This window comes from Ictalurus furcatus, chromosome 3 (genome assembly GCF_023375685.1).
Source record: "Ictalurus furcatus strain D&B chromosome 3, Billie_1.0, whole genome shotgun sequence".
Lineage (NCBI taxonomy): Eukaryota > Metazoa > Chordata > Actinopteri > Siluriformes > Ictaluridae > Ictalurus > Ictalurus furcatus.
Genome location: NC_071257.1, coordinates 37,892,490 through 37,964,578, shown reverse-complemented (window position 1 = coordinate 37,964,578; position 72,089 = coordinate 37,892,490). Strand labels below are relative to the sequence as shown.

The 72,089-nt window shown below is 41.0% G+C and overlaps 2 protein-coding genes across 3 annotated transcripts; one reads left to right on the top strand and one right to left on the bottom strand.

The window, feature by feature from the left end:
• Positions 1–7,151: 7,151 nt before the first annotated feature.
• Positions 7,152–9,335, bottom strand: LOC128605768 (macrophage mannose receptor 1-like). The gene is made up of 4 exons (XM_053621482.1): positions 9,095–9,335; positions 7,837–8,169; positions 7,636–7,727; positions 7,152–7,423 (listed from the first exon to the last, which is right to left on the bottom strand). Exons 1-4 carry the CDS (start codon positions 9,333–9,335, stop codon positions 7,298–7,300), a joined length of 792 nt encoding a protein of 263 aa, XP_053477457.1. The 3' UTR covers positions 7,152–7,297.
• A 39,620-nt stretch (positions 9,336–48,955) lies between these two features.
• pdcd4a (programmed cell death 4a) lies at positions 48,956–59,658 on the top strand. Of its 2 annotated transcripts, none has more exons than XM_053622221.1 (11): positions 48,956–49,322; positions 52,221–52,520; positions 52,789–52,886; positions 53,515–53,628; positions 53,968–54,192; positions 54,303–54,400; positions 54,548–54,662; positions 57,123–57,230; positions 57,670–57,780; positions 58,278–58,417; positions 59,264–59,658. In XM_053622221.1, exons 1-11 carry the CDS (start codon positions 49,277–49,279, stop codon positions 59,316–59,318), a joined length of 1,410 nt encoding a protein of 469 aa, XP_053478196.1. In that variant the 5' UTR covers positions 48,956–49,276; the 3' UTR covers positions 59,319–59,658. The 2 variants fall into 2 exon arrangements, with proteins under 2 accessions (XP_053478196.1, XP_053478197.1); XM_053622222.1 differs by having other exon boundaries at positions 48,957–49,322; positions 59,267–59,658.
• Positions 59,659–72,089: the final 12,431 nt, after the last annotated feature.

Below are 72,089 nucleotides of genomic sequence, written 5' to 3'. Positions count from 1 at the left end.
TTCTTAATACGCTGTCATTTCCTTCCCACCTGACTGCTGAAGCCACCTTTTCATGATGGGAAAAATCTGGCAGAACTTTACTCCTGCCCCAACTCCTACATGTAACACTCAGGATTCCTTTTCCCTTTCTCTGACACATTTATCTCATCTATCAACAGAACAGATCCTGCAAGTCATATTGTCCTGCAATCCTACCACCTGACCATTTTATCCAATCTTTTCCACAATGCTCCAGATCATCTCACAAGACCTCCTCCCCATCTTGAGACACATGTTGCTGGCCAAAATGGCGGTGCGACCAATGAAGTATGGGCCAGGCTAACCGCTAGTCCACACAAGCCAAGCTGGCCATACCTGCACTCATGCTGGCAATTGTTTGCTTTATCGACAATAAGTTGGATTACTTCAGACTGTGGAGAGCTTCGTAATGCAGTGAAGATTGTGGTGTCTACGTTTTCGCAGAGACATGATTAAATCCGAACATCATGGCCACCACGATCCAGCTGTAGGGGCTTATATGATCCTTTTGACAGAGTAGCCTCGCTAGCCGGCAAGCTAAGAGGAGGTGAACTGGCTATTTACATCAACAAATTGTGGTGTCAAGATGACGCGGTGGTTTCTGCTTATTGCTCTCTGCAATATAGAGCTGATGATGGTAAAATGCTAACCCTTCTACATGCTGCGAGAGCTGATGGCAATCATTATAACAACTGTCTATGTTCCACCAAGTGCTAACGGGAAGGAGGAAATGTCAGAGCTCTACAATAACATCAGCGAGCAGCAGATGAACCATCCCAACACTTTCTTCATTGTTGCTGGAGACTTTAACCAGGCAAGTCTTAAATCTGTTCTGCCTAAATGCTACCAGCATGTGAATATTGCAAACAGGGGGAAACATACACTAGACTTGGTGTACACAAATATTAAAAACTCATATAAAGCTTCCACAAATTGGCAACTCTGACCGCCTGGCCATTATTCTCACTCCAGCATACAGACCCAGGGTGAGACAGGCCAAGCCAGCGGTCACAGAAATTAAGTGTGGCCATAACAATCTACTTCACCACTGCAAGACTGTTTTGAAACCACACAGTGGGACCTTTATAGAGAGGCAGCAACACATGGCACAGTTACTGAAATACACAGAGTCCGTTATTGGCTGTATTGATGAATGCACAGACGATGTGACTGTGGTCAAAACCATCAAGAGGCGCACCAATCAGAAACTGTGGCTAAGTGGGGAAGTCTGTTCACTGTTGAGGGCCTGAAATGCTGCCTTTAAATTTGGGGATACTGCAGCATATAGCCTGGCAGGAAAAAATCTCTTTTTTTCAGTCTGGCTTCAAAGTGGCACATTTCCAAAGACTGTTCTTGTGGCCATCACTGTGAAGCCCAATGCTGCTAGATAAGCCAAACTGTCAACAGTCCTCATCCTGCTCAAACTTTCAGCAGTGTTTGACACAGTCAACCACAAGACGCTCTTGTCTGTCCTTATGAGTTATTACTGGGAATTACTGGTACAGCCTGACAGTGATTTGCTTCCTACTATAACTGGAGGTTATGTCATATCAGGTGACATGGAGGGGATCCACATATGGTCCATGCAGACTATCCAATAGTGTCCCATAAGGATCAGTACTTGGTCCTCTTCTCCCTCTATACCTGATCTCTTGGTGAGGTCAAATCCTCACATGGGTTTTCATACCACTGCTATGTGGATGACACTCAACTTATACTGTCCTTTCCTCTCTCAGATAGTCATGTTTCTGTTCAGATCTCAGCATGTCTGGCAGACATCTCAGCATGGATGGCAGCTCATCAGCTGAAACTTAATCCCAGCAAAATGGAAATGCAGTTCATCCCAGGTGATGTATTCCCATGTCAGGATGCTGTGATCTCCATGGGCAACTCTCAGATCTCACCTTCTGTTCTTCTCTCACATTGCTAATCTGACAAGCTCATGCTGATTTCTTCTTTACAACTTCAGAAGGATTCATCCATTTCTATCCACACAGGCTATTCATCGTTACTCAGATGAGGATGGGTTCCCTTCTGAGTCGGGTTCCTCTCAAGGTTTCTTCCTCATATCATCTTCGGAAGTTTTTCTTGCCACCGTTGCCATCGGCTTGTTCAATAGGGATAAAATCACACACTTAAAATCTGTATCCTTTGTTTATATTTTTCTGTAAAGCTGCTTTGAGACAATGTCCATTGTTAAAACCGCTATATGAATAATACTGAATTGAATTTAATTGAATTCCGTGAAAACCTATCCGGGAACCGTGACCTTACCGTGGTGGAGAGGTTTGTGTGTCCCTAAGAACCTGAGGGCTGTGTTGTCTGGAGCCTTGAGCTCCTGGTAGGGTCTCTCAAGGCAAAGTGGTCTCAGGGGAGGGGCCAGACTAAGAATGGTTCAAAGACACCCTCATGAAGAAAACAAAGGGAGGAAGAGTTACCCTGCCCGGAGGAAGCCTGGGGCCCCGTCTGGAGCCAGGCCCAGAGGGAGGGCCCGACTGCGAGCACCTGGTGGCTGGGTATGCCATGGAGCCCAGCCGGGCAAAGCCCAAAAAAGCAACGTGGCACCCCCCTCTCCATCCTATGGGCCCACCACTCGTGGGGTGAACCGTGGGTGTTGGGTGCGCTGCTACATGGGTGGCAGTGAAGGTCAGGGGCCTCGATGGACCAGACTCGGGTGGCGAAGGCTGGCTCTGGGGACGTGGAACATCACCTCTCTGTGGGGGAAGGAACTGGAACTGGAACCAGAAATGCTGAAAGCTCTGGGTGTGGAGGGGATGTCTTGGGACACACCTCTTTAACATTGCGTGGAAGTCGGGGACAGTGCCCAAGTAGTGGCAGACCGGGGTGGTAGTTCCCTTGTTTAAAAAGGGGGACCAGAGAGTGTGCGCCAACTATAGGGGTATCACAATTCTCAGCCTCCCTGGTAAAGTCTACTCCAGGGTACTGGAATGGAGGATTCGGCCAATAGTCGAACCTCGGATTGAAGAGGAACAATGCAGATTCCGTCCTGGTCGTGGAACAACGGACCAGCTCCTTACTCTTGCAAACATCTTGGAGGGGGCCTGGGAGTATGCCCATCCGGTCTACATGTGTTTTGTGGATTTGGAGAAGGCATATGACCAGGTCCCCAGGGGTTTACTGTGGGAGGTGCTGAGGAAGTATGGGGTGGGGGGTTCCCTTCTTAGGGCTATCCAGTCGCTGTACTCCAAAAGCGAGAGCTTTGTCCGGATGCTCGGCAAAAAGTCGGACTCGATCCAGGTGGGGGTTGGTCTCCGCCAGGGCTGCGCTTTGTCACCAATCCTGTTTGTGATATTCATGGACAGGATATCGAGGCATAGTCATGGTGGGGAGGGGTTGTGGTTTGGTGACCTGATGATCTCATCGCTGCTTTTTGCATGTGACACACACATGACATGATAGCCGGGTGTGGCTACATGGATTTATTCCCAGTGCTAACGCTACCATTGACATCTTCCCTTTGATGAGAGTGGACTGGATCCGCAGGGAGAGTGGAAAGTGGAGAGGAGGTGGGTTGGTGAACAGTAAAGCTTTTATGAACAGTAAGTGGTGCAATCCAAGGCATACTACTGTAAAAAAGCAACTGTGTACTCAGGACATTGAGCTATTAGTAGTTAACATGCAACCTGCTACCTATCCAGGGAATTTTTGCATGTTATCACGCTAGTAGTTTACATCCTGCTGTCGGTGTCTCTGCATGTGATGTCATCCACAATATGACGGGGGGACTACAGACCTTGCCACACGCAAGCCCTGTTTGTTAGCTCTGGGGCTTTGATCATGCTAATCTCTCCTTTACTCTGCCCACATTCATACAGTATGTCAGTTGCCCCACCATTGAAATTAAGCCAGTGGACTTATATGGCTATATGCCTTTGATGCCTTAAAACAACTTTCTAACTTTCTGGGACATTCTTAGTGAACTTCACACTGAGGACATTGATGGTCTAACTTCTGTGTGGACACTGCTGTGCCATCTAAGTCTGTCCAAAGTTTTGCAACAACAAAACTTGGTACACTGGTGAACCGGAGGCCTTGCTAAACAAGAAGGAGAGGGCCTTCAATAATGCTGGTGACTGGGATGGCATGAGTTGGATCAGGATAAGGACTATAGGAGGTTAGTCTTTAAAGGTGTAAGGTGAAAGAGGTATGGAATGGGATAACGAAAGTGTCAGGCTACAAACTGCTCTGCAATCAGTTGGATGAGGGCAAATGAGCTGAACACCTTCTTCAATAGGGTCGATATTGGGCCATTTACAAGTCCATCACCCAGCACATCTCTGCATTGTACCCTCCCTTTTTGTCGTCCTCTAACCCAAATGATGATCACTCCCCACTGCCTCCCCCTCCCCCTCCTTATGCATGTTAATAATGAATAATTATGTTACCGTTAATGTTATTAGTATTATTGTACCATTATTATTGTTACTATCTTTAAGGCAACACTTCAGTAGAGAATCATTTTAATGTCCTTCCTGTCTGATTTAAAACATGAGAACTGAGAACTTTCAGGAGAACTGACATAATCACACTGCCATCTTGTGGTGATGCGACATGATGACTTCTTAATAATCTTTTTAATGTTTTTCAGTCCATGCTGTCTCACTTAAATGTATGATACAGTCATATAAAGAATAATTTGTATTTAATTTTATAATAACTGTTTTATATAGCGTATTGTGAACATGTATTTATGGGATATTACTGAACAAATTCCTGTAACATGTGATTTCCCCATACACAACAAGAAGAATAATATCTTATTGAAATGCACTTGGCTACCTTCTGTTCCCTTCTAATGCAGCTGAGCTTAAATAATTATTTTGTCATAAACTAAGTTAGACTAAATAACTCGGTCCTTGCTGCTTCACTTTGGAAAAGGAAGAGGAACCGAAAGCAGCCTATTTCATCATACAGTAATATGAAGACTAATTTATTATGTGGTATAGTGACATAATTGAAGATATTATCAAGAGAATATATGTACTGTGGATTAGAAACAAACAAGACATTTATGTTTATCCTCATTTCAGTGCCTGGTCTCTGGAGGTTCAGAAGATTATATTGTTAAGCCTTGATATGGTCTCCTGAGCGTTATTGTTGAGTGTGTTAATTAATGTGATGTCTCTGGTTTGTTATAAGATGTGGCAGTTATTTTAAGGTGTTATGTCAGCAAACTCCAGTTCCCAGAATGCCTTGCTGCTTACAAACCTGGTTGCCACGGACTACGATTCCCATCACTCACCCGTTCTCAGTCACTGGACTTCTAATCATGCACACCTGGTCCCAGTCACACCTGCACCTATATAAACACTCATATAAAGACTATTTATATGCAGCCAGTTGTGAAGTAATACTGTATCAGTGGCTGATTAACCTTTTTTTTGTTGTTGTTTATCTCATTATTCTGGTTCCTTGATTTCTGCATTTTGTCTTGTCTATATGGTTTGCTGATCATCTGAATCTCTCCCTCTTTCTGAGTGTGACCTTGCTTCATGTAAACCACAGCTGCAACCGCAACCATCTCTGCTGCCTGACGTAAGGAGATGTACTTGATGGCTTTATATTCAGGTTTTATCCACCCCTGGCACACTGTGTCCATACCTTCTACCTCTTTAGACAGATAGATCATATCCTTATATAATAATACACTGAAATTATAAAAATATGAAAAATGAAATGTATAAAAAATTATACATTGTCCAATGTATTTGAATCAAAAATGAAATTTCCACTTAAGTAAAATATGTAGCTTTTACATATTGATACAATGTCCATGTTATTACAATTTTGAAAACGTACCTATTTCTTTTTAAGAAGTTTAACATTAAACTGCTACCATTTACTTGTGTACATTTTGTTGGACTTGCATATTTTACTTAAGTGAAATTTCAGCTCTTATTTTGGATGAATGTACAATTAGTATTAAAACGTGTGGAATTATAGAGAAAGGTGTCTGTCTCCCAACCATCCTTCCTTTAAAAAAAATAAGAATTGCAAGCAACTTCTTCATCATTTGGGTTAATTAACCATTAAATTCTTCATGAACTACAGGACACTGTTTCTTTTTCTCATTTTCTTTATTTAATTGGTCTTCAATGCTGAAATTGACATTTTTTTGTATCAGTACAATTCTAAAAACAGTAAAATTAAGAAGTAAAGGTCTGTCTGAGTTATATAAATTATAAGTGTAGCTAATATACAGGAAAACATTACTTAGTTGTTACTTACTCTAAAGTTTATTAGAAGTGAGCATATAAAGATTTTTACACAAAATATTTTGGGTGAGAGACTTTCATTACATGTTCGCTACATTAGCATCGTATCTGCAACACTAAAGATGTAAAGACCCCAAAAAAACCCAGCTCAGCTGATTAGCTTCATTTGAGGTAAAGAGACATTGTAGAGGGTTAAATGAAAAATACAAATATTACCTTAGAATTAAACTTAAATAAAAACTTAGTGTAAATCATCCTTCACCATCCCTTTAATAGTGAACTACATCTCATTAAACTTCCCAGAGTCAGGGGTGCAAAATATTTGAGTAATTGTACTTTCTTACTATACTGAAGTGTGATTTTTGGCGTATTTATACTTTAAGTATTATTAATTAATATTAATTCTCTAACAAGAACATAATTTTAAATGTAATTTTATTTATTTACACCTTGCATTCATGCCAATTTTTCATGTTCTCTGACCTTCTCATTCTACACAATGTAGTTAGTGCTATATCTATCTATCTGTGTGTGTGTGTGTGTGTGTGTGTGTGTGTGTGTGAATACAGATAATCCACCACACTGCAGTGTGTTACTTAAGGATTGGCTAATAGTAAATATCAGGTGTTTATGAGATACTTTACTTCTAATTAATTCTTTAGTAAACTGTGCAGCACACTTACAGATCGAATAATGTTTTAGGCAAAATGGGGTAATTTAAAAAAAAACAACCAAAACCAAACAAACGGGTTTAACGGGTTTAGATAAGTAATAAAAATGTCTTTTTATATGAGAATGTGTCACTGATCTAATTTCATCATATAAAAACATTTTTTTTACATTTTACTCTTCGAATATATTTAAAAGTAGAAACATTTTACTTTTTTTTTTTTTGTCTGGATACTTCCACTTTTAGTTGAGTAAGTTACCGACACATTATCTTCACTTTCACTTAAGTATAACTTCTCAGTACTTTTTCCACCCCTGCCCTGATATTACTCACACTAAAATAACTATTTTCAATTTGAGACACAGATAAAGACTTAGAGTTCTTCTTTTCCTGTAGTGTTTTTTTCAGTCTCCTTGTGAAACACCTTTGCATCTGGTTGCTCTCTCCATTTCACTGTGATGTTCTCTGCCATCCCATGATCCTTCAGTTCCTGCTTGATCTGAAAACAGGACTTTAATTACTCAATAATACATGATAGAGGAACTAATCCCCTGTGAAACCTGTAAAAATGCTACATATACTGAGCACAACAGATTGTGATTACAGTACAGTGTAGAAATGTCAGAGTTTGATGAAGACTCAGGCTCTGGCTGCAGTAATGAGGAGGAGAATGTACATTATAAGTGGAGACTTGAGGAGGATGAGACCCACCTGCTCCAAGATGGCCGCCTTTACTGCAGGATCGTTCACATCCTGATTGGACCGCACCTTCACCCTTACAATTTGTTGTTGTCCTGTGGTTACTGAATGTAGGAATGTAAAGACACATACAAGCACAAACATGAACACAAACTTACTTTCTAAAAGCAGTTTAAATTTATTAATATGAGACTGAATAAAACTTTAACTCACTTCTGTAACAGAAGAAAGGCATTATGTCTGAGCACTGTGCATCACCAGCCTGACCGTTATTTAAATAACCACAGTTTTCATTCCCCAGGGCATTATCAGGTTTTCCAGAGATCCAGCTGATTGTAGAGAAGTTGGTTTTGTCTATCCACTTCCAGGTGTCTCTGATCAGACCAAACCAAGTGACCCCAGAGACCAGTCCCTGTATAAGAGAGTATTCTGTTGCATTTCTAGCACTGGCCAGATCCGTATGATACGTTCTGCAGTAAGCCTGAGCATCATACCACGTCTTAGTGTTAGAGATGTAAATGTATCTCTGATTGCCAGTTTTACTGTCTGTGAGAATAAAAACAACATGATTATTTGTTGATTATAAGTTGTAATGGGGTTGTAAGATGCCCTGTGATCAGGATGAGCATCTTAACAACCCTCACATGCAGAGCACCCAAAGAATAGACCCAATAGCAGAGTTTGATTAGTCAAAATGACGGAAGTGAAGTTTGTGCTTAGTGGGGCTTAAACCTGGTTCTCAGGATTTCAGTTACAAACGTTCTAACACACTGTTCCACCAACCAGCATTAATAGATGGTGTGGCAGGAATACCAGAAAGGCCTATAGATGAGAGCTCAGACAGAATAAAGTGAGGCATGGAGTGCTCAACCGTGGGAATCAAACTTGGATCCTCCGTGGCAGAGGAAATTACTTTGCCAAATAAGAGCGGCAGATTTTACATGAACAAAAACAAAAATGCAACAAAAAATAAATTACAGCGGGCAAAACAACAGTGGCAGGGAAAACAAAGACTACAAGACAACCAGCTACTCGATTCACCAACTAATATCTTCTCAGAAAAGAAAATGTTTTTTTTTCCATAAGTAAAGAGAAGTTCTTTTCTATTCTTTCTTTTCACAAAGACCTCTGCAATCGCAGAAGCAGGAAATATAACGTTTACCAGCCTCATCTAAACAGAAGGCTTAGTTTTTCACCCATGTGTATGGGTGTTAAGCAAACAGACTTCACACCAAATTAAATGGATTAAATAATAATAATAAAAATTTAATTAGAAGAAAGACAGGTTACTCTAAAACTATTAACTCCAGTACACTATTTGCTAAGTGCCAAATGTAAAAGTTTAAAAAGATCGGTTGTTTGTTTCTGTTGACCCAATTAAGATGTGGTATTTATCATTTTTAGAGCACATTTAAATTTAATGAGAACACGGACATCCTTCTCTAATGAGAAAACAAATGCTGTTCCTTACCATCAAAGCACACAAAGGGGTAGTTGCTTGTACATGGCACATCAGACCAACCCGACGTAGTTGCCGCACCACACCATTCCTGTGCCACCCAGTTGTCAGGCTGTCCTGAATTCCACAGTCTCCAACTTCCCAGTGTCTCATGTCCAAGGGACCAGTACCAGCTGTTGATGTCGTCGTACAGTCCAATCCAAGCACTGGAACTGAATTGTTGTTTCAGTATTTCACTCTGAAGTCGGACCATGTCATCATTACTTTCAATGATAGCCAGGTCAATGTGTTCGGCTCGGCAGTAAGCCTGAGCATCACTCCAGGTCTTTCCCTGTTGGATCAGATAGTACTTACGAGAGACAGACAAGATGAGGGGGGTGACTCCTGTGAAGGAGAGTTTTAAAAGTTTATGCAATGTCAGCTCAGTGTCAGACTTTTTTATTTTAATTACTTTAAAATGTTCTAGTATGATTTTCCCCCATTTTTTTACTGAGTGTAAAACATGAAATGCTACATTATATTTCTGTTTATAAAACCATCTACATAAGCTTCATATATCTGTAACTAGCTACATCTAGTTCTGTGTCTCCTATAAATATTATAAGTAATGTTGCTAGAGATGTCCTGTATCAGACAGATGTCCTGTCCTGCATCTATCTTCAGAGAGTGATGAGAACAGCAGAGCTCATCACTGGTAACAAACTCCAGGTCTTACAGGACATTTACCGAACACGTTGTTTGAGGAGGGCCCACAAAATCATTAAGGACTGAACTCACCCTGCTCAGCCTTAATGTCCAAATGTGTTTGTTTATGTCAAATAAGTCTTTGTACTGTCTTTACACTTTGTAATGTTTAAATCGGAGCCTTGTCCCAAGTATTTCATTGCCTAGTGTACTCAGTGTAACTGTGCAAATGACAAATAAATAACTTGAGTCTTGACACAATTCCCTCACCTGTAAAAAACAGGAATATGAACAGATGCTGCTCCATCACTGAAGTGTTGAAACTCACTAAGAAATAATAAATGTGATTAAAACAGTGACTCCAGTAAAACTGATAACTGCACATACCACATCACTACACATGATGCTATCTGAAGTTAAAACCTAAATCAATGCAGATGCATTGTAGTTAATAATGTAATTAGTGAAAGATTATTATTCCTCAGGTGGTGTCATTTGGAACAGGATTCAGTGTCACAGTCACTGCAGGTAATAACAGCAAAATGACACATTAATATTTTGTAACAGAGATAAAAAAAAATTTTAAAAAAGGACTCAAGAAAAGAACAAATGGTGAAGAATGTGATGGTGAGTTTAGATCATAATAACACCAAGTTTTGCTCACCTTGATGGGATGAGGAAAAAAAAATTGACAATTTATTTATTTGTTAGTTAGTTTGTTTGTTTGTTTGGTTGGTTGGTTAATTGGATATGTAATGAGGGACAGGGGTTATATGTTCACAGGGGTTAGACAGGTCAGGAAAATGACAAGGAAAAACAGAACAAAAAAAGACAAAAATGAGAAAAATTGAAGTGATGATAGATCACCCAGTATTGTGATATAGGGTCAGTGTGGGATGCTGATCATAAAATAATAATAATAATAATAATAATAATAATAATAATAAACAATAAATAAATTTAAATGACCAGCACGCACAATGTAAATGACATCGAACTCAAAACATGTTTTTTTTGTTTAAATTTTTAAACTCAAATTAAAAACTGTTATATAAATAGAGATACCACACAGCATCAGACTATCTAATGTAAATTTATCAGTGGATCTGATTCTTATGCTGTAGTCTAAAACCTAAAGTTCTAAAACCTCAATCCACGAGTCTCTTTTTAACTGTAATCTCCTGCTGGAGTAAAGATCTCTGTAAAGCCCTGCTCTTAAGAACACAAATATACTAAAAACATTCATTATACCACATGTCCAGTTCTATAACACATTTCCTGAAATAACTGAAGTATTTCAGTAAAGTACTGAAACCTACCCGAAATGTGAAGGAGGTAAACTATCAGTGTTGTAGCTTTTATAGATCTCAGTGTCTTTCAGAGACGTTCTGCAGTATCTGACTAACTGAGTTACTATCTTATCTTCTTTTAGACTTGATGACTAAATGCAAACCACCACCTCCTCCTCCTCCTCCTCCTTTTTTTACTTTACAAAACAGATAGGATGGAAATCTGAAATGGGCTGGGCACGACTGAAAATAAGAGCCCCATCCAGATGAAATTATATTCTCTGGTTGATGGGTGCAAAACTAAATTTGTGTGTCCTCTGTGATAAAACTCTCATAGACAGATGGCAAGAAACTTGAGACGAAATAGTCTCTATGACTTGGTTTTTTACCACAAACCCAGATGCATGTATCATATTGTTACGACACTTAGGCAGAGACAAACGCGGACTGGCGTTTGAGATAACGTGGGGTGGACGACAGACGGAACACGGATCAGAGATCAGAGTCAGTATAATCGGTAATCAGGTTATACGGGGTGTAGGCAGAAGTGTAATCTAAAGACAAGCAAATATAGACAACCAGGTAAACGTATATGAGGTTAATGCTTGGTAAACGAACAGAGACGAGGCTGCTGAACGGTTACTTCGCAAGCGGCTGGCGTTAACGAGGCCCTTTTATAACTTTAGATGCAGTGCAGGTGTTCATAATCAGAACTCCGGTGAACTCGAGCGCGGGCATGGCTTGGAAGTGTAGTCCTCTTCCGCCATGTCCTTGGGTGGCACTGCACGTTGTAAACTGCAGCCGCGAGTTCGCTGTGGCGTAACACATATGTTCAAATGCTTTTCATATGCATTAATGGGTTAAATACTGGGCATTACTGAATCAGTTAAAATGAGCTCAGTTACACGTTTAAACTGTTCAGGAACTACATGATGCAGAAAAATTAGTTCATGCTTTCATCACCTCTAGACTAGATTATTGTAATGTCTTACTGTCTGGATGTTCCAGTAGGAGCATAAACAAACTCCAGTTAGTCCAGAATGCAGCTGCAAGAGTCCTTACTAGAACCAGAAGATACAACCACATCACCCCAATCTTATCCACACTGCACTGGCTCCCAGTAAAATTTCATATTGATTATAAAATACTATTATTGACTTACAAAGCACTGAATGGTCTCGCACCACAGCACCTAAGAGAACTTTTGGTCTTTTATGATCCACCACGCCTACTTTTATCGAAAGGTGCAGGCTATTTGTTGGTACCTGGAATAGTGAAGGCTACAGCAGGGGGAAGAGCTTTTTCTTACAAAGCCCCACAGTTATGGAATAGCCTTCCAATTAGTGTTTGGGACTCAGACCAGGCTGAAACATATTTGTTTACTCAAGCTTACCATGAACAGACTTTCTTTTTCATGCAAATTACACAGTCTTATCCATCGCAGGATAGTAAGCATACCTAAAAATCTCTCCCTTTCTTTACTTCCCTTTCCGTCTCTCCTTCTGTCGAGCCATACATGAGTTTATGGAGATGCCAGTGATCCTGACACTTTCTGCTCTCCAGACCTGCCTGATCCATCCTGATGACCTACCTCTGGATGGAGCTCTCATCAACTGGAGGCTACATTCTGCCACTGAGGACAATCCCAAGCAGTGCGACCTGGAGATTGCTGAGGACAGTGCCGCTTGAAGTACCATGGAAATGGTTTTGGACCACAATTCTACATGGACATTCTAGCTGTGGTTGCTGGAACTATGGTTGCTGTGATGGCCTTAGGACTGCAATTACCACATGCAGTTCTGCACTCAGATCTCCTTTAGTGAACAGTGGACTAGTTCAACAAACAGACTTCATGTTAAAACCATAATGAACTTTCCTTTACTTTTACACTATCCGTTGTTACCCAGATGAGGACGGGTTCCCTTCTGAGCCTGGTTCCTCTCAAGGTTTCATCTTCATATCATCTTTGGTAGTTTTTCCTCACTACTGTCACCACCGGCTTGCTCAATAGGGATAAATTCACACACTTAACATTTGTATCCTGTGTTAATATGTTTCTGTAAAGCTGCTTTGAGACAATGACCATTGTTAAAAGCGCTATACAATTAACAGAATTGAATTGAACTGTTCAGACAGACAGGAGAAGCTCATTCCTCCACCTGGGTGCAGGACAGAGAAGACTGTTCTTATAGGTCTACACCTGATCTAACCCTGGGGCGACTGTGGCTCAGGTGGGTCACAGGGTTAGTGGTTTGATTCCCAGCCCACATGCCTCCACATGTCCCTGGGCATGACACTGAATCACAAGTTGCTCCCAGTGACAGGTTAGTGCCTTGTGTGAGTGTGTATGTGTGAATTGGTGAATGAGAAACATTTATAGATTTTCCTTGTATCTTGATAACTAGTGGGTTGAAGAGTGCTAGAGGCTCTGAGGGAGTTTAGTGCAGATCAGGGTGTGATAAGTGCTTTAAATTAGCTGGTACTGGTCTTTTTTTTTTTTCTTTGTAGGTGAGTTTGTAAGTATTTGTAGGTGCTTTATATCTGACGCAGCAGCTACACAAAACCTGTGGATGGAACACAACAAAAGGGTGATGAGGCAAAAGGGTGACTTGGGGAAAATGTACACAATTCATCCAGCAGCATTCTGGACTAGGTCACATGGTTTTCAGGGGCAGACCTGGTAAAGAAGGCAGTCTCACTCATCACAAATACAGGGAAATGGATGAAGCCCAATATCGGCCAATGTATGTGTGTTAGCAGAATCCCGCCAATTTCATTCAATGGAGTAGAGTGTGGTATAGTGAGGGAGAACCATTAAACCATGCTAACTGCTTGTCTTCACAGGCCTGCACGTCCTGAAACACTCGGCTTTGTGAAAAACCTCAGAAACCATTTGCTAACAGACAGAGAGGTGAGTGCCGTACTGAGCATCTGAACTCCCAGACAGACCAGTAGTGACAGTAACAAGGCTAGTTAGTTAGATGATAAAACTCTAGTAGAGGTATCCCCACTCAGCTAATAGCTCCATAGTTTCCATGCCCTCAAAAGTATAAGAATACACTAACCACTGCCATGAAGATAATATATAAGTCTGTTACCTGCTTTGGTACGAGGTGGGTAGAGTAAAAGGACCAGAGCGATGTGATGAGTTGGTATTTATAAGGCATGGCCACTTTGTTGATGGTCTTGGCATCATGCACACGTAAACACACACACACACACACACACACACACACACACACACACACAGACTACAGGATATCCAGGTTTTAGTTTAATTAATGGATTATGTAATCAACTGTGTGGGGTTTATAGAAATTATCATTTAAAGTAAAAATAAATTTGTGTATTTACCATGTTATTCTCACCTGTGGATCTTGACCTGTGTGTGTGATGCAGATGATGTGGGTAGGGACAAGGGAACGACCCAGCACGCACACACGTGGTCGATGAAGGTTGTTGAGTGGAAACCACTGAAAATATTATTAAGATGTTAGTATGTAGTATCACACAATGATTTTCAAATATAAATGGAATAAAAAAAATGTAAATGGTTCTTAAAATTTTTTTTTGAATCACATTAATAATCAACCATTTTTGTGATGTAAAAAAAATTTAACCAAAATAAATCATGTTAGATCTTTTCCCACCTTTAATGTAAAATAGCAACCAGCAAACAACAAATCGTCACGATCCGTAGGTGGAGACTGAAGCAGTTGCAGGTATACAGAATCAAAGCAATATAATCCAAAGGGAAAGGCAAAGTTTGTGGTCGTGAAACAGGCAGGGGTCAGGCGATCAGGCAAACAAACAAAACAAGGCAAGGCAGAAATCAAGGTCGGGGATGGAAACACTGGTCAAAGTCACTTTGTCAAAACACACTATGAAACGGCTTTCTGGGTCCACCAGAAAATCGGTCCACCGTCACTAGAATGGTCATGTTTCCCTGGGATTCTGGTAGGTCTGTGACAAAATCAATGGAGATGTGGGGCCAGGGGCATTCCGGTACGGGTAGGGGATTGAGCTTGCCGGCCGGTAGTGTCCGTGGAACCTTACATTGGGCACATGATGAGCAGGAAGACACTACACGGTGAACCTCCCTTGCCATATTTGACCACTAGTACTTAGCCCGCAACAGATGGTAAGTGCGGTGTGCACCTGGGTGACTTGTGGCAACAGCCATGTGGGCCCAGACAATAAGTTCCTGTCAGTGCCGCTCGGGCACAAATTGTCTTCCCGAGGGGCATGCTGCAGGAACCTGTGACCTGGGGATGCTCTCTAAGGTTTGGTCCAACTCCCACTCCAGGGAACTGACAATACAGGATGGGGGAATAATGAATTCTTCGTGGTTCCGCTGAACCTCAGTGCTGTCTAGATGAGAGAGAGCATCCGCCTTAGTGTTCTTGGACCCGGGTCTGTACGACAGGGTGAACTGGAACCTTGAGAAGAATATTGACCAGTGGGCTTGATGAGGTGATAAACGCTTGGCCGTACGTAGGTACTCTAGGTTCTTATGATCCGTGAAAATGATGAAAGGGTGTGTTGCCCCCTCCAACCAATGCCGCCATTATACCAGGGCTAATTTTACAGTTAATAGTTCTCTATTACCCACATCATAATTACACTCTGCTGGTGACGGTTTCTGGGAAAAGAAGGCCACAGGATGAAGCTTGGGTCTCTCTCCGAAACGTTGCAAGAGGACAGCTCCTATGCCAGTCTCGGACGCATCGACCTGCCTGCACTTTTCCTTGGTCCATGGTGACCCCCTCACTTTGATGAAGTACCCCAGGAACGAGATGTGGTGCTTGAGTAATCTTTGAAGTACTTGCCGAACATGGTGGACATGTTCCTCCTGGAAACTGGAGTAGAATAGGATGTCATCAATGTAAGTGATAATGGGACATCCCAGCATGTCCCTTTGGATGTCATTGATCAGACGCTGAAAGACTGAGGGGCGCTAGAGAGCCCATATGGCATTATCAGATATTCATAGTGGCCTGAGGTGCTACTGAACCCTGTTTTCCACTCATCTCCCTCTCTGATACGGACCAGGTTGTAGGCACTGCGGAGATCCAGTTTAGTGAAGATGGTGGCAGCTCGGAGTTGTTCTAGGGTGATCAGAACCAACGGAAGTGGGTAGCGATACTTGATACAGCACTGATTAAGACCCCTGTAATTGATGGATGGCCTGAGCCCTCCTCCTTTCTTATGCACAAAGAAAAATCCTGCTGAAGTAGGGGATGTAGATGGTCTTATGTAGCCTTGCTGCAGTGCCTCCTGAGTATACTCCTCCATAGCTCTCTGCTCAGTCTGTGATAATGGATACACCCTTCCTCGTGGTGGTGTAGTTCCCAGAAGCAGATATATGGCACAGTTGTAGGGTTGATGAGGTGGTAATCTGCTAGCGTTGTCCTTGCTAAACGCCTCCCTGAGGTCATGATATTCGGGTGGAATGTGGACTTTAGCGGTTTTATTCGGGCTTTCAATGGAGGTGGCCGCCAGTGAGATCACTGGTGTCTGTAGGCAGTGTGCTATGCAATGGGTGGTCCAGTGCATGATCTCCTTGTTAGTCCATGAAATGACTGGGTTGTGTTGTTCCAGCCAGGGGAGGCCTAGAATCACTGGCTGTCTGACAGACACTGTGACATTGAACACTATGCTCTCCTGATGGAGCGCGCTGGTTTGAAGGGTGAGTGGCTCTGTGCAATGGGAGATGAACCCCTTCCCAATCGGAGCTCCATCAATGGCCTGAATCTTTCTTGGTTGAATTAGTGGACGAACAGGGATGTTGTACTGCTGTACAGTGCTCTGATCAATGACATTCCCCGCCGCTCCTGAGTCAATCAGCAGTTCTAAGATACAAGCCAACCCTGAGTACTCAACTATGACAGGTAGCACAAATGCAGGCTGAGATACATTCTGGGTTGAAGGAAATGAACTCACCCCTTGCTGATGCGCTTTAGCTGTCCCGCTATCTTCAAGGCCACGACGCTGCTTGAACGGGCACTGTTTGATGAGGTGCCTCTCCTCACCCAGTAGAAGCAATGAAACCCACAACGCCGCCTCTCTCTCTCCTCCTTGTTGAGCCATACATGCCCCAGCTGCATGGGCTCAGCGGTGGCACCTTGCACAACAAAATCAGCCTCGCTGTGTACTGTGTGGCGGCTCTGTAGCAGACGATTTAGGCAGATAGCCAGGTTAATGACTGAGTCGAGGGTAAGTTGGTCGTCGCGACAGGCCAGCTCTGTCACTACATGCGAGTTTAATCCCTGGCGAAACATAGTCTTGAGAGCTGGCTCATTGCGGTCTGAACCAGCCAATTTACCTGCACAATCAGCTAGGTTAGCTGCTGGTGCTGGTCGCTTATCAATCTCCCGTGGCCGTCAATGGCTTGACGCTTTACCTGCTGCTTCCATAAGGAAGGCAAAGTAATCTGTCATGATCTGTAGGCGGAGACGGAAGCAGTTGCAAGTATACAGAATCAAAGCAATATAATCCAAAGGGAAAGGCAAAGTTAGTGGTCGGCGATCAGGCAAGCAAACAAAACAAGGCAAGGCAGAAATCGAGGTCGGGATGGAAACAATGGTCAAAGTCACTTTTTTTTTAAAAACACACTATGAAATGGCTTGGATAACGGCAAAGAGCAAGTCTACTGAACGTTTACTTCGCAAAGTCTTTAGTTCCCAAAGTCTCTTATATTCTGTGTGTGAGTGTGTGAGAGAGTGGTTGCAGGTGTGTGCAGTTAGAACTCCAGGGAAAGTGCTCGCATGCGTGTTTGGGAAGTGTAGTCCTCAGCGGCCATGTTTGTAGTTCACGGAGCCTCCTGAGAACCTGAGTCGTGGTTAGGCTGTGATGTGACACAAATAGAAACAAATAAAACAACAAAAGAAAAAAAAAATTAAAATAACCTGTTTGCATCAGTATGTATATCCTTTTAAAGGAAATAATTTATTATAATAAAGGGGAAAAAATGCACATTCCAGTACAATAATGACCCTAAACCAATTCTGGTCCTTATTTATCAATCTAGGTACAAATGGATTTAGTTGTAAATTGTACAAGGACTTACACAAGAAATATGCAGTGAAGTCAAGTGAGTTTTTAAATGTCATTCATCTATATAGTTTGAATAATTTGGCACGAAATGTCATTTCTCCAGGACCATGGTGCAACACATAACAGTACACATGACTACATAAAGTGCATATACACTACAGTGTGGGATGAGAGCAAGGCAATAAATACACAAGACAATAAAGGCACAAGACAATAGATACAGGACATTGACTGTAAACTGTAAACTACTGGTTGGGTAGCAGCACTATGTTTAGTGTTCCATGTAGTGTCTGATGCAGAGTTATACTGTAAAGTGCAGTGGTATGTGGTCATACTGGGTTAGGTGTTTGACTAGCCCAGGTGAGCATTGGAGGAAGCAGGCTGTTGAGTAATCTGACTGCCTCAGGGAAGAAACTGTTTCAGAGTCTGTTGGAGTCCGCTGTATCTTGAGATAATGAAGACTGGTGAGATGGGTTGTCTGCAATACTGGTGGCATTGAAGATGTAGTGATATAAGTGTATAAGATGTCAATGGTGGGTACAGAGACCCCGATGATATTTTCAGTTGTTCTCACAATCTGCTGTAAGGTATTGGGCCTTCTTGGCTGGTTAGTTGGTATTGAGAGTGAGAGGGGAGGTCCTCTGTCATGTGAACACCAAGAAACTTGGAGCTTTTGACTTTCTCTAAACATGGTCCATTGATGTGCTGTGGTGAGTGGTCCACTTGGGTTCTCCTGAAGTCGACAATCATCTTAGTCTCATAGTAACATTAAGAGATAGGTTGTTGTCTCTACAGTGGACCGGGGTCTAACAGACTGGGGTCTCCAGTCAGAGCATCCAGGATTCAGTTGCAGAGGGAGGTGGTAAAACCCAACAGACTAAGCTTTGTTATCATCTGTTGTGGGATGATTGTCTTGAATGCTATACTGAAGTCTATGAACCTTACATAGTTCCTTACATAGTTGTCATTTTTGTCTAGATGGGTCAGAGTAAGGTGGATGGTAGCAGAAATAGCATCTTATGTTGAGCAGTTGGGATGGTAGACGTACTGAAATGGTCCAGGGTGGTGGGAAAACTGCTCTTTATGCATTTCATGACTTGCCACTCAAAGCACTTCATGATGATAGGTGTGAGTGCAACAGGCAAGTAGTCATTCAGGTAGGGCACAGATGATGCCTTGTAAGCACCATAAATGTTGGTGTAATAAGGTCTAACGTGTTTGTTCCATGGGTCGCAAAATCAACATGCTGGTGGAATTTATCCATCAACCGGCCATGCACATGAGCTCCTCACAAGATTTCTGACCAGAGAGACAGAAGAATTATCAAAAGAGTAGCCCAAGAGCCAAGGACCCTCGGAAAGAGCTTCAGAAACACTTGGAGGTACCTGCTGAATCCAAGTGTTTCTGGAGCTCTTTCTGAGTGGTCCTTGGCGCTTGGACTACTCTTCTGATTATTCTTCTGTCTCCCTGCTCAGAAAACTAGTGAGGAGCTCCTGTGTGTGGCCGGTTAATGACGGAGTGATGTTGCTTCCACTTGTGGTTAATGGCCTCAATGGTGCTTACAGGAGGATTCAGAAGTTTTGAAATATGTCTATATCCAATTCCATCAATGTTTTGCAACAATAAGGTTGTGAAGGTCTTGGGAGAACTCTTTGCTTTTATGCATCATGAGATGTTTCTTGTGTGACACCTTGGTAATTAAAAGCCTTTTTATAGACCATCAATTTACTAACCCAGCTGATATTAATTTGCACAGATAGGAGGTATAATTACTTATGGATTTCAGCTGATTCCTTGCCTTTCCTTGCCTTGGAGAACTGCTTTTTCTTAGCATGTTCAATATTTTTTTCAGTTTACTGTTGAGGGAGCGAACATTGAAGAGGAGAATGGTTGGACTTTAGCCTAGCATAGATGCCAGACATGTGCACCAGTGTTTCCGATGCACACTGGTAAACATTTTCCAATTGGTGTAGGCTACATGTAATGTACACAATATTTGTAGCCCCAAAGTGGTCACTGCCTGCTACCATGCTGCCATCTTGGATAGATCTTGGATTAATGAAAATCCTGTAATTTTTGTAAAATATTCATACCCAAATTGTCCTACAGTGTGTTTTTACGCATTAGAAGACAAACTAATGTAACCCTGATTGTTCGGCCCCTAGTCATAAATTTGCGAAACGTTACTGTACTTTTACAAATGAATTATATATACGAAGTTTAAATAATTTATGTAGCTATTTTAATTACACACACCAGTTTGATGAACATTTTGTGAAACCCAGTCAATTCATATTAATGGAACTAGCTATTATATATATATATATATATATATATATATATATATATATATATATATATATATATATATATATGAAAAAATATTAAATATGAAAATATATGCAACATGCAAGCCAATGTTGAACACAGAAATTAAGACAAATTGTAGCACTGTGTAAAACGGTGATATGCTTTAATGACTCAGGTGGTGTGTAAGTCAACTCTGTTTGCCACGGAATCTTCTTTTAATGATGTGCAACATGTTCTTTATTAACACTTAATTAGCTCCTAATTAGCACTAAGTGACCAATGCACAATTGATCTTGTATATGTTAAGCTGCATTATGCTGTATAATCCCTACAGGGATAATGTCAGGCTTCCTGACACTCACATGCCCTCCTGCTTTTCCAACATGACAATAGGCACATTGGCACATTCTGGCTAAAAGTTGCAGACACACTTTGCTTTGCGTAAGAAAATCAGTTTCCCTGTGTGATGTGCTTGGTGTCCATGGTCACCTGGGTACATTAGATACATAATTTTATTCCTCTGAAGGACTTCTGTAAGACACAATGTACAAGCTGGCCCAGAAAGACCAGCTGCAGACTGGGCAGGATGATTGTGAGTAAATCAAGAAAAACAAGTGAGAAACAGCAGCAAGGAATTGCTGCAGACATCAATAAGAATTACCAGATGCAACTAGAACACAAACTATTCAAAACAGGATCAACAGGCATGGGTACAAAGGGAGAATACACATGATTTTTTCCCTTTGGTAATAAACTGAGCTGCTCATTTGCTTCCTTCATGTAAATTGGCTTATGCAAACCTGTCTGTACCTTTGTCCTACTTTAAATAAAACCTTGATTAAACCAAATCAGAGTTTGGGTAGAAGTAGTGTGGTTGGGTGAACACACTCAGGCGAGGACGCAGGAAGTATGAGTGATGAGGAAGCTGCTGCAGCAACCTGACATTCAGGATTCCTTTAACTGCAAATGTAGCTGCAACTGCTAACATAATAATAATAATAATAATAATAATAATAATAATAATAATAATAATATATCAATGAACAAATAAAGAAATATGCTATACAAATACTTTAAAATTGAGCATATTATAGTAACATTCTGTGTTGGGAAAATTACTGAATTATACAAAGTGCTATACTGTACTTCAATAAATGTTAAATAAATCTCCTAATAGAAAACATCAGTTGATTCATTAATTCAGTGAATCATTGAGTACATGTTTTTATTTATTAAACTACATGTTTCTGATCTGTTTATTATTAGATTATGTGAAGCATGCCCTGTACATGCTATGTGAAATGAGTTGTTATATGAGCAATCATGTATTAGAATGAGTGCTTTAGCCTTATAATTTATGTTATAGTAAATAATCGGATGTGTACTGCTGTAGAAAATAAATCAACGCCTTCTGATTCGAGAGCACCACAGTGCTGTGGTATAATAATTGTAATCAACATGTTCTCTTTTAAAAGAAATTATTACAAACTTTTCTTTGTAATATAATGACATTTGTAATACATTTATTAATCGCTTATGTGGTGCTTCCACCAGACAAGCCATGTGAAGGAGCTGTTATACTGTAGAAACAATAACGTATTAGAGTGAACCCAATAACCTGATCATTAATGTTACAGACGTAAATATTCAGATCCGTACTGCTACAGTAAATTAATCAACAACTTCTGATTCCAAATTTAAACCGTGCTGTGGTAATCATTGTAATCAACACACATTCTCTGTTAAAATAAAAAAAATATTTGATTAATTTGGGTGTGACGTAAATGTAAAACACCTTCCTGTGTCCCTGTCCTCAGGTCACAACATTTAGTGTGTTTGGTTATACAGGTGTTCCTTCATTACACAGACATCTCTGTTAAAACCGAGTCAGATGATTAAGGTGGCTTCAAAAGTATTCAACCCCCTCAAAAGTCATGAGATTGGTCTGGCTGACAATTTACACTTTTCTAGATTGTTGCAGTATTTTTGTTGCGAACCAATATGTTCTTAAAGTATATTTTCAAAGTCAAAATTCATTATTTGTCAGCAGACCTTAAACATATTGATCCAGCAGTGCTCACAGGTATTGTAATCTTTTCCTAGCTTGTGCAGGTTTATAACTTTACCTCTAATTTCCTTAGAATGCTCTTTGGTCTTTATTTTTACAGCTTTCCTTCAGATTCAGTCTGAACAATGGTATTTGAATTAAGGGTGGCATTTATCCAGGAAAGGAGAACTTTTAAAAAAGATAGTTTACATGTAGAGGCCAATTGTAAGCCAACTATCTCCTCATTAGAGTAATATTGTTCATCTGTGTAAATTTCTGGCAGTCAATACTTATGCAAACAGTATTTTACAGTTAGTAATATTCTTATGTACAACTAATAACATTTAAAATTCATTAATTTTGAGCATCAGCTCTTTAAAATTAAATGACACAACACTGCTTTTATCTGCATTTCATATTAACCAGTCTCAACTGTGCAATCTGAAGTTTCCTTTTTACTTCAGTACAATCTGAACTGAACTAAACCCAGAAAAGACCAAACTTATGTTGTTCACAAATGAGAAACACTTCCCAGCTAATGTCCCTGCCCATTTCACCTTTTTAATGAGCAATTTCTAAATGTAAACACTAATGAGCAATTCAGAGTCAACGATGGCAAGGAAAAACTCCATGAAACAACATGAGGAAGAAACCTCAAGAGGGTTTCTTATGACTATAAGGGCGTTGAATGATTTTGTAAGGCAATGTATATAGCAGAGGTACATCTGGTTATCAAAAATAAAATGTGATCCATAAATAAACAGTAAGTGATCAACAAAATTTAAAGAAAGTCCAATAAATAATATTAGATCTATAAATAAATAAAACAAATTAACAAAACTCTGCCCCATGTGCGTAGCTCTCATGCAACTTCTGAATAGTGCTTAAGCAGTTATGCCTAAGTTCTGAAACACACATTTAACTCTGAATATGGGCCAAGATTAATAAAATCTCCTGCTATTTTAACTGGGCCCTTTTTACATTCCAAGAGAAGAATCCCACAGAAAGACACAATATTATAATATAATATTATAATATTGCCAGGCTTGGGTAGGACATGTGGTGTGTATCTGAGAGGTGCTTCCTGAGTGCAACTGGCAAGGGTAAGAGAAAAGAAAAAAAACACAAAGTGAAGTCAGACATGGATTCCCCAAATGAATACACAAGTATAAACAACAAATTAACCAATGTACACATCTTCCGAAGTCCATAAATCATATCTGAAAGCCTAGTTGTAGCTCCCAGATAATGCACATACAAACACACACATGCCTTCCACACTAGATCAACAAGGTGTGTGAAGAAATGAATTAGCTACATGAGATACGGAAACCATAAACAACACGTGCTGATATAACAAATACTGCATCACCTTAATTTTGTGACTTTGACACTAAACACTTCTCCTTATTAAGTGTTAATAGCATGATTGTTGGTGTAGTGTATTAGCTGGAAGTTGAAATTTGGAGGTAAACCATAAATGTTATGTTTTTACTTTATTATGTGACCTTCAGAGGCCATTTTACTATTTAGTGATAACCTTAGCTGCATATTTGTCTTCCTTCAGGCAAATTAGCTTATGCAAACCACTCTGTCCCTTTTGTCCTACTTTACATAAATTCTGCTTAAACCAAATCACAGTGACTGACACAGAGACTGAGCTGAGTGAAAAAGTTTGCACACCCTCAGGACACAACATATATTGTGTTTGATTATACAGGCATTTCTTCATTACATTGAAAACTCTTTAGGATTCGGTCAGATTAAACAGTGAACTTTTATAACAGAGATACATTTTCCTATTTTTACTCAGAGCACAAGGGGATGCAGACAGACTGATGTTCTGTGTGGAAGGTCTATGTGGGTATTTCTGTATCATATATAAATTGAAATCATCTATAAATAAGTTCCTCAAAAATAAAACATCTACAAAAAAAACAGGCACACTCACCGCAGCCATAAAGAGATGACAGGAGCCTGTCACCAGCTTTAGAGGACAGGTTATCTGCAGCTCTGACCATAGGTCACTCAGATCCAAAATGCACAAGAGATCCAACATGGTACGAGGTGATTTGTGTAAAAGGAGCAGAGAGACATGATGAGAAGGTATTTATAACAAATCCTGCGTCACGCTCCCTGTGTGACTTTGACGAAGGACATTGCATGATGCACACACTAGAGGATATCCAGGTGTTTTACTCCGCCCTTGACAGCTTAGAAGGGATGAAATATAACACAGGAGAGGAGAGGCGAGATGTCAGAGGAGAGCAATGGAATTAAAGCTTTGAATGAATTGTCAGTAGAAATTCACAAACCTGATAACTGTCTGTCACAGCAGAAATTTTAGTCTGGTCCATGGTTACTCTCTCTGGGCTGATAATATATCCAAGGAAGGAAATTGTGTGCACATGGAACTCGCATTTCTCCCCTTGTATACAACTGTTTCTGTAGAAGTTCTTCTAAAGCTGGGTTCACACTGTACGATTTTGGCCACAATTTGGTCGTCAAATTTTGAGAATCCTAAAAGATTCCTATAATCCTAGGCCAAAATCTGTAGTCTTTGATTGCTAGTTTGACGTGTTCCTCGACAACCGATTAATGGCCATTGCGATCAAATTTTTATTCCGATTAAATTCTGACAGTCCAACATTAATGACAACTGAGATCCTACAGTCTGACACAGCTTACAGCGGGGATTATGTTCGTACAGTCTGACAAGCAATAGTTGCAAAGGACTATTAAACATCGTACAGTGTGCACTGGGATTTAGACTTGTCGGACATGGAGAACATGGGTTTCTCCATGTTCTTTACTTTGACTTGGTTCAGTCCTCTGTAATCAATACAGGTTTGAAAGTCACCCTGGCATTTTCTACAAAGAAGAATCTTGCCAATATAGGAGCTTTGGAGGGGTAAATATACCCCATTGCTGTGCTTACTGAATATATTTCTCCATTGCTTGTTGTTCTGTTATGGAGAGTGGATATATTTGATTTTGAGGGGGAATGGTCCCAGGAAGGCGTTCAATCATCAGTCATAGGGGTGGTGTGACGGCAGACCACTGGCTTTGGTCTTACTGAAGACTACCTTGAAATCCTGATATTCTGTGGGGATGCTCAATGATGCATTAGTTTCTGGGCTCTACACTGTGGTTGAAGCTAACAAGAGCTAAGGTGCATGGTGACTGAGGCAGTGACTGAGGCAATGAGATGACAAGTGAGTGATTTTCATTTCAGTCCAGGAGATCCATGGGTTGTGTAGGTGCATCCAAAGGAATCCTAAAATGATTAGGTGTTTCAAGGTAACATTCACCAGACATGATACAGTATGTGCTCCAGGTGCAACGCTGACGTGGCGGAGATGGAAGTGGTAGCTCAGTGGTTAAGACCACTAACCGCTACTGATCAGAAGGTCATGAGTTCAAACCTCAGCACTGCCAACCTACCACTGTTGGGTCCTTGAGAAAGGCCCTTAACCCTCAATTGCTCAAATGTAAGTCAATCTGGATATGGGCATAAATGTAAATGAGTGCAGTGTGTGATCATTCCGTCTACTATGGGTCCTCTGTAAATAGAGTGGATGTGTAGAGGATGTTGTAAAGGAAATGTTGAATCTGTTCACTGTGGCTTGGTTGACGAAATTACCCCCGAATCAATCAGTGCTGAAAGAGAAGAGACAACATCTTAGATTTTGATTTGTACTTTCGGGGTGAATGACTGGTGTCAGTCACCCCGAAAGTAAATGAAATGTACTTACCATTGACGAGTGGTGAAGATGTTGGTATTCTCATCAGGGTTTTGTTTGGCTGGTGTCTTGCTATGGAAGGGGCTTTGCCCCATGAAGAGTTCAGTTTTGCCACAATTTAAACATATCCTGTCCCTATCCTCACCTTTGCCATCATTCAACTTGGTATGACCCAGTTGCATGGATTCAAGATGGTTACTCATGGGGTGTGAGGTCCAGTTTCCTCTGGGAATTTGCTGGTTATGAAACAGATGATCCAGATGGATTGTAAGATCAGTCAGGAAACCTAGAGTCATTTTGTCATCTCCTGCTGGCCAGGTTTTCACCTGCTTCAGAACCACTTTGCAGCATCTGATGAATGGTCTGTATGCTGGGGTTGGCATAACAGAGATGTGGTCTGAGTAGCCGAGGTGAGGGCAGGGCTCTGCCAGGTATGTGCCAGAGATGTTTATATAAACAAGATCCAGTGCGTTCACCCCTCTCATTGCAAAGTCCATTTGCTTATGGAATTTACTGAGCACTGACTTGAGATTTGCATCATTGAAATCTTTGACGATGATAAACAGTCCATCAGGGTTCTGCAGTTTGCTAATAGCTGAGGTCTAAGTCCCAGGTCCTCCAATTTGGTGGTGAATTTTGAGGGAATTAGTTTGAAATGCTGAATTGTAGTCAATAAACAGCATTTTAACATATTTTCCCTTCCTGATGTCCAGATGCCTCAGGGCTGTGTATAAGATGCATGTTATGGCATCCTCAGTAGAGCGATTGGGATGGTATCAGGTAATGGGTCCAGGGTATCAGGTAATGGGTCCAGGGTATCAGGTAATGAATAGGTGATGAAATCTCTGACCAGCTTTTCAAAGCATTCCAAAAGTTTGTTTAACTCAAACTGCACTTAAATGCAAAACTGTAGAGGGATAGATAAAATGCTAGTCAACAGCTCTGCTTGAAGAAAACCCACAGAAACCAGTATCAGCTGAATAACATTCGCCATATCATTACATTTCATAGCACCACATCATAATTCAGAACTTATCTGAGGGTCCAGAGACAGAGAAGGATAGTCTCCAAACATCTAGTCCATGGATGGTGTTTCACCCACATAAATAGTCCATCAGGTTCACAGTCCTCGGGCAGAAAACCAAAAAATATCCAAGAGCAAAAGGAATCCGGGATATCAAAACATTTGCAGAGTGGCCAGCAACATCAAATATAAAACTCTTCTCTTGGGGATCCCTCAATTTTAAATTATCCACAAAGAGATCCCAAAAGGAGAAAAGTTTCTCTTTTGCAACAGACCGACCAAAACATGTAATCCTCCCAACTCACTTCCCCTCAGATGGCTCCATTGCCACAATAAAAGTAGATTTTTCCCCTCTAACAGAAGTCAGTATAACATAAAAATCCTATTTATTTCACCACAATTATTCAGCATAAATTGCACCAATAGCATAAAGTATATATAAGACAGATACACAGATTTTTCATGTCATGACAGTAAACTACAATTGGGGCTTAAAACACAAAGTCAGCAGTCTGCCCCAACACATCTAAAGAGGCAGTAACAACACAAGACAAAGTATCAGAATTAATTGGAAACAAGTGCTTATTGAAATGTAACATAAATGGCTATGCTGTGGCTGTTTTACTCGGTACTTGTGCTCAAGTCAGTATTCTTGATCACAGTTGGAAGAAAACATACTTACCCCATCACAGACTATGACCCCTGAGTGAGTTGATAGGAAACAACCTCAATGTACTGGCTGTCACAGAGACATTTTGACATTCGATGACTATAAACCTTCCAGGCAACAGCAAACCTAACCTGGCTGCTTACTGGAAATAGAGGATGACCAAGCAAGTGTAATTGTGAACTTCATACAAACTCAAAGCCCAAATAATGCCCCTTGGACCACTGTCAAAGTAACTGGTAAATGGTCTGCACTTATATAGTGCTTTTATCCAAAACGCTTTACACTGTGTCTCATTCACCCATTCACACACACACTCACACACCAATGGTAGCAGAGCTTCCACGCAAGGCACTAACTTGCCATCAGGAGCAACTTGGGGTTCAATATACAGAGTACAGATGTGATCTGTAAGAATGCGTGTTTTTTCATGTAATTCGTCACGTGTGATCATGCGGTATTCTGCAGGCACAGTTTTTAGAATTTAAATACATTTTTTGTACTTCACACAATAACCACCAGGTGGCACATTGAACAACACACTGTAGCTGAACACATCCATCCATCCATCCATCCATCCATCCATCCATCTTCTACCGCTTACTCCTTTTCAGGGTCACGGGGAACCTGGAGCCTATCCCAGGGAGCATCGGGCACTAGGTGGGGTACACCCTGGACAGGGTGCCAATCCATCACAGGGCACAATCACATACACACTCACACACCCATTCATACACTACGGACACTTTAGACACGCCAATCAGCCTACCATGCATGTCTTTGGACTGGGGGAGGAAACCGGAGTACCCGGAGGAAACCCCCGCAGCACGGGGACAAAATGCACACTCCGCACACACGTGGCCCCGGCGGGACTCGAAGCTGAACACAGTATAATAAAAATGGAATGTGTGGTCGAATGGTTGACATAAAAAAAAATTTTTTCTCATCAAAACCTATGATAAACCTAATTTAAACAAGTTTCTAATGACAAGATTTCAGTATATAAAGTGATCTGCAGGCTTTGTATGACAGTGACCAGGGTTTAAGCCTCAAATCAGTTTAGTGTTTTTTTTTTAAAAAAAATTAGCGTTTTTTTCACTGTAGAAAGTTCCTCGAGGTAACAGTGAATGAATTACATCTTCTCCTTTCTTGCCAACGGAAACTTTTGTTCTTTTCTTAGATTTGTTTTCTTTTCCTTGTTTTATTGTTTTTTTTAAAAAAAATGGTTTAATGTCAACACAAATCACATGATAAAAAAAAACACTGAATTTACTTAATTCAAATTCGTACATCGGTTCCACTTGATTGAATTGAACTACATTCACATCATTTGTTTTCATACATCAAACATGATTTGATCATATATTTTATGTTTATTGCAAAATATTAAGGTATATAATATTTCAGTAGTTTGAGAGTGTAGGAACAACAACTTCATTACATCATTCTCAGTGCTTCATGGGAGTGAGCGTTCACTGCACCATGATTTTATTTTATTAAAATTAAAGGGTGTTTTTTACACACATTTATGCATTGATCAAAACAAACAAAGTTTATTTAATAACGGTAAAGTTAAATAAAGTTTTTTTTTAAGTACACTACCTATTCAAAGTTTTGAAACACTTGCTTAATCTTTAATGTAGGAGCGAAATACAATCCCAAATTATTGTTAAGTCACATTTGGGTTTTTTGTTTTTTTTTTCAGCAAATTTAAACAGGAAAGTGGAATGTTTGGAAGTTTTAAAGTTTTGAAATGATCTGCTACATGCCAATGTGTCCACCCTGACGCTCAACCACGGCTGGAACAACTTTAAACAGTTTGTTGATATAATTATTGAATGCTGTTTCTGTCAGTTCTTCAAACCAGAATTTATTTATGGTAGCAACCAAGTCAGATTTTGTTGTTGGTTTAGCTTTCTTCCGAATGTAGTCCTTCATAGCGTACCACACCATCTCAATTGGATTCATATCCAGTCTCGAGATGTATAGAGGTATCCAGATGTGTAGACAATCCAGTAAAATATGTTTAATGGATAGTGGGTTCTGACAAGATGAGCACTTTGGTGGATTTTCTCCAGATATTAAAAATTGGTGTGAGTCTTGTATGTCCTGTCTGGCATCGTGTGTAAATGACTTGATCCCAGCAATTATTAAAAGGGAACACATATCTTGTCAAACAAAAAGTTTTATTTCCCTCAATTATTTAAAGTAAAATTATTGTTTTGTCATTGTTTAAATATATAAAATGGTGAAGACAAACAATCAGCCTTATAACAGTAAGTCAAAATCAATACAACTGAAAAAATTTTCAAATGTAAAGTAAATAAATGAATAAAAGAAAGTACATATAATAAACAAAAAATATATAATAAAGATAATTAAAACTGGTCAGTTGCAGTGAAGGGTGAATGACAGAAACACACAAAGCGAATAACCGAGACTTAATTTGCTGGAAAATATACACAAGTCTATACATGAACTCAAGATTATGCATAAGAAACATATACCCATAGAAAAATTAAAGATTTTCTTAATTCAAATCAGTAAACCTTTGAGCTTCTGCAAAGTTTGGGCCAAAGTCTAATGGTGTCCTCTCTTCCACAATGAATGTGTGCAGTGGACAATTCAAGATACACCACATCTTACAAAGTGAGCACCCAATATTGCTTATTAAGAGAATGTGGAGGCTTCCATCTCGTTGCCAATACTTTCTTTGCAGCTGTCAAGCCAGCTAAAAACACTTGCGTCTGAATTTTGTTAAGTTGGATATCAGAAAGACCATTTAAAATAAAAACAGATGGGACAAAGGGACCGAAACATTTAATATAATTGACAAATTTTCTTTAACCATATTCCAAAAATTAGCAACCCCAGGGCATTCCCAGATCATGTGATAAAAAGTACCCCTGTATAGCACAGCGTACAATTAGGTTTAAGGTAGGTTTAGGTACAAACAGGTTTAAGCTTCATACTGTAGAGTTTACGTGAAGTCATGTAAGTCCTATGAATAAAGTTTAAATGGATTTGTTGATGATCCGGATTCCAATCAAAGCTGGGGGAAAGGTGTTTTCCAGAATATAACCATACAATTTACCCCACAGGCCTTCATGGCTACCCTCAACTGTAAGTAAAAAAAAAGGTAGAGCTTTGCAGGTTAAATTGAATGGAAAGTTCAAAAGGTATAAAGGCCCTTGTTGCCCATTATATCACCCAAGGAGTGAATCCCTTTGTTGTACCACTGTCGACACTGGCCAGACTTAATTGGGTGGTTTCCAATTAGCAGACCCTCATTATTAAAGATAGGAGAGTATGGATTCCAATTAGAACGAATATCACAAACTTTTTCTGCTGCTCTCCAGACCGATAGAACATGTGACACTAAAGGACCAAAATGGAGTTTACACTTGTTAAGAGGGATATTAGCAAATAAGATTTCATCCAACTTCAAAGGAAGAACCAGATTCTCCTCCAGGGCACGCCAAGATACATAAATTTTATCATTATACCAGCTGACCAGGGGACACAATGTAAAAGCCCAGTGATACAGCTTAAAATTAGAAAGTGAATGTCCACCAGTGAACCTCTCGTTGCATCACGGAAAGTTTAAGACGTGGGTGTTTGCTATTCCAGACAAATTTGGTAATTATGCTCTGTCACCTTTCCCAAAAACAAGAAGGGGGAGGTAAGAGCCACATAGAGCTCACAAAGTTAATACGGGGGAGTACATTCATTTTGATGACGGAAACGCATGATCTAAGAGAATTTGGGAGTGATGACCAATAATCCAGGTTACATGAAATTTTAGACAGGATGCCCTCGTAGTTGGTTTTAATTATTTATGGCAATGAAGCACCAATCATAATGCACTGATACTTAAATTGTTTAACAACTGGTATACCTGAGGGTAGTACTGTGCTTCTCATTGCATCATTCAGTGTAAGAAATGCAGACTTTGTCCAGTTAATTCTGTATCCGGAAATCTTGCCGAAGCTATCAAAGATAGTTAAAATGTTAGGTATGGACTGCAACGGATTACCTAAATAAAGAAGGACATCGTTTGCATACAATAAGATATAATGGCTGGTGCCACAAATTGTAATGTTTGTTTCTGGAGATGTTTGTATCTTTTTGGTTTTTTTAGTTTCACTCTTCATTGTAGAGTTGTATGATACAATAAATACTGGAATTGGACACACATTTCCTGACTCTATGGTGAATGGAGTTGAACTTGCTGTCAATCTTCATAAAAACATTACACTTGGAGGGAGGACAGTATAGAGTGAGTTAGAGTAGAATAGAGTAGACAAGCCCGCAAGAGAGAGGAACATTTGAAAGAGGTAAACATGGACCCAGTCAATGAAGCACATATAGAACCGTTTTTGTTTCTCCATAGAACCTTTTGTTCTATGTTCCTTGTTTCCTTTTGTTTCATGTTGGAATTTTGTACTAAGTGTTTTTAAAATTTTTCACATACTTGTGAAAATTGCACTAAAGTAAATTAAAAAACTGTAATACTAATACCAACAGTACCTCATGGACTCACGAAATGGAGATTAGGACAGATGCAAGTGCAGATAAGAGCTTTATTATAGACAAGATCCAAATCATGAAACACAGGAACAAAATACAAAGGCTTGATATGGTGGTAACACTCACACAATACTTTGTGAAGAACAAAAAGTTCACATTTTGTGCTTTTAAATGTAAGGAGTTTATTACCACAGATTGATTAATTAAGGGGGTTACTTAAGAATTGTAAAGTGGGGATTTTTGCAGAAACAGGTTACATTCATCAATTAGTGACAATGCAATTAGTGTTGATTATATTATTATAACGTAATTAGGAAGGATCGCAACAGACAAGGAGGGGCTGTTAATATTTTTATTAGATTGGACATTAATTTTAAGGTCTTAGATATTAATGTTGACCATGACTTATTGATCTTGGACTTGTTAATACCTGTGACTAAGCCAGTACAGTTTGGTGTTTGTTATCGTCCACCGAGTCAAAAAGACTTTTACAAGGGACTTGAGTTTGTTTTAAATAATTATAATGCTCTGGATAAAGAATGTATTATTATGGGGGATTTTAATACGGATATGCATAAAATAATAGGGGATAATTATAATGCTTTGCAGTCACTATGCAAGTTATTTCATTTAACCCAAATTATAAACAGATCTACTAGATTTTGGGAAGGTAGTACCTAATGGAAGGAAGTACCATAGGCCTCATTCTGGTGTCTGATGTAAAGTATATTTCTCAGAAAGGAGTAATAGAAAACGGCATTAGCGATCCCTATATTATCTCCTGTACAAGGAAACGTAGTAAATTAAAATGTATTAATCATAAAACAGTATGGTCTAGATTGTTAAAAAAATATATAACATTGAAATATTTAAAGATCAACTTAAGAAAGTTAAATGTAATGACATTTGTAATACCTCAACAGTTGAATATTTGAACTATTGGATGGAGTTGGCTACCTTAGACAGGTGAGAGTGAAGTGGAGATTGAGTCCTTGGATGAATCAGGAATTATGGAATTATGGAATTATTAAAAAGCAGGAATAAGGCTCTTTCGACTCATAGGAGAACTAAGAAACCAGAGGATTATGCCTAAATCCTAAATCTTTGTGGAAGATGCTGAACAGATTCTAATCAATTAGTAAATTGAAGTTTACTGCATCACAATTAGGATAAGATATAGATGGGGAGATAGAATTTGATAAACATAGAGTTTCTAATAATTTTTTTTTTTTTTTATCAATTGCAAAGAGCTCCCTTTGTCTAAGGGAATGTATGGAATTGATTTTGTCAAGAGATTTTTTATCAAAAACAAAGAGTTGACTAAGTCTTTCATTTTTACTAAAGTGACAGTAGATGAAATTTCTAATATGTTAGAAGATCTTCGGGTGTCAAAGTCAACTGGGCTTGACGGTATTCCAGCTATATTTTTAAGAGATTTATTTATTTAAGAGAACTGTTACATTTATTGTGAATCTTTATTTATAAAAGGGTATAGTCCCATCTGACATGAAGATAGATAAGGTCATTCCATTATGCAAGAAAAGAAATAGATGATCCTGGAAATTATCATCCGGTCTCCATTCTTACTGTGGCTTCAAAAATGCTGGAAAAGATTGTGTACAAACAGATGTATCAGTATGTATGTGAGAATGATTTCATTTATGTTTTTCAATCGGGTCTTAGAAGATCTTATTCGACTGATACTTCTTTACTTTATTTAACAGATAAAGAAGCAGATTGATGGAGGTAAAATGTGTGGAATGGTACTCTTGGATCTCCAAAAAGCTTTTGACACAGTGAATCATTCAATACTTCCCATGGGTTTTTCAGGTATGGTGATAGCCTGGTTGAACTCTTATTTAACTGGGAGCGTTCAAAGGGTAGAAATTTGATGGGATTCTCTCTGAGGAAACAATTATTAATAATGGAGTTCCTCAGGGAAGTGTCTTAGGCCCCCTTTTATTCCTCCTATACATAAATTGTATGCAAGCAGTTTTTGACTAATTTGTTTTTATATGCTGATAACTCTGCTTTACTAGTTTCAGACAAGGATGTCAGCAAAATAGAAGTGATATTGGGTGAAGAGCTATGTAAAATAAGAGGCTGGTTCTTTGAAAATAAACTCATTGCATTTAGGTAAAACAGAATCCAAATTATTTGGGTCTAAATGTAAACTGAACAAGGTTCCTAACATGTTTATCAAGGTAGGCGATTGTGTAATATCAAGCAAAACCACTGTTAATGATCTTGGATGTGTCCTTGACAATTATTTAAGTGGTGCTAGTATGACTATGAAAACTTTAGGTTAGTGTTAGAACAAAATTTCTTGCTAGATGTTAGTTTTATGGATAAACAAAATTGAAAATTATTGCATCATGTTTAGTGCAATGTCATTTTGAATACGCATGCATTTCATGGATGTCTGATCTGTCTCGTGTATGGTTACAGAAATCTCAAAATACATTCATAAGGTTGGTTTTAGTTTTTAGTAGTTTTACACATGTTGATGTCCCATTTTAGACATCTTGATTGGTTACCTATAGAAAGCAGAGTAGCATATTTTAAACTAAAAATGGTACACAAGATAATTAATAAAAGAGCTCCTATATATTTTAATACATATTTCTCTAGGGTGTCACGCTTCGTGACGTAGAGGAAGATAGGACGGATGCAAGTGCAGTTGGAACGGTTTTTTTTCAGGTGATCGGCAAACAGGCATACTCAGGGCTAGGCAGGAATCAAGGTCGTGGTCACGGAAAACAGGGTCGATATACAAAACGAGAAACATAAACAACAGCGAGGGACCGGTAGCGGAGAAACCAGCGTGAACTAAACTAACGAACCTAAACATGAACAAAGACATGGGCTATGACATTCACAATGAACCACATCTACATCTACATCTATATCTACATCTACATCTACATCTACATCTACATCATCTAATCTATTTACTCTAATCTTCCGCGTTGAGTGTTGGGAGGCACGCGTTATATATGCCGACATGATCAACCTCATAACTGCTAACAGCTGAGGGCAATACAGACACTCGTGACACCACAACCAATGACAGGACGGGGAGGAGACATAACAGAAACATAAACAGATGCACGTGTCGAAATGTCATAACTGTCCACATGGGAGAAGCAGGTGCTCGCGCACCTGCTCGTGCACGCGCGCTCACATGCTCCACAGCGCGCTGCACAAAGGGGGACTCATGACAGAAACCCCCCCAAAAGCACTCCTCCTGGAGTGCCACGAGACATCCATCTTCATTGGCGGCCCCGGCCCCTTGGGCAGAACGTCCCAAGCAGAGCCAGGCGACCGCACGGCATTCTTGGCAAAACAGGAAGGCAGAGCGACGTTCTCGACGGAGCAGGGAAGCAGGGCGACGTCCTCGTCGGAGCAGGAAAGCAGGGCGACGTCCTCGTCGGAGCATGAAAGCGGCGCGACGTCCTCGTCGGAGCATGAAAGCGGAGCGACGTCCTCGTCGGAGTATGAAAGCGGAGCAATGCCCTCGGCGGAGCAGGAAAGTGGAGCGACGTCCTCGGTGGAGCAGGAAAGCGGAGCGACGTCCTTGTCGGAGCATGAATGCGGAGCGACGTCCTCGTCGGAGCATGAAAGCGGAGCGACGTCCTCGGCGGAGCAGGAAAGCAGAGCAACGTCCCCGGCTGAACAGGACGGCAGAGCGACGACCACAGCCGAGCAGAAAGGCAGAGTGACGACCTCATATGGGGGCACCGAGGTCGCCAGGTTAATCTCAGGCTGCAGCTCTGGAGTTGAGACCTCCTCGTAGGTCTCAGGCTGGGGCTCTGAGGTCACCATGTGAGTCTTGGGCTTGAGCAGAACGTGGCCGGCCGTGTCGGCGGACTCGGGCGTGAGCAGAACTTGACTGTCCGTGTCAGCAGACTGGGGCGTGAGCAGAACTTGGCTGTCCGTGTCAGCAGACTCGGGCGTGAGCTGAACTTGGCTGTCCGTGTCGGCAGACTCGGGCTTGAGCAGAACGTGGTCGGCCGTGTCGGCAGACTTGGGCTTGAACAGAACGTGGTCGGCCGGGTCGGTAGACTCGGGCATGGGCAGAACTAGGTCGGTCGGGTCGGTAGACTCGGGCATGGGCAGAACTTGGTCGGCCGTGTCGGTAGACTTGGGCGTGGGCAGAACTTGGGCGGCCGTGTCGGTAGACTTGGGCGTGGGCAGAACTTGGTCAACTGGGTCAGCAGGCTTGGACATGAGCGGAACTTGGTCAACTGGGTCAGCAGGCTTGGACATGAGCGGAACTTGGTCAATCAGGTCAGCAGACTTGGACATGAGCAGAACTTGGTCAGCAGGCTTGGACATGAGCGGAACTTGGTTAACTGGGTGAGCAGGCTTGGACATGAGCAGAACTTGGTCAGCAGGCTTGGACACGAGCGGAACTTGGTCAACTGACTTGGGTGTGAGCAGAGCTTGGTGGTCCGTGTTAACATACACCCTCTTACATACACCCTCTTATATTATGAACTGCTATCAAATACCTATATTCATGTAATTACCTTGTATTCATTTGATTACCTCTTTAAATAAGCTGATCAACTGCTATCCTTGATTATATTATTATGTATTTCCGTGTCAACATGACACAGGACTTATTTTGTATTATGACTATGTGCTGTGTGTTTTGTTTCAATCTGTCTGACACCTGGACCAGTAGAAACCGTCCACACACTGCTTCTTATCAATGTGTATAAATACTCTTGTTTTACATGAAATAAACGAGAAGTCTCTGTGAACATTCATATGTGTCAGTGTGTGTGTTCATTCGGACTCTCCAGGAGCGCCTGACTCTCTGTGGTAAACCACACTTTCTAAAAGTTAATAGAAGTTTATGGTAAAACAGGCTGGAAGGCATAACGGATGATCTGACAGGTATAATCTGAGATTCCTGGGATACATGGAAATCCAACAGTAAGTGAGAGACATTTTTATAATACTAGAAAAGTCTCATGGATATTACATTATATCGCTTTAAAACTATGTATGTTCATAGGCCATTCATATATATAATACTCAAATACTCAGGGGCTCAAGTGTGGAATAAGTTGCCTCTGGATATTAAAAGTATTTCAAATATGGTTGGTTTTAGTTCGAATGGCAAAAGTTGGTTATTAAACAGGTTGTTTTAGTGATGAATTTGTATTGTGTATTGTCTGGAGGTTAAATTGTGATTGTAAATTTTGCAAATGTGGAAACTTTGTATTTTAGTAAGCAATGCCAAAGTAACCTGTCACTAGGAGTGAAGTTTGTTCTGTACATCAAGGACTGCAATGGAAACAAGTTTTTAATTTTATTGTGCTATCCTTGACAAATGAGTGTATTTCACTATATTTTTGTTTAATGCCTTTTTTTTATGCCTTTTTTTTATTGTCACTATACACATGTACAATGAAATTAAGAGCCACTCCTTTTTGTTCCGTGCCAACATGTACATAAAATAAACAAGAAGAATAAACAAGATAAATAAGATAAATAAACAAGATAAATAAACAAGATATTGGGGCGGAGGGGGGAGGTACTATGAAATGCACAGTTTTGAGACACTATATACATATACTGTGAAATCAGTACATGTATGTGTTTAGAATGTTAATAGCTTTTGGGAAAAAACTATTCTTAAATCTATTAGTCCTTGTTTTGATGCACCTGTAACGTCTCCCTGAGGGCAACAGATTGAACAGATCAGAGCCAGGGTGAGAGCTGTCCTTAATGATGGTTTTTCCTCTGCTGAGGCAACGGGAGGTGTAAATATCCATCAGGGAGGGGAGAGGGCAGCCAATGATCTTCTGTGCTGCTCTTATTACTCTCTGAAGCCTCTCCCTGTCTGCCGCGGTGCAGCTACCGTACCACACCGTGATACAGTATGTCAGCAGGCTCTCGACGGACGAGTGGTAGAAGATCAGCAGCAGATTGGGGTCCAGATTGTACTTCCTGAGAACCCTCAGGAAGTGTAGCCACGTTTGAGCCTTCTTAATAACCGCTGTGATGTTGTCCGTCCAGGAGATGTCTGCAGAGATAAGGACGCCAAGAAACCGGAAGGTGTGGACCCTCTCCACACACTCACCATTGATGAAAAGGGGGGCTAGCTCAGTGTTGTGCTTCCTGAAGTCTACAATGAGCTCCTTGGTTTTCTTAGTGTTTAGAGCCAGATTGTTCTTTGAACACCAGGCTGCCAAGTTCAGGACTTCCTCTCTGTAGGCTACCTCATCTCCTTTTGAGATGAGTCCGACCACTGTGGTGTTGTCAGCAAACTTGACGATAAGATTATTATTGTGGACTGGACTACAGTCGTATGTGTAGAGACAGTACAGGAGGGGGCTCAGCACACAGCCCTGTGGAGAACCTGTGCTCAACGTGCGAGTGGAGGAGAGGTGGGGTCCGAGTCTCACTGTCTGAGACCGGTTGGTGAGAAAGTCCTTTATCCAGGCACATGTGAGGGGGGGGGAGGCCAAGAGTGACCAATTTGGTGATGAGAATGTCCAGAATGATTGTATTAAAAGCCAAACTGTAATCCACAAAAAGCATCCGGACGTAGCTCTGTTGCTGCTCTAGATGTCTTAACACGGAGTGGACAGCTACGGCGATAGCATCCTCTGTGGATCTGTTTGCGCAATATGCAAACTGATAAGGATCGAAGTCTGGGGGGAGGTAGTCCTTGATGTGCTGAAGAACCAATCTCTCAAAGCACTTCATGATAACTGGAGTGAGGGCCACAGGATGATAATCATTTAGGCTAGTGGTGGGCGACTTCTTTGGCACTGGAATGATTGTGGCTGATTTTAGGCAGGACGGGATGACTGCTTGGGCCAGGGAGAGATTGAAGATTCTGGTAAAGATGTGGGCAAGCTGGTGGGCACACGATCTGAGCACCTTACCAGGTACTCCATCTGGGCCAGCAGCTTTCCTGGGGTTCACTGCCAGAAACATCCGTCTAACATCGTGTTCCCTCACAGTAAGTAGAGTGGTGCAGGAACCAGGAGGGGATGGAGGCAGGGCTGGACTGGTAAGGGAGCCAGATGAGGGTGGAGGTGAGGCTGGAGCAGATGAGTGCTGTTGTTGTGATGTTTCAAAGCGAGCAAAGAAGCAATTTAGCTCTTCTGCCAGCATCGCACTCAGGTCTCCTGTTGTCGCATCACGGCCTCTGTAGTTCGTGATGTTTTGTATGCCCTGCCACACCTCCCGTTTATTTTTGCTGGACAGGTGGGACTCTATGCTCCTCTTATAGACCGCCTTAGCTTCCTTAATACCACCTTTCAGGTTGGCACGAGCGGCTCTGTACAGAGCTCTATTACCAGACCTGAAGGCAGCGTCGTGGGATTTGAGGAGTGTGCGGACCTGTTTGGTCATCCAAGGTTTCTGGTTTTGGAAAACCCGAATGTTTTTGTCCACAGTCACATTTCCGATACAGAACTTGATATAGTCCAGTACCGTTCCTGTTAATGTTTCTAGCTCTTGATGTTCAAATAAATCCCAGTCTGTCTGTTCGAAGCAGTCCTGTAGTTTGCAGAATGCATCGTCAGGCCAGGTGGTAAGAGTCTTTATAGTGGTCTTGACACTGCGTCTGAGGGGGGTGTAGGCAGGGGAGAGCAGGAGGGAGAGATGGTCTGATTGGCCGAGGTGGGGGAGAGGTATGGCTCTATACGCATGCTTAATGTTGCAGTAAACATGATCCAGAGTGTTCGCCCGTCTAGTAAAACACTTAACATGTTGATAAAATTTAGGGAGTACAGTCTTCAAGTTCGCCTTATTAAAATCTCCTGCAATTATGTGAACACCGTCGGGGTAAGCCCGCTGCTGTTCGTTTATGGTGTTCAACAGGAGAGAGAGCGCCGTGTTCACATTGGCGTCGGGTGGAATATACACAGCCGTGATAATCACTACTGTTAGCTCTCTCGGTAGGAAAAAGGGCCGACATCTTACAGACATGTACTCGAGGTCAGGGGAACAATGTTTATCTATCATTGTTCTGTTATTACACCAATTCTCATGCACATACATACAGAGCCCCCCTCTGCTCTTACCGGTGTCCTCAGTCCTGTCCCAGCGGAGCATAGTACGACGTGCTAGCTGCATGCTAGCATCGGGTATCCTCGGATGAAGCCAGGTTTCAGTAATAATCAAAACACAACAATCACGAACGTAGCGATTTCCAGCTAGTTGTAATTCCAAATTGTCGATTTTATGCACTAGGGATCTGGCATTGGAGAGAAACAGGCCCGGTAAAGGTGGCTTGTGTGGTTGTTTTCTTAGCCTTAACATAACACCGGACCTGCATCCCCGCTTTTGCTTCCTCTCCCTCCTCCGTCTGCGCCGCCTTCTGGACCCGACAACAATCCACGGAGAGCCCGGCAATCTCGCTATGTCGTCTGGGATGTTGTGCGTGTGATGAAAGACTCTCGAAATAGGTATTCGGTGTTGGTCCCCAATATCCATAAAGTTCTGACTTGTATAGCGAATGTTCGTAGAACCGATAATGCACAAACAAGTAATAAAGAAATAATACAAAAACAACAAAAAAGAGCACTGAAAAGGAGAGCCGTGAGCCGCTGCAACTGTGTGCACCGCCATTGCAAATTGAGCATAATAGATCAAATCAAATCACACCCCAACACGCCGAACTGTCACATTAGAACTCTTGGTCCATCATCATCTTTATGCTAAAATGTGTTGATAATAAACCTATTCTTTGTTTCTCAAGTCTCACCATGAGCATCCAATGATGATGTTCATTCACAATACCCAAAATAAGGTTAAATGTTACAGGATCTATCTGAAACATAAATTGTACATAATCTACTGCACTCACAATGTTATAGTGGGAATAGAAGATCGGATTCATATCCGTTTAGCTGAAACTCATTATGTGGCCAAGTGTAAATGGAACCGTTTTAACAAATCAGATAGATATCTGATAAGAGAAAACGTATGAAGTGAACAGGTGTAAACAGCCTGTTACAACTTACTAATCTTTGGGATGGGAAGTTTTTTTTGTGTGCTGTGCCCTATTTTGTGTGCAGGTCCGAACACCCTCCCAGAGTTTCCAGCCTGCCCTAGCCTGCCTTGCTCCTACCTCCCAGGATGACATCACTGATTGACAACCATATTTAAAGAGGAAGAGGTGTGAGCTGCTGTTGTGTGAGTTGTTTGAATTCTGTGTTCTGACTGCTGGTCTGGTTTTGATGCTTGCCTGTTTTGGACTGTGAGTTTGGTTGTCCCTGCATCTGTTTGTGTATTCTATACACCACTGTATATATTTTGTACTCAGTTCACCGGCAATAGGGGTGTGGCTGCTATCTCTTTTGGGAGAGGGGTTCTTCTGTCTCTGTTTCTGGCTTATTGATTTAGGGAAGGATACTTGTTTTCCTTTGTTATTTTCCTTTCAGGTAAACTAGCTACCAAACCAAGAATCCTTTTATTATTTTGGCCTTGGCCCACCCTGAAAGTATGTCTGGTGTCTGGTTCATGTTACAGTTGTATGTATATAATTGTTACAATATACCACAACTTCAAGCACACCTCAAGCAGCTCACCACACCAGCAACCCACAAAGCTGGCAAACAGCTTGACCTCATCCTCACATGTAATTGCACCACACACAATCTTCTCATTACTTATCTCCACACCTCTGACCATTTCTTTATCCAGTTCTCTATTTCTCTCCCCTCACCCTCTTCACTGTCTCCTCCCTCTATCTCTTTTTGTCGCAATCTTTGCTCCCTTTCCCCCTCACATTTCTCCTCCATTGTCACAACCTTACTTGCCTCCAATAGCCAACTTTCCTCACTTGACTTAAACACAGCAACAGACATGCTATGTTCCACCTTGACATCATCTCTTGACAGCATATGCCCCCTAACCTCCAAACCTGCTCGCACATCACCCTCTAGCCCTTGGCTCTCAGAAGCTCTGTGTAACAACCGAGCCAAACTAAGAGCATCTGAAAGGAAATGGCGCAAATCAAACAACCCAAATGACCTAACCAAGTACCAGACACTACTCTCCTCCACTGCTAAAGCCACATACTACCAAGAGAAGATTGGTAGTTCTCCCAACATCTGCATTCTCTTCAAAACCTCTTCCTCTCTTCTCTGTCCCTCTCCTCCCCCTTCCCCTACCTCTCTCACTGCAGATGACTTTGCCACTTTCTTTTTTCAACAAGGTTACATCAATCAGGAACCAGTTCTCAACCCCAGACATGCGTAGACTGGCTCCTCCTCCACGTAACTCCCAACTGACTTCCTTCTCTCCTCTCTGAGACTGTCTCTAAACTCCTCCTCTCTAGCCGTCCCACAACCTGTCCTCTTGATCCTATCCCTTCTCACCTTCTTCAGTCCATCTCTCCCCCACTATTACCCGCACTCACACACATCTTTAACACATCCCTCTCTACTGGCACATACCCTACCTCATTTAAGCAGGCCCGGGTTACCGGTTACTAATCCAGGCTCTTGTTATCTCTAAACTGGACTACTGCTTTCAGGTCTCCCAGCCAGCTCAATCAAACCCCTTCAGATGATTCAGAATGCTGCAGCGCACCTCCTCTTCAACCAGCCCAAGAGAACCCATCTCACACCCCTCTTCATCTCCCTCCACTGGCTTCCTGTAGCTGCCCGCATCAAATTCAAGGCCTTGATGCTCACCTACAAGACCTTGTCAGGAACAGCACCCTCCTACCTCAACTCTCTCCTGAAGGCCTATGTTCCCTCACGGAATCTGCGATCGATTAGCAACCGACGTTTTAGTAGTTCCCACTCAGCATGGCAAGGTCCCTTTCCAGAACCTCCACACTAACTGTTCCTCAGTGGTGGAATGAACTTCCGATCTCAATCCGGACCGCAGAATCTCTCACCATCTTCAAAAAACAGCTAAAGACCCACCTGTTCCGTGAACACCTAACCAACTCCTTTTTAAAAAAAAAACAACAAAAAAAAACTTATATATTTGCACTTTCCACCTCTACTCTGTGCACTTTGCTTCTTCTGGAACTGAATTAATGGATCTTGTATGGTAGCACTACTTGTATTGTTCTCTGCTAGATATATCGCTTTGCTTGTATTTTTCTCATTTGTTAGTCGCTTTGGATAAAAGCGTCTGCTAAGTTAATAAATGTAATGTAACTTTTTAACACAAACCTGGTTGTGTTATTCCTGGCTTCCTTTATTTGAAGGTCAAATTCCATTGAATCCAGAGCTGGTTACTCTGTGTGGCCTAACCTAGACTGGACTGTTACAAGCACTAAACCTACAGGGGACTTTAGACAGGTCTGTGCCCAGGGCAGCCTCGTCATAATTGGTCCCTGATTTGTACAGATTACCAAAAAAAAACTATGAAGCTTTTGATTTGGAACGTGGTAACTGGTTTAAGATCACCATACACCTGTTGAAACTGGTCAGAGGTGGTCATGAGCTATTTCAAGCTCACCTGCTTCCATATTCCAAAGGTAGCTTTAGCTGCTATGTTAGTACAGGCCATATTAAGCTGCTAGATTAAGGGTGTTTGTAGACTAAATTATTACATATTAGATTAACATTGTGTTCCATATTTTAAGTGTGTCAGTGACTGAAACATTTGAGTTAAGTTTTCATGAGATGTATAAAAAGTGGAGGGAACACATGATTAGAAACTCACCTTGAACATAATTAGCTGCCCTTTTTCTGATAACTAATCTCACCCTTTTTTGCTGACACTGGATACTCATTCTTAGAAATGTAGTCAGCATTTTCTTTGAAAATGTAAAGGTCTGTTTTCAAAGATCCAAAGGAATAGTCACTGTAAAATTTCACTTCACACGTGAGTTGACTAAATATTCTTGAAGTTGAAATATTAGCCAGAAATTTAAATATAATGAAAATGTATTTGTAATTAAGGAATCATTTATCGAAGATGTTTAAAAGATAATTCCAGCATATTTGTTATACATCACCTTAAGTAGTGTACTGGACATTAGACATAGTTGGCATTATAGTGCTAAAATAAAGTTTTTGTTAAACCTAAAATGCATTGTCACATTTGATAATCCTACAGTATACTAGCTATAAATATACCAATGTTTGATCAATATGCTTCATAAAATTGAAAGAAGAGGAGCTGACACATCATGTGAGTCACTTTATTAAACATTATAGTTGGTTATTATGAAATAAAGAGGGGTAAAATGTTCCGGTAGCTATAATGTTGACCTGTCAAATTCAGTGACCCTAACCTATGTATCATGTCTGAGTAATATGCATTTGTAAAGAACAAACTATAGGATCTCCATTACTGGGTAATTACAGTAAATAGTTATAAGAATAAAGATAAGCCTGCAGATAGTCAGAATATGTTAGACACAAGAAGTGCGAACATTTGCTGAACAGCGACCCCTGGTGACAGTTTTCAATATCTCACTATATGTCACGGGATGAACGAATGACTCGAACCGGAGGACTCGAGAAGTGAACTAATCATTTCTGTTTCCAGAGAACAGACGTGACAAATGTGACGTGACAAAAGAAAGAACGACTCGGATCAGGAGGTGCACTAACAGACTGCAATAGCCCGAAGACCAGCTAAGCTATTATATTAATCATTTCTGTTTCTCATATTTTGGCCTTGGCTGCATTAGCCTATAGTTTCTTTTTTTTAATTCCAAATGTGATCAACGTTTGTGTAAGTACTAGACGTGTTGGGGGGATTTAACGTGTAACATTGTAATTTATTCTGCTGAAATGAACGAAATAAATCGACAAAAGATTCGTTCATTTTGCTGAACGAGATTCAAAGATACGAGTCAGTAAAATGATCCGAACTTTCCATCACTACTATGAAGCTTTGTATCGGTTTCACTGAGTCACGTGATCGACGACAAACGAAGCCTCACTTTCTGTCCAATCACGTGCACGATTCGTTTTGCGTGTCGGATTGTTCGAACCCCAGATCTTACTTTTAGTGATGGGAGTTCGAATCATTTTATTGACTCGGATCTTTGAATCTCGTTTTGAGTCATTTCGTTCATTTCAGCAGAATATAATTGAAATCTCTCTCGTTGTGTGTGTGGTTGGCTTGTGAGGAGTACTGTACTTTGAAAGTCGGATAATTAACACGGTACATTTAAATCATCACTAATTATTTGTCACAATTATTGTTTTTGTCTGGGTACTCCGGTTTCCTCCCCCAGTCCAAAGACATGTAGGCTGATTGGCCTGTCCGTAGTGTATGAATGAGTGTGTGTGTGTGATTGTGCCCTGCCATGGATTGGCACCCTGTCCAGGGTGTATCCCGCCTTGTGCCCGATGCTCCCTGGGATAGGCTCCAGGTTTCCCCGTGACCCTGAAAAGGATAAGCGGTATAGAAGGTGGATGGATGGAATTATTGTTTTTGTTTTGTTTTGTTTTTTTTTCTTAGTGGATTTTTGCACTTTTGGTTGTGTTTTGGTAATTTATACTCGTTGGCATTGCAGTTTCTTGTACACCGGCCTCCTCTGTACCATGTGAGAGATCTCTAAGCTAGTGTTTCCTAACCTGGGTTCCGTCTGATGAGAGCAGGGGTGCCGTGTAAAAATCCTTCAAAAATTGCTAAAATGTGTATAAAACATTTCATATAGATGATAAATATCTGATGTCTAAAATAATAACACAGCCACAGAAATAATAATACAGACACACACGCATAACAATAATAATAATAATAATACATTACATATAAAGAAATAATTCCCTCCCCCTCGACCCCTCCCCCCTCCGCTGACCTGTCAGCAGCACGTCAGCATCATTATGCGTAACGTATGCGTGTGTTTTATCCTAATAATTAGTGTGTGACGATGCGTGTGTAGTAGAATATGGACAGATTTCTTCAAAGAAAAGCTCCAGATGCGTCTGGACCATCAACTTCATCCTCATGGAGCTAAAGCCTTGTTTATACTTCCGCCTGGCTCCGCAGCGCGAGCCTCCACTGACTACGCGCGCACCTCCACAAACGGACGGACGAGGCGTTTATACTTGAGGCTCTCGCCGTTGTAATATTCTTTGAAACCGAAAGGGGGCGACCCTGAGTAATCGTCCTATAAACCAACAGGAAGTAGCTGAGAGATGTAGTAGTTTGTCGGAACAACCAAAGCAACGCTTACAAACATGGCATCTCGCGTGGAGCTGCTCAATGCTGAGGAGGAATTGTTTGTTGTTGTTGTTTGTTTTCAGTAAACTTCACTAAAATCCACAGTATGAAAAAGGAGCAAAGAATCATAGAAACACCTGTAAACTTTTAGATTATCACTTGTCACATTACAAAAAAATATGGCTATAAATATGAAAACGTGTAAAAAATTAAATTGAGCCTCAATTTTTATTTTATTAATTTCATTAAGATTTTTATTAAACATGGACCTTTACTTTCATTAAATAGACTTATTATTTATTGTAGGTTCATTTTGTAAATGTTAGCAATTACTGTAGACAGCAAAAAGCTTCCTGCAGATGTTATTTCTCACATTTACAAAATCATGTGATAATTATATTCTGCCATCAGTGTAAATGTCTCTATGTATAGAGACAAAAGAAAGTTATTATATAATGTTCACTCTGTATGGCCACCCATCAGTGTGAATGTCACTGTGTATAAAACCAAAAGAATGAGGTTTACTGACCATGTCTACATATACAGCAGTAACCTAATTATTGACCTTATTCTGAATAAGGTAATACTGTGATTAAGGTGTTTACATGAGTCACTTTTAGAATACTCCTTTCATGTTCCCGTGTTACACGTTATAGAACATAGATCGATTAAAGTCACACGTCATTACATCCCCACACCACGCCGTCCGACGTTCCCTCCAGAATTTCACGTATCAACATACAGTTCGTCTTCGTTATGGGACCGTATACAGTTTTGGGTACCTGTCACACAATGTGGTCAAAACTCCCCACATGATGTTAATAGTGTGATTAAGGTGTGTACATGTCGATAATGCGACTAAAATAGGAATACTCCACAGGTCTTAATTTCATTTGTTTCAAGTGCAGTTAATTGTCATGCTATACGTGCAAATAGATGAATGCTTGAAGCCGTGGGCTGCGTCCGAAATCGCGTACTTGCCTACTATATAATAGCCGAAATACATGTATATAGGAGGTAAGTACGCGGTTTCAGACGCAGCTGTGCTGTTGTTTACAGAATACGGCTCTGCCGTGTGTGTACGTATCCTGTCGCACAACACGGTGAAAACTCCCACACGACGTTAAGTATGATTAAGGTGTGCACATGTCTGTAACGCACGTCGATAATGCGACTAAAACAGGAATACTCCACACGTCTTAACTGTGTTTGTGTTTACTTTGAGTATGATTTTAATCAGATTAAGGTCATCAATGATCGCTAGTTTCTTAATCAGAGTATCGGGTTAATATCGGATTATTGTCCATGTAAACGTCCTGAATGTCTGACAGTGTAGTGTAGTGATTGTATTTATTTGTGAAGATAGTGATGAATGAAAAGATGGCGCACCCCCCAAAAAACCTTCAGCTTTTGTATGTACAAAGCAAATCTAAATCACTATTTTTTAAAAACCTTTCCATGAATTTAGTGCCATCTGACTATCTACACAAATTGTTTAACATTTTCAAAGGGTGCTGTGACTGAAAAAAGGTTAGGAAACGTTGCTCTAAAGCAGGGAAAGTACTGTCAAAGAGGAGAAATAGACTCAGCCCCAACACTGTCAAACACCCCTTATTTCTCAATAAAAATCGTTAAAAACCTCCGTGTCACCTTTCTGTCATTCCCACAGTTACACAAGCACATAACTTCCTAGTCTAATAAACACATTTAATACCCAGAAGATCCCATCACACTGTGTCCTTATTCACATTTTACTCCAACACTTTATATGAATGGATTGATTTGTCCATGTCACTTAATGATTTCCATTAAACTTATTCAATTACATTTTTATTTACCCAGTGCTACAAGTAATATGAAGAATACAAATAATTTCTGACAAAATACTTGCCATATGCAACTCTGTTAGTCATGTATGTGTACATCATATTGAATTATATTAGTTCATAATGTCATTTACTGCCACACTTTAATGGGTAAATTAATTTATCAGAGGGAGAAATTCAACACACACACACACACGTGTTAAGCTTTCATTTGTGCACATAACACTGAAACTATCTATGGAGTGTGTGGTTTCTGCTTCATCAGACGGAACTTCTTCCACAACCTTTTGGCTGCTTTATTTTTCACGAACCACCAGATGGCGCTGTTTCGACCCTCCTGAAGCTTTTAATCTTTTCTCGGAACAGTCAGGGGAAAGCCTCAGTGCTTCATCACTACAAACTACTCTCTGATTCCAGTTTGTTCAGACGGATTACAGTGAGTATTCACTTTAGTTCCGACTTCATGCGACTCAGTTAATGTGGGAAGTTGGAAAATTCTGAGTTAAACGGATCACTTCACCTTTAAACCCTTGGTGAAATCTGATTGGCTGAAAGCCACGCCCCCGCCTGTAGCCTGGTCACGTGACCCGACAGTGGCGTTATAAACAGTGTTTACCTTTACTCAGAGTTGCAGAAATCAACTACTGCAAAGCTTTAATACCGAGATAAATCATATTATTGTTAACGCTCAGAGGATTTACAGATACGTTAAACTTTAGTTGCGCTTTAAAACTGAGGGTTTGTTTTGGTTTTTGGACGGAAGGAGCAGAAGCGCAGCGTTTCAGCGTTGATGTGAATTCAGTGTTTTTATTACCGAGAGTTCAGCACGTGGCGTTTCTGAATAAATCACTGCATCAGTGTATTTGTGTAAACACGCTTTAAATCAGCAGTTAAATGGCGGCGGAGGTGGAGGCGGGGAACTGCGCAGCTCAGCGCGACGGTAAGCGGGTTTACACACACACACACACACACACACACACAGTGTTACACCGTGTTTATCCGCCCTGAGTCCTGTGTAAGTGTATGTAAAACTTCTACCAGTGTGTTTATCCAGAACTGGGTAATGATGGGACTCGAACGCGCTTCCTTACTCCGCCATGTGCTCTCCTTTTGTAAAGCCAACGCAGCTAATGTTGGCTAATATTAATGTTATAGTTAGGCTGTGTTACAAAAAGTGCAATGAGAGAGAAGTATAGATGAATGTATTTCTAAATATCGTCTGGTAAATGTCTGTAAAATGACACGTGTAGGTGTTTCTTTAATTCGTTCCTGTTATCTCTCAGCTAAACAAGATGACCGAAGTCCGCTGGGCATGCGCACTAAATGTAACGCGTGTGACGCATGCGCAGTTTGGGGAACTTGGGTTGTCGCTTTAGCTCGCTAGCGTATGTGCTAAGCTAGCTTTGTTTTTTTAAGTTAGCGATTTTTTTAAATTTGGCATTATGACATGGTTACGTTAATAACCCTATCATAATCTTTATTTTTAAATTCCTTTCTGCTCATTAGCTCTGGAATAGATATGCTAAATGTGAGTTGTTAAACTTGCTACTGACACTGCTGTTAAATTTTTTAAAATAAAGTTTGTAACATGAATAAACCTTTCTCTAAATCTAAAATGTTTAAACTCCTCATAAATTAATTTATGATCCCCTGAGACAAAGGCTTTATAAAAGTTAAAAGAATAAGGGCTGAGTAAGATCTGAAAAGTCCAACATATCCAAGATAAAAACCAATATTGTTTGAAATAAGACGTTACTTTATAAACCCTCATTGTGTGTTTGAGATTACATTATATTATATATTGTGTCATAAAGCTTAAGCCTGTTGGCAAGTAATTTACTGTCAGTTTAATAAAGTTTTTGGACCTCCAATTATCAGAAAGTTATAGTTTTCTTATCTGATTTTGGGATTAAGGCTGTGAGACATTGCTTCAAAGACACTGTAAATTCCCACTGATTAATACATTCAATAAAAACATCACAATAATAATTATTATTATTGTTATATCCCAAAACTTGTAATGAAATTAGAAGGGGCCTTGGCTAATGGGGCATCACAGATTTCACTATTTGCATGATTGTAATATGATGGGGGATAAACTCAGTTTAGTCAAAACATTTCTTTAAACCAAACAAAATCAAATGAAGAGCTATATAAGTACTGGTAGACTTTAGAAACACAGGCAGGAAAAAAATAGGCAAAATTATTTTCTCCAAATTCAGCCATTTGTTCTAGACTTAACTCTTATCTCAAAACTGGACTACTGCAGTGCATTACTCCTGGGTCTCCCAGCAGCTCCATCAAACCCCTTCAGATGATTCAGAATGCAGCAACATGCCTTGTTCTCAACCAGCCCAAAAGAACCCATGTTACACCCCTCTTCATCTCTCTCCAGTGGCTTCCTGTAGCTTCCCACATCAAATTCAAGGCCTTGATGTCTGGAACAGAACCTCCGTACCTCAACACTCTCTCTCCTTGAGGTTTATGTTCCCTCACACAACCTGCCATTAGTTAACGCTTGACTCCTGGTATAGTGCCTATTCGGCATGGCTCAAGGTCCCTTTCCAGAACCTTCAAACTGACTGTCCCTCAGTGGTGGAATGAATGTCCAACCTCTGTTTGTTTGTGTTTTTATTTATTTATTTATTTTATTTCTGCACTTACACGTCTACTCTTCGCACTTTGCTTCTCTGGAACTCAATTATAAATTGTGTATGGTAGCAATACTTGTATTGTTCTCTGCTTGATATATTGCTTTGCTTATATTTCCTCATTTGTAAGTTGCTTTGGATAAAAGTGTTTGCTAGATGAACAAATGTAAAGAATTAAATATAAAGAAAGAATCGTTATCTGAATGTAGCCTGCAGCTCGCTGTTTACAACAGTAACAACATTTTCTTCTAAGCAAGCAGACACAACCCTGATCAATAAGTAAAGAATTATTATTTTATTATTATTAACAAATAACAATAAAGATTTTTTTCTTGTATACATCTCCTTTCTCACACCCATTGTTACAACAATCAAAACAGAAAAATAATAAGATGATGATGAAGCAGCTGTTTGTGCTTAGTTGTGAGCGGCCATACAGAGTCTGGTGTGAATGAGACATCTGTAACATCTGCTATTTTCTCAGCACAGAAATAAACGGCCATTTTAAAGACTAATGCACTATCAGCTCTTATCTGTGTTTGCACATTCAGCGGTAAACGTCCTCTAACTTATCAAACTGTGGTGTGTGTGTGTGTTTATTCACATTAACCACTGGGCAAAAAAAAACCTGTTTTTGTCTCATTTTCATTTTATTAAAAAAAAGTGAAACGCTGAAAGCAGAATGACGTGACGGTTTTTAAATAAATGTATATAATGATTGGAATGCAATGCAATTGAATACTGTGTGTGTGAATGGAACATTGGTTCTGTATTAGATTTCTGCAAATGAATTTATGTGGAACATTGATGTGGAAAAAGGAGGAGAAGACAAAAGGAGGGGAAGAAAGAGGAGAGGAATATTCAATATTATTGCTTGTTTGTTTTTAATGTTACTAGAACTGAGTAAATGTACTTGTATTATGAAGATGTGTGGAGTGCATATTACATATACTCACTGTTCAGTGTAATAGGAACACCTGTACACCTGCTCATTTATGCAGTTATCCAATCAGCCAATCATGTGGCAGCAGCACTACTATGCATAAAAATCATACAGATATAGGTCAAGAGCTTCAGGTAATGTTCACATCAAACATCAGAATGGGGAAAAAGTCTGGTCTCTGTGACTTTAACTGTGGCATGGCTGATGTCAAGCCAGGCTCAGTGTGTTTCATGTGTGTGGACAGGTGTGTTCTCAGTGGTGGCGGTGCTGGATGAGGAGGCGGAGTCAGTGTATGATGAAGAGCTGATTGACAGCGAGGTAAATGGGAACTGGACTCCACAGGAAAAGGCTCTTCATGAGGCCCGGCTCAAAGCAAAAGCTAAACGTCGCCTTAGGAAGTCATCGTCATCACGTGACTCCACCCGCGATTCTTTGTCAGAGTGTGTGGGCGGGGACGTGCCTGACCCTCACAGCCCTAAAGGAAAAACGCAAACACACGACAGGAAGTCCCGCATGGGGAAAGGACGAGGACTGCCCAAGAAAGGTAAGTTACGGTGCAAATGCTGACGCGCACACACACACCCACACACACACTGAATGACTGATCGCTGAGCCTACATTGTAGTGCTTTCTATTTTTAGTACGTTTGTGACGTCTCCGTGATCAGTGCAGATGATTGGTTGCAGTAAATCAGAGAGAAATCTTAATGTGAAGTCACACTATGGCTATGTTTGTAACTTTGAAACGTCACTGCACTTCTGTGTGTGTGTGTGTGTGTGTGTGTGTGTGTGTGTGTGTGTGTGTGTGTGTAGGTGGAGCAGGGGGGAAGGGTGTATGGGGAGCTGCTGGTTTGGTGTACGAGATGGAGGAACCAGATTGTAGAGATCCGAATTATGATGAGTCTGCACAGGTGAGTGAAACACACACCTCCCTAGCACTATTTATCAAGACCTTGCAATTATACTGTGTTCAATTCGATTCAATTCAATTTTATTTGTATAGCGCTTTTTACAATAGACATTGTCTCAAAGCAGCTTTACAGAAATATCAACACGGTATACAGATATTAAAGGTGTGAATTTATCCCAACTGAGCAAGCCACTGAGTGGCGACGGTGGCAAGGAAAAACTCCCTAAGATGTTTTAAGAGGAAGAAACCTTGAGAGGAACCAGACTCAGAAGGGAACCCATCCTCATCTGGGTAACAACAGATAATGTGAAAAAGTTCATTATTGACTTATATGAATTCTGTATGGCCATAGAAGCAGCCGTAGTCCCAGCAGTCTGGAATTAGAGTAGATTAGAGCTCCATCCAGAGGCAGGACATCCGAAACGGATCAGGCAGGTCCGGAGATCAGAAAGGATCAGGATCTCTAGTATCTCCATAAAATCGTGTGTGGCTCTGCGGAAGGAGAGAGGAGAGAAAAGATTATTAGGACTGGGAATTAGCATAATAGAGAGACTAATCAGGGTAGGTGTGAGTAAACAAATACGTTTTAAGCCTAGACTTAAACAATGAGACTGTGTGTGTTTGTGTAGGGGGACACAGTATATGCCACAGTGGTTCCTGAACTGGAGGAAGGAGAGCTGGAGAAGGTCATGAACCCCATCATACAGGAGTACTTTGAACATGGAGACACTAAAGAGGTGGAGGTGAGGTGTGTGTGTGTGTGTGTGTGTATATATATATATATATATATATATATATCTATCTATCTATCTATCTATCTATCTATAGTGTGTGTATATGAAATAAAAAAATCTATCTATCTTTCTAGAACTGTTTGAGAAATTCTCCTTTAGTTTATGTGGCGGTTTAAACATGGTTTAGTTGCATAAATGTACATAATGTAGGGAAGTATGGGTATATACAGGCCAGTACTGCAGTGCAGGTGTATTTAACAGCGTATGGCGCGGTGCAGCTGTAATTAACGGTGTATGGTACGGTGCAGGTGTATAGGGCATGTGTATTAACAGTAATATGTGTGTTAGATGCTCCTGAAGAACCTGAACCTGGGACCCCGTCAGTGTGTGTTCCCGTCTCTGGCTGTGTGTTTGTCTCTGGAGTGCAAAGCCAGTCAGCGTGAGCTCACATCCCGCCTGTTGTCTGATCTTATTGCAAAACAAGTCCTTAACGAGGGCGACATGACGACTGCCTTCAACCACACGCTCACACAGCTGCCTGAGCTCATCCTGGATACACCTGAAGCCCCCCAGGTAATGTTCACCCACACTCGCACATTCATTCACACAGCTGGATACACCTGACTGAGTATGTTGAGCTCACGCTCTCTCCCCACAATTGTCCCCCCCCCCCCTACTTTCAGATGCTGGGACAGTTTATTGCCCGAGCCATTGCTGACCATGCCCTGCCCATGGAGTTCCTTGACCAGTACAGAGGAAAAGTTGACTGTGAGAATGCTCGGTATGGGTCTGGGTATTTTTTCTGTACATAGGACTGGTGCATTGTGGGTAGTGTTTTAAACAGAGCGTAGTATTAATACCATTACATACAAGTTATACGATGGGGATTAGAATGCATTGGAGAAAACTGGAAGTGTGTGTGTTTCAGGGCGGCTCTGGACCGAGCAGCAGTCTTGCTGTCCATGAAGAGGGGGATTGTCCGATTGGATAACGTGTGGGGAGTGGGTGGTGGCCAGAGACCTGTCAAGCTGCTTATCAAAGAGGTATGAGGGGTATGGCTACAAATTAATATAATTATATACATTTCTTATCTTAGGAACTGAAGTCAATAATCACACATGGGTCTTTCACTGCTTCATGTGATGTAACTGAAAGACCATCAGGAGTTACAGTAGTTATAATAATCCTAGTAGAAGAACTTATATCTTATCAGTCCTTTACACATTCATCAACTTTATTAAGCTGCTGTCTGTCTAGAAGAAGATTATGATCCATAGTATCAGAAGCTGTGCTGAGAGAGAGACCCTGATTTGGAAGATGGTTTTATGTTTGTTTGTTTTGTTTTGTTTTGTTTTTTTAACTGTGATTTACTACTTTAATCAGTGCTGTCAGTACACTGATGAGACCTAAATCCTCACTGAAATGTGATAACGCAATGATGTGTGTGTTCATGATTTGTAATTCCTATGTAGGAATGAGCATAACTGCTGTGCTAACTTTTCTAGGACCTTGCATATAAAGGGGAGGTTTGATAGTTAATGCTGTTACCACTTTGCTTGTTTCTCAGCAGCTATGTAATTCTTTTCTTCAGTTTTTTAATTCTAAGATTGATAATGTTCGCAAAGAAATTTCTGTTACACCTGACTCTGCCACTTCACTCCTTCATCCATCTGGGTTCACTGGTGTTTCTTTCACTCATTTCTCACTGCTTGATTCTGAGGCTCTCACAAGGGAGGTATCCAGCATGAAATCAACCACTTGCTTGCTGGATCCAATTCCCACAAACCTATTTAAATCGTGCTTTGATGTTTGGTACCCTGCTGCCCTCAGCATTATAAATGAATCACTGGAGATTGGGGTCGTTCCAGCAGTACTAATGACTGCTGCTGTTAGACCTGTACCAAAGAATGAAAATGCTGCAGTGGATGATTTTAACAATTTTTGTCCCATTTCAAATCTTCTGTTTTTGGCAAAAATACTTGAGCGTGTTGTTGCCTCTCAATTGTGTAATCATGTTACAATTAATAACCTCTATGAATCCCTTCAGTCAGGTTTTCGTAAATTTCACAGTACTGAAATGGCGTTGGTCAAAGTTACCAATGACTTATTGATTGCCTCTGATTCTGGAGCTACATCCATTCTTATTCTTCTTGATCTTAGAGCTGCGTTCGATACTGTGGATCATGGTCTTTTACTTACCTGCCTTGAAAGTGTTTTTGGTGTGTCTGGGACAGTTTTAAACTGGTTTAAATCCTATTTTACTGACCATTCCCAGTTTATTTCTGTGGGTAGTTACAGGTCTGACACTAGCTCTGTGCTCACTGGTGTTCCACAGGGTTCAGTTTTAGGCCCTCTACTCTTCAATATTTATCTATCTTCACTTGGGCATCTGCTGCGATCGCTCGGCCTCCGTTATCACTTTTAAGCTGATGATACCAAATCTACATTCACTCAAAATCTGGTGAAAACCTTGATGTTTGTTTTCTTTCTGAATGTATTTCTGAGATTAAAAACATGGATGAACAATAACTTTCTGTGCTTGTACAGCGGGAAAACCGAAGTTATGCTTTATAGGCTCCTGTCAAATTCTCAAAGCTGCTCCACTGTCTCCGTTTGTTGATGGCTCTGTTCTAGAGACTCAAAGTAAGATGAGGAACCTTGGAGTAATTTTTGACAGCAGCCTTACATTTGATTTTTTTTTTTTTTTTTGTTCGGAGCACTGTTAAAGCATCCTTTTTTCACCTCAGAAATATAGCTAGACTGCGCCCTATGCTAAACTTCTCTGTGGCTGAAAAGCTGATTAACTCATTTGTTGTCACTCGGCTGGAATACTGTAACGCCGTTTTAGCCTAAGTTTCTAAATCAACAATCAATAAACTGCAATACGGACAAAACTCTGCCTCCAGGATCCTGACTGGGACCAGGTCATGTGATCATATTACTCCTGTTCTGGAGTCCTTGCACTAGCTCCCGGTCAGGTTCCGTGTCCATTTTAAGATCATGATGCTGACATACAAAGCATTACATGGCTTGGCTCCTCATTACTAATCTGCTTTATTAATCCCTTACACCCCAAATCGCAGACTACGCTCCTCACAGTGTAATCTGTTAACTGTTCCACAAACACACTTAAAATATGGGTGACGACTTCTGTCTCTGCTCCTTCCCTGTGGAACGCTCTTCCTCCTGAACTCAGGGAAGCTCAGACCTTTGGCATTTTTTAAAGCTCAATTCAAGACATACTTTTTTTTAAGCTTGCATTTGACTGTTGATGTCTACTTTTATTATTATTAATGTTTAGTCTTATTAACTTTTACAATGTTTTATTTTTTCTGTGTACTGCTTATTTTGTGTACAGCGCTTTGAGAAGCTGCTTTTAAAGGCGCTTTATTATATTGGCCTGTAGTTGGACAGCTGACGGTAGTGGAGGTTGGCTATTTTGATCGCTGTTGTTATAACTTCTAGTTTAAAGTCTTTAGCTACATTTTTGTGTGTGTGTGTAGATGAATCTGCTTTTAAAAGAGTACCTAGTCTCAGGCGACCTGGTGGAGGCAGATCATTGCCTACGTGACCTTGAGGTTCCACACTTCCACCATGAGCTGGTTTATGAGGTACACACCCACACACACACACCTCCAGTAGAGTGAATTAATAAAATGTGTATTTTCACCACTATAAATCTGTAATAGTTACTTGTTAAAATCTTTTGATGAAACTCCGGAACATTTACTTAAGTACTGGGCTCACTGTCACACTCCAGACAGAGACTCTAGACTGCCCGTGATTTTGTGATTGTATGAAAATAAACTGATTGTCGGATCATGTGGGTCTGGAGGGAACACTTTGTTTGTGAAAGCTGTACATATTCAGAGTTGGTCTGTGATGTATAACTGACTGCGGTGTTGAATGTGAAGATGTGAAACATTTGCGCGACTCACCGGGAGCCCCATGTTCGAATACACCTGAGGTAATGTCTTCCAGATTGTGTAAACTTTATTGTTTAGGCATCGTTGTGTGTGTGTGTGTGTGTGTGTGTGTGTGTGTGTGTAGGCTGTGTTGATGGTGTTGGAGTCTAATGGAGATGCAGCGATTCAATCGATGGTTAAACTGCTGCAGTCATTTTGGAAGACTGGACTCATCACACTGGACCAGATGAACCGGGTAAATTGAATATAGCTGCAGGTGGTGATATGTGGGGTCCAAGCACTTTTCGCGAATAGTGCTCTGAGTGGCCAGTTCTTGGCAAGATACATGGAACAATAAAGAAAAACATGCATTAACATACTTCAGAATGCTATGTTTGAAATCCCTGCTGAAATCTGATTGGCTGTAGGTGGCCATGGTTTGTGTGTTCAGTTTGTTTTTTCTTCTACAAAAGTTATGCATATTAGCTAGAAATGGTTCTCGCTCTGTAGTACTTGTGGTATTCGAGAGATTTGAGGTCTGCACGATTAGTTTTAGTGGAGAAAAGTAATAAGAAAAATCCTAACAAAAACCATAGGGCTCCAAGTGTAGTAATAATAATAATAAGAAAAATCCTAATAATTACAGTAGGGTTCCAGCAAGGATCCCTAATAATATTATTATTATTATTATTATTATTATTATTAACAATATTACAATTTAGAATCTACATTGTAAACTGTGTGTGTGTGTAGGGCTTCCAGCGTGTGTATGATGAACTCCCGGAGATCAGCCTGGATGTTCCTCATGCTCACTCCATCATGGAGACGTTTGTGGATGTTTGTCATCAGCAGTCCGTCATCACCAAGCAGCTCAGAGACGCCTGCCCCTCCAGGTGTGTCTCATTTACATATTCAATATGCAGATGTGTTCGCCAGGACTTGATTGTTTAAAATATTGGCGCTCGAGTCGCAGCGTGTAAGTTTCATATTGAGGGTACCTTGGGGTGTAAAGTACTGAGAGTAGGGAGTGTAAACTTTCAGACACCTTACAGTCTGTCTGTAAGCTCCGCCCCCTCAGAAGCGGCGGATTCACTGTAAACATGATTAGATCACCGTATAACGCCACAGTTTTACATCAACAGCAGATCAATCCCAGTCCGGTGGAATGAATCCAGTTCTCAGACGGGTTCTGAGCAAAAAGAATGAACCTTAGACTTCTGATGATTAGGGAAAATACTTATTTTGGATTTGTAAAGTGTCACATGACCGCAGTGCAACTCTACTTTATATGCCTTGTTCCCCTGTGTTATTGAGGACAATACACTAATTTTTTAATTATTAATGCTGTGCTTGTAAATGTTTGCACATCATATTCTATAAAATGCCCATATGGTAACCATGGTAACTCAGGACAGAGGGGGGTGTGTGTGTGTGTGTGTGTGTGTGTGTGTGTGTATATATGTGTATATATATATATATATATATATATATATATATATATATATATATATATATATATATATATATATATATATATATATATATATATTATATAATTATATAGTGTGTGTGTGTGTGTGTGTGTGTGTGTGTACATTCTGGTTTGTGTTCCTATTTAAACAGTTCTTATACACACTAACTGCACACTTGAGTGCCCTAAGTGTTATGTACTTCATAGTGAGTTGTTGAAGTGAGCGAGGGCGAGTGTATGTTATGATGTAACACTGATGTTTGTCCAGCAGGGGGAGAAAGCGCTTCGTGAGTGAAGGAGATGGAGGGATTGTTAAGAGCTGAAGATGGAGAGGAGAGACGGAACACACCCATATAGTTTTAAGTGGTGATGTAAGGATTTTGGGCGGAGATTAATTTGATCAGTTAATTTGCATGTAAAACAAACATTGAAAAAGATGCACAGCTGTGTTTGCACACTAATACAGTCTCTGTCGCACACACACGCGCACACACACAGTGTGTTGCATCTGAAGTTGCAGTAATTATTCTGCTTTTACTCAGGCATGTTACACTGTGTGTGTGTGTGCAGAATGAAAGCTTTTTTTGGACTTTGCATTAAACTCGCACATTTTCTCACTGTGTATAACAAAAAGAAAAAAAAATAAAGATTTTCTGCATTTTCTCTTTTGTGTTTTGGATTAACTGCAAGTGTATTTGTGTGAGTGGGAATGAGGGTGAGAGAGACAGGTGGCAGCAGGTCATGTGTTCAAATCCCAGTTTCACATCCAAACAAAACAAACTAGGTACCCACATGCATATTTCTCACATCTTATTTATTTTAATTCATTTGATGGTCATGATGAGGTTTGGCATTAACATGGCTGAGTGATTAAAGAATGTGAAGAGCCTCTGGAACCTGTGGAGTGTAAAAGCAATTAAAAAGGAATCTCGTGTTTTGCAAACTATAACTTTCCAATGATTAAAAATAGTTTTAATGTTTGATTTGTGAGAATAAATTACCACAATTTCAGTGTTTATGAGAAACTGGACTCAAAGGAACTTCATTCACCTGATGAGAGAGATACGCATAAACGCACATTCTCTCGGTGTGTGTGTGTGTGTGTGTGTGTGTGTTTATACCATGTGTGTAGAGAGCCAGTCACTTACTGAATGCTGCAAAAGTGATATAAAAGCACACTTTACTGCAGATTATTTATACATTTCTAGACATGACTACGTATTCAATTCCATTGAATTTATATAGCGCTTTTTTATAGGGCATTGTCACAAACAGCTTTACTGAAACCCAAATGTGGATTTAGATCCCTAATGAGCAAGTTAGAGGCAACATTACAAAGGAAAAGTTCCCTGAGATGACATGAATCCTTCAGAGGAACCAGACTCACAGGAAAACCCTCCCTCTTCTGAGTGATACCAGATAACAGTCATTACTCTTCTACAAATATAGTAATTTAAATGTATAGTATCCACATGGCATTATCCACGGATTAATTCATTAATCTGTCATACCCTCCACAGCAATCTCACGGCAGATTATACACCTCTTATAATCTGATTTATTATGTAATACATCGTTAAAACACCACATCCTTAATTGAAATTATTGTTATTACTGCACCTTCACTCGTGCTTTTCCTGCTGCTGCCCCCTGCTGGACATTCAGAGCAACAACAGGCGTCAACTGAGAAACGCACACACACACACAATGAATGTATTGCAGTAGTATAGTGCAGGGGTTCCCAAACTTTTCCAGGGCAAGGCCCCCCAAATGGCATTAACATTTGACCGAGGCCCCCCTTTTGCAAGATATCTTTAAAACACATTAAAAATACAGACTTCTGTATTTACATTAGAAATTATATATATATATATATATGCTAATGTTGTAAATGTTGTAAATCATCTTTCTTCATGCTTTTACCTGAATTTGTTGTCCGTTCACTCCATTCAGTTCTTGCGCCAGTAAAGCTAAAACTGGACCCATCTAGAAATTTAACCAGGAAAAAGGATGAATATAAAACAGTAGTCTTGTTTTGTAAGAAAAAAATAATACTATGTTGAAGTGCTCACGGGCGGATTGGGCTGTGCTTGAGGGTTAGGGGCTCCAGCCTGCTGCTGCTGAACTGTAAAGACCACAGGAGCTCCTGATCCCTGTTTATTATTTGCACCAATGGGAGCAGGAACCTGCTGAATAAGCAGCAACTGAAATAAAAGGAAATATATATTTAATATTCATTTAAAAAATATTTTTAACTGAGAGGCATTAGAGCTGTGGTTTGTACACATCATGAAAAGCAGTGAACAGTGAAGACCAAACACACACACATATATGCACAATACATTAAACACTTACACTAAGAGAGAAATGTTTATCAGGAAAGTGTTCAGTTCTCCTGTTCACCTTGAAAACATCCCAAACCTCATACTGCTGTTTATTATTTACACACTGTTTATAAAGTACTGTATGTTTCAGGATGAAGGCCACAGACACACACACACCTGTGGAAGAACCATGCTGTTCATAGCTCCAGCTGCATTTTGTCCGGCTCCACCATTCAGACCACCTGCAGCCTAAACACACACACACACACACACACACACACACACAGATTGATTAAACACTCTAACATTTTCCTTAAATGCTCCTTAATGATGAACAGCTTCCATTGGGGTAACAATAAATTGCTTCTCCTTTTCCTCTCACATTGCTAATCTGACACGCTCATGCTGAGTCTCTTTACATCATCAGAAGGATCCGTCCGTTTCTATCCACACAAGTCACTCAGGTGCTGGTTCAGTCTTTCGTCATTTGGAGACTGGACTACTGCTCCTCGCTCCTGGCAGGTCTTCCTCTGAGCTCCATTCCACCTCTGCAACTGATCCAGGATGCAGCTGTTTGACTTGTTTTCAACCTTCCTAACTTCTCCCACACCACCACACTACTACACTTCCTCCACTGACTTCCTGTAGCTGCTGCATCAGATATAAAACTCTGATACTTGCCTACAAAGTCAAAGACTGGTCCAGTACCCACTAACCTTTAAGCACTTATCACATTATTAGTGTTTAATAAGTGATTAATAACACAGCACATTCAGACTGTAATTATTATCATTAGTTTTACCTCTGCACTTCCTGATGAAGCTCCTCCCCTCACCTAAACACAAACAAAACTCATTAACATGGAAATAAACTGCAAAAAATATGACTTTTATATCTTACCAGCAGAAAAAATGTTTTGAAGATAATCCACCACAGACAGATCATTTTCTGTACACACACACACACAGAAACAGTCAGTACAATTATTATATCACACAGAAATTCAGAATACAATGTGAATAAAAATGTAAATACTACACCGTGTGTGTGTAAGTCCTCAGAGCAGGTCGTAACTGTGTGTACGCGTGTCTGTGTGTGTGTGTGTGTGTGTGTGTTTGTGTGTTTATGGCAGAGCAGCTCGAGGTATATAAAGAATAAAGCACACTGATGTCATGTTGTGGTTTTAAATAATTACACATCTCATCATATGATGTAGTAAGTGGTGACACTTAATTATAGAGAAATAATACAAAACAACAAGAACACACACACGCAAACTGCCCACAAGCACACACACACACACACACACACACATATGCTGATGAAGCATGAAATATCAGCAATAAATTAGTGAGGATCTGATGATATGACTATACCACAGCACTGTTGTTGAATTGGAAGGTGGTGATTGATTTTCTATAACAGCTCAGCTATTGGATCGTTCATGTGCTGCTTAAAGGGGGGTTGAGTAGGGAATCTATCACCTTAATGAATGTTGAGCTCCCATCATGTAAAAAATGCTCCCATGGCGTGTGGCTCATATAGCCTCTGACAACCAAGTCCAACTCCTGGCCTGCTCGAGTGGCTTACTTTCTGAGCCTGACGGACCTCCTTTTACAGACAGGAGAAGGGGCAAAGGCGGGTCACTGGCGCCTTAAAACCAATTGCTGACAGAAGAAGGAAACTTCAAACCTCTGCTGCGTTGCGGCTACATCCATCCTAGGCATGGAAAAGGCTTCAGGAGTAAACCTCGAGGTCAAATCAGGAGCCGGAGTCCCGAAGGCAGTTCAAGGCCAAATGTAGTCTTGTCCCGGCAACTCCTGCGATGTTGTTGGTGCCAAGTTGTATCGGCTTTCGTCATTCCCTTGGGTCCACCAGCTGCGTGGAGAGGGGGGGTCTGCTGCATGGGCAACAGCTGATCCTCCATATCACCCTGTCCAGGCTTTTGTAGCTCCAATGGAGAGGACACTCCAGCGACACCGCAAGGCGCCGACACAACACAGGTAGCGGCAGTCACCGGTTTTAAGCTCATCCGATTGGCAAAGGAAACGGGCGCCAGGGGCCGCTTCTGTCGGTGGGAGAGATCATCGCATCTCACTGGACAGCTACCGCCCACCTCAAGCTGGGCAGCCCCCAGTCAATAAGGTGCTGTCCCGCCATGGCTTGCCTGCTTCACTTGGGTGCGTGGAGCTTAGAGAATCATCTCGACAAGTAGGCCATAAATTCAGCACCATTCAGCAAGGAAAAAACAAGACTTCAGCTCTTCGCTTCGCAAGCTAGAACATCAGGACCATGTGTCCTGGTCTCACTGCTGATCTGCAGCATATCGACGACGCATGCCAGACTGCTGTCATTGACAAGGAACTCTTAAGACTCAATGTCGGCATGGCCTGTCTTCAGGAAACTCGACTGGCTGACAGCGGCACTATAAGAGAAGCTAGTTACACGTTCTTTTGGCAAGGGAAGCCCTCGCACGAATCACGTGAGCATGGTGTTGGCTTCGCTGTGAAGAACTTGCTTGTACCCTTCATTGAACCACCTTCATCAGGCACAGAAAGAATCCTCTCCCTCCGTTTGTCTACAGATTCTGGCCCAGCCAACATCATCAGCGCGTACGCCCCGACACTATGCTCAACTCCAGATGAAAAGGACCAGTTCTACGAGGCCTTACATGTAGTGTTTTCCAGGATACCCAGTACTGAAAGCCTTTATCTGCTTTGAGACTTTAACGCTAGGGTGGGAGCTGATCATGAGGCCTAGCCCACCTGCCTTGGTTCTCACGAATGTGGAAAGATCAACGAAAATGGTCAGCGACTGCTAGAATTGTGCTGCTCCCATGGCCTCTGCATCACAAACACCTTCTTCAAGTGTAAGGAGATTCACAAGGTGTCTTGGAGGCACCCATGCTCCCGCTATTGGCACCAATTATATTTAGTCATCACCAGGCGTGCGGACCTTGCAAGCGTTCTCCTCACCCACAGCTATCACAGTGCAGATTGCAACACCGACCACTCCCTCGTGGCTAGCCAGGTGCGTGTATTGCCAAAGAAACTGAACCATTCCAAGAACAAAGGTCGCCCTCGCATTAACACCTGCTGTATAAACAATCCAGAAAAATCTGTGCGGTACATCATTAAGCTGCAGGAAGCTCACTGAGAAGCCACCTCATGGTACTATTGACTCCAAATGGATACACACCTGTGAAGCTGTGTACAACTCAGCGATTGGTAAGAACTCAGGATTATGGTAAGAAGTAGCAGAAAAGTGCCGACTGGTACGAAGCCAACTGGGAGGATATGGAGCCTGTAACCGATGTGAAGAGGAAAACTCTTCTGGCATACAAGGCTGCGCCTAACCCTAGCACATTGGAAGCCCTTAGGGTTGCTAGAAATAACACCCAGCAGACTGCCCGCCACTGCGCAAACATCTACTGGCTGAATCTCTGCAGCAGTATACAGGCAGCTGCCGATACCGGGGATGTAAGAGCGATGTACGAAGGCATCAAGAAGGCGACTGGACCCTCTATTATCAAGACTGCCCCACTCAAGTCCAAGACAGGAGAAGTCATCACAGATCAGGGGAAGCAACTGCAACGGTGGGTTGAGCATTACCTTGAGTTGTACTCAACCCAGAACGTTGTTACAAAGACTGCTCTGGATGCCATCCCAGACCTACCGCCCATGGAGGAGCTAGACACAACGCCAACCATGGAACAGCTCAGAACAGCCATCGACCACCTCGCCTGTGGTAAGGCTCCAGGGAGCGACGGCATCCCGTCAGAAATCTTGAAAAGCGGGAAACCTGTACTACTCCAGCCCCTGCACGAACTTTTATGCTTGTGTTAGGAACAGGGATATATCCCGCATGACATGTGAGATGCAAACATCGTCACGGTATATAAAAACAAAGGGGACCGTAGTGATTGCAACAGCTATCAGGACATCTCCCTACTGAGCGTCATTGGAAAGATATTTGCTCGGGTTCTCCTGACACGTCTGCAGATCCTAGCCTCTCGAGTCTACCCAGAGTCTCAGTGTGGCTTCCGAGCTGGCCAGTCAACCGTAGACATGATATTCTCACTACGCTAGCTTCAGGAGAAATGTCAAGAGCAGCAGATTCCCCTATTTATCACCTTCATTGATTTTACCAAGGCGTTTGACCTGGTTAGCCAGAGCGGACTTTTCAAACTACCGAAGAAGATTGGATGTCCACCACAACTTCTGGCAGTCATCACCAAATTCCACAAGGACATGCACAGCACAGTCTGCTTCAACAGTGTAACGTCTGACGCTTTTCCAGTTAGCAGCGGAGTGAAACAAGTTTGTGTATTTGCGCCCACACTTTTTGCTATCTTCTTTTCCATGCTCCTCCAATATGCCTTCAGAGACTGCAGTGAGGGAGTCTACATACACACCAGGTCTGACGGCAAGCTCTTCAACATCTCCCGCCTTCGTGCCAAGACCAAAGTCGTTGCATTACTCCTACACGAGATGCTTTTCGCCGACGATGCAGCCCTGATCTCACATACGGAGGAAGGTTTACAGCAGCTTGTCAGTCACCTCTTCCACGCCTGCAAGGAGTTTGGGCTGACCATTAGCCTTAAGAAGACCAACGTCATGGCTCAGGGCACAGACCATCCTCCCAGCATTGCCATAGATGGATGCAACCTGGAGGTTGTGGAGCGCTTCACCTACCGACTATATCCTTTTCATTCTCCACCGATGCAGAGGTAAACTGTAGGATTGCCAAGGCTGCAGGAGTTATGGCCAGACTAAATCACAGGGTGTGGCAAAACTCCAACCTTACTGCGAAAACAAAGCTGCGTGTCTACCAGGCCTGCGTTTTAAGCACACTCCTCTACAGTAGTGAGACTTGGACAACCTACACTAGGCATGAGAGTAAGCTCAACAGCTTTCACCTGAGGTGCCTGCGACGCATCCTCCATGTACAGTGGCAGGACAGGGTACCTGATACAGAAGTTCTGGAACGCGCCAACACGAGCAGCATGTTAGCCGTCCTCTGTGAGAAGCGTCTCAGTTGGCTTGGCCACGTTAGAAGAATGGATCCAGGTCGCATTCCCAAAGATCTTCTGTATGGTGAGCTGGCTGAGGGTTCACGGCTAACTGGATGCCCCCAACTGCGATTCAAAGATGTCTGCAAGAAGGACATGAGATTATGCGGCATCAACCCTAGTTTGTGGAAATCCAGCGCTGAAAACTGTACAGCCTGGCATTTTGCCAGCGGAGAAGGACAGGTTTAAGCACCTTGCTGACAAGAGAGACAGGAGGAAGGCGCGGCAATTTCAGCACAGCGTGCGACTCAATTTGTCTGCGGCAACTGCAACCGGGACTGCCACTCACGGGCTGGCTTGTACAGCCACTCGAGAAGGTTCAAATAAATTCACCCAAAACGGATGCTACACCATCATCTCCCGAAGACGGAAGGATGCCAAGGATATACCCCCCCATCCAATCTAATGATTCCTTACACAATTTTTTGGTAAATTCACTGAATGGCAGTGATAACACAGCGTAATCGCTGGTGATTTTAACTGTATTCTTTCACCTGAAACTATTTGAGCATGTAGTATTAGCACATTTATAGAAGGGGTGTGTTTATTTATAATCGCACTATCCGGTGTCACCCAGATGAGGACGGGTTACCTTTTGAGTTTGGTTCCTCTCAAGGTTTCTTCCTCATATCGTCTCAGGGAGTTTTTCCTCACCACCGTCGCCTCTGGCTGCTCATTAGTGATAAATTCATACATTTAAAATCTATATCCTGAATTTATATATTTCTGTAATGCTGCTCTGGGACAATGTCCACTGTTAAACACGCTATACACATAAAACTGAACTGAATTAAATAACAACTGGGTTTGAGACGTCATCCACAAATTCATGAAGAAAATAATTATTGGAAACAACTGGGTCGACTTGTTTTTTGTGATATTATTTTATTATAAATTAGTATATTATTTTAGTATAAATTGGGTAGAATTGTTTTTTGTGATTATGTTATTTTAGTATAAATTCAAATACATCGACTGCATGTCCAGGTTTTTGTGTGACACCTAAAATATCATGATAAGCAACTGCGACTCCTCTTCATTGAGTTAGACAGGGGTGACATCTTCCATAGCTCAGTGATCAGATCCAGATGTTTCTCTTTTCCTAACAGAAGGTATAGAATTGCCTTCCTCACAGCTGGAAACGGATCAAATTCCTTATACACAAACTTCTGTTCTGTCAGCGGTCCTTTTGTGTATTTTGTACTCTGATTGGATGATATGTATTTACTCTATCCATTTTTAGTTTCTCACTACTTCTACCATATCACTTGCACTTTTATTTCCTAACACTCACAGATAATAAACAAATATTTGTGCAGATCATTGGCTGGTCACAACACAAGCCTGAAATAGAAACTGGTGTTTCTTATTTACTGAATTATAAACCTGAGTTAATTCATCACATGCCAGGTCCAACAGTAAGAAAATTAAATCAGTGTTTCTTGGTCATGCTGGAATCTGATCTCATCACACCTCAGAATGATGTCGTGTCCGCCTGGAAACCCACAGCGGCATCAAGCCTCTTCACAAACACTCTGAGGTCAGAAAATGTCTACTGATAAAGTATGTCACACACACACACAGAGGATTATTGCAGAACAGTTTACTGTTTATCTGCTACATATGTTTAATAGAAAAACACACAATCCTTCACTAACATTCTGTTCTAATGAAGGCAAATTACAGAACTAACAATGACACTCACTGTGTGTATGTGTGTGTGTGTGTGTGGGGGGGGGGGGGGTGGTGGTGTCTTAATATTCAAAACAGTATTATTGTGAATGCAGACTAATACACTGAAAAAAGACACACTATTAGGATTTATATATATATATATATATATATATATATATATATATATATATATATATATATATATATATATATATATATTATCTCACAAAAGTGAGTACACCCCTCACATTTTTGTACAGACATTTTCACTTAGGGGTGTACTCACTTTTGTTGCCAGCGGTTTAGACATTAATGGCTGTGTTTTGAGTTATTTTGAGGGGACAGCAAATTTACACTGTTACACAAGCTGTACACTCACTACTTTACGTTGTAGCAAAGTGTCATTTCTTCAGTGTTGTCACATGAAAAGATATAATCAAATATTTACAAAAATGTGAGGGGTGTACTCACTTTTGTGAGATACTGTATATATTAGGGATGCACCTAATGTTCGGCAACCGAAATTATTCGGCCAAAAATAGCAAAAAAAGCATTTTCGGTGTTCGGCCGAATAAGTGAAAAGGCCGAATAAATATGACCGAACAATGACGTGTTTGATGACGTGACCAAATAGCCTAGCAACCAGAGTGAGATGCGCGAATGTCACAACCTCGATGAGGGGGCGCGCGCATGCACGAGCTACGTGCACAAGCTACGTGCTCTTCGGATGTTGACGGAAGTTTACTGTGGACACGTGGGTTTGTTTTGTTTCTGTTCCGGAGTATTCTGTCACATCGCGAGACGTAAGGGAGTAGAGTACGGAAGCAGGTAAGGGCAGGCAGACAAATCCAAATCGTAATCCAAAAAACATAGTCAAGACAGGCAAAGGGTCGGGCGATCGGCAAACAGGCATAAATGGGGCAAAGCAGGAATCGAAGTCGCGGTCACAGAAAACAGGGTCAAAACACAAAACAAGAAACATGAACTAGTACTATGGACTGGGAGCGGAAAAACCTGCGGGGACTAAATGAACTAATCTGTAGGTTAAACTAACTAAATCTATCAAGGAACATAACATTAACAACGTATCTAACTATACTATATCCACTATAATACTCCGCGATGTGTACAGGGACGCGAGCCTTATATATCCCCCAATATAATCAGCCGTATATAACCGATTATAACCATTTTTTGCACTCTTGTCAATACACTTTTTAATGCACTTTTTTGTTGTAGGCTACAGAGTGTTACATTCTTTCAGCAGTCAGTTATAGGCCTAACATAGGTTATTCAAGGGGCGATCAAAGATGACCACATCAAAATATTTTTATTTTACTCATTTATTTATTTAAAGTTATATTGTGCCTTGTTGGTAGCCAATGCCTGCTGGAATGAAAAAAAATGTTCAGTGTTAAATAAATATTTTGAAATTGTATTTTTTGTAATTGATTTTTTTCTTTGAAAAGCAAGACAAAATATTAAAAAGCACATTTTGACTATTTAATTTATGCAATGGTGAAAAAAATGGCAAAATAAATGGAAAAAACGCGAAAAATCGTGTTCGGTATTTGGCCTTCGGCTTTCGGCCAAGTTTTTCATTATATTCGGTTTCGGCTTCAGCCAAGAATTTTCATATATATATAAAATTGGTTTCACTGGGCCCACATTTTACATTTATTTCTACATTCTTTTGAATGTCCATGGAATAAAATAAAATTGATTTTTCATTTCCGTGAGCTTTAAGCCATAATCATCAACTCACAATTTCCATAGTTCTGGCCGAGGGTGATAAATCAACCCTCTGGATTGAGACAACAGATCTCTGTGAATGGGAATCTCCCAGGGAGTGCCATTATCTCAGAGAACCAAATTTGAGCTGGCTATTCAGATGCTACTAGCAACAGACAGCATGGTCTTGGCAAACTCTCGCCTCGGACCAGAGCGAACGGGGGACAGGCGCACAGACGTGACCTCGGCCACATGTGTACCATGGTGTCCAGCCCCGACCATTTTTTTAATGCAGGAGGAGGAGCATGGCCTGCTGCAGTCCAGACCTGTCTCCCATTGAGAACGTGTGGTGCATTATGAAGGTATATAAGGTACATAAGGTAGCGAAGACCCTGTACAGTCACGCAGCTAAAGAAATGTATAACGGACGAATGGGGAAAATTCCGCTTGCTAAATTTAATCAACTGGTGTCTTCACTCAGCATCCAAATGCTTAATAAGTGTTATTAAAAGAAATGCTGATGTTACACAGGGGTGAACAGTTGACTGTCCCAAATTTTTTGGAGTGTGTTACAGTCATCAGATTTTAAATGAGTGTATATTTTCAAAAATAAATTAAATTCACAAAGTAACACATCAAATAATGTGTTAATAATGTGTTTTCAATATAGTACAGAATGAACTGAACTTTCAAACGATTTTTTTTTTTTTTTTTTTTTTCATTTTCTGCACTGTCCCAACTTTTTCGGAATTAGGTTTGTGTGTGTGCATATATATATATATATATAGCAGCGCTCATCTCCGATTCCCCCTCCAGGTCCATACAGGATCCCCACGATCTGAGCCGGCTGGCTAACCCGACAGGGCCAACACAGAGTCCTGAGGTTCTGAGAAGCGAGAGGTCCAGGAGCAAAACCGCGCTGCAGCGTCCTTTTTTTTTTTTCACTCGCATACCCTTCACACAAAAAATGTGCCTCTCCCCCTCTGTAATAACATGAGAGCAGGGAGTAACACACTTTCTGAACTTTCTAAAGCTCATTCTGTTTGCACAGGATAGCGATAGAAAAGACATAGACCACTGGGTGGTGCTATTGACCAATCAGAATAGAGTATTCTAAACAGCCCTGTAAAAATCGCCTTTAATAATCATGTTATTAATAAGAAACAGAACAAGGATGACTTTTAAATATAAACATAAATTTCATATCCTGTTTAAAAGTTCAAAGTAATGACACTTTTAATTTAAATTAAATTTTTTAGAAAACACAATTCAACTGAATTAAATTTTATTTGTATAGTGCTTTTAACATTGTCTCAAAGCAGCTTTACAGAAATATACAGATTTAAGTGTGTGAATTTATCCCTACTGAGCGAGCCAGTGGCAACAGTGGTGAGGAAACACTGATGATATGAGGAAGAAACCTTGAGAGGAACCAGACTCAGAAGGGAACCCGTCCTCATCTGGGCAATTAAGTATGAACTTCGCATTTCCTGGTCCTTTCAGCTGACCATAAAACAAGATACCTGGTGCCACAATGGCAGAACACAGATGTCCTTGAATCTGTGAGTAAAGCACTGAGTCCACTTCAAGAGTTCACAGATGCACTGTCCGGCGAGGATTATGCCAGTGTGTCATATCTTAAACCAGTTCTTCATCTACTCAACAAAGATACTAGCTGTGGAGGATGAGGATTCTGACCTGATCAAGGCAATAAAATCCAAAATTCTTGACTACATCAATAAAAACTATGAGGATGATGATACCCAATAACTGCTGGATATGGCATCATTCATAGATCCAAGATTCAAGACAAACTACATTGCTGTCGATAAACTTCCAAACATCAAGGCCAGGGTGATATCTGATATGAAAGAGATTTCACACAAGGTGGGTTGTTTGGGTAAATTGAGTGGGACAGTCATGCCTTTATACTAGATAAACAGTGTAATATGTCTTTTCTATTATCTCATAGGATGCAATGAATTCTGAGAGCACTACAGGCAGGGAGAACATGGACACTGATCTACCTTCATCAGAAAAAAATCAAAAAAGTCTTTGGGAAGCATCTTCAAGACTGTCTCAGCTGTGTCAGCATCTCTGCAACTGGAAGAAGCCATTGCCTTTGAGGTGAACAGCTACCTGCTTACTCCCTCAACTGAAAGTGAGGAAGATCCTCTGCTTTGCTGGAAACTACATCAGATCAACTTCCCAAGATTGAGCAGCGCTTGCACAAAACTATCTATGTATTCTTGCTACAAGCTCATCATCAGAGAGGATGTTTAGCAAGGAGGAAA

Bases quoted from the DNA above. Each gene is read 5' to 3' on its own strand.
- pdcd4a (XM_053622221.1), top strand. From the start codon at position 49,277: ATGGCGGCGGAGGTGGAGGCGGGGAACTGCGCAGCTCAGCGCGACG. The intron at 53,629-53,967 runs GTGAGGTGTGTG...TATGTGTGTTAG, and splicing joins GAGACACTAAAGAGGTGGAG to ATGCTCCTGAAGAACCTGAA. The intron at 54,193-54,302 runs GTAATGTTCACC...CCCTACTTTCAG, and splicing joins ATACACCTGAAGCCCCCCAG to ATGCTGGGACAGTTTATTGC.
- LOC128605768 (XM_053621482.1), bottom strand. From the start codon at position 9,335: ATGGTCCGACTTCAGAGTGAAATACTGAAACAACAATTCAGTTCCAGT. The intron at 8,170-9,094 runs GTAAGGAACAGC...TTATTCTCACAG, and splicing joins CCCCTTTGTGTGCTTTGATG to ACAGTAAAACTGGCAATCAG. The intron at 7,728-7,836 runs GTGAGTTAAAGT...TCCTACATTCAG, and splicing joins GCCTTTCTTCTGTTACAGAA to TAACCACAGGACAACAACAA.